At 49.1% G+C, this 69,582-nt stretch overlaps 3 protein-coding genes across 11 annotated transcripts; all 3 read left to right on the top strand.

The window, feature by feature from the left end:
• Positions 1-10,238: 10,238 nt before the first annotated feature.
• Positions 10,239-15,731, top strand: MOB3C (MOB kinase activator 3C). 2 transcript variants are annotated; one of them, XM_077752166.1, is made up of 4 exons: positions 10,239-10,319; positions 10,616-11,084; positions 13,215-13,376; positions 13,733-15,731. In XM_077752166.1, the coding sequence occupies exons 2-4, from the start codon at positions 10,667-10,669 to the stop codon at positions 13,801-13,803; spliced, it is 651 nt and encodes a 216-aa protein (XP_077608292.1). In that variant the 5' UTR covers positions 10,239-10,319; positions 10,616-10,666; the 3' UTR covers positions 13,804-15,731. The 2 variants fall into 2 exon arrangements, with proteins under 2 accessions (XP_077608292.1, XP_077608290.1); XM_077752164.1 differs by having other exon boundaries at positions 10,245-10,319; positions 13,215-13,417.
• A 3,020-nt stretch (positions 15,732-18,751) lies between these two features.
• MKNK1 (MAPK interacting serine/threonine kinase 1) lies at positions 18,752-60,155 on the top strand. 8 transcript variants are annotated; one of them, XM_077752158.1, is made up of 15 exons: positions 18,752-18,796; positions 24,063-24,180; positions 28,076-28,246; positions 34,571-34,677; positions 37,076-37,177; positions 39,487-39,584; positions 42,763-42,842; positions 44,402-44,475; positions 46,637-46,741; positions 49,990-50,045; positions 53,325-53,579; positions 55,054-55,248; positions 55,958-56,122; positions 57,523-57,566; positions 58,845-60,155. In XM_077752158.1, exons 3-15 carry the CDS (start codon positions 28,083-28,085, stop codon positions 59,071-59,073), a joined length of 1,674 nt encoding a protein of 557 aa, XP_077608284.1. In that variant the 5' UTR covers positions 18,752-18,796; positions 24,063-24,180; positions 28,076-28,082; the 3' UTR covers positions 59,074-60,155. The 8 variants fall into 8 exon arrangements, with proteins under 8 accessions (XP_077608284.1, XP_077608285.1, XP_077608282.1 ...); XM_077752159.1 differs by having other exon boundaries at positions 18,771-18,835; positions 53,325-53,420; XM_077752156.1 differs by having other exon boundaries at positions 18,771-18,835.
• A 5,681-nt stretch (positions 60,156-65,836) lies between these two features.
• On the top strand, positions 65,837-68,629 carry KNCN (kinocilin). Its single transcript, XM_077752211.1, has 4 exons — positions 65,837-65,987; positions 67,035-67,103; positions 67,671-67,745; positions 68,550-68,629. The coding sequence occupies exons 1-4, from the start codon at positions 65,837-65,839 to the stop codon at positions 68,627-68,629; spliced, it is 375 nt and encodes a 124-aa protein (XP_077608337.1).
• Positions 68,630-69,582: the final 953 nt, after the last annotated feature.

Here is a 69,582-nt window from a genome sequence, read left to right as displayed (position 1 = left end):
ATGCCCAAAGCCTTCTTCCCCCTGAGTGTAACCTCTTTCTCTCTGGCCCACCCCTCCCTCTCTCCCTCGGAGGACAGTTTCACAGCTCTAGAAAGACAAACCTCCCTCCCAGGGTTGATGAGAGGAAGAAATGAGAAAATGCATCTCAAGCAGAGGTATATAAAATGTTCACTGAATGGCTTTTATTGTCATTATTTATCTTTGGACCCCTCCCCTTCACTCCCTGGGCCTCATGTTTCCCATTTACTCGGAGGAAGTTAGACCAAGTGATGATAGTCAAGGGCCTTCCCCTTTAAGAGTGGATCTCTTTCTGTTGCATGTAATGATCCTCTGTAGCCTCAGGTTTTTCTTCTCTTTTTTTGTTTTAAATAGGGCTTGAACTCACACACCTGAAATCAAGAGTCCCACGCTCTACTGACTGAACCAGCCAGGAGCCCCAGTGTAGCCTCAGTTTTATGAGCTGTGAAATGGGACACCTGTGCCTGGTGGAAAATCCTCAGAAGACTGAGGCTTTTGTCAGCACCCACAAAGCAAAGGCAAATACAGTGTGTCTGCCAAATCAGTGCCCGACATCCAATGAGTCCTCAGTAAATACTTATGGAATGAATGAATAGATGAACAAATGAATGAAATGGGTATACTGTTTTCACTCTACCATGCTGTCTCTGTAAGATGTTAAAACTATACTAATTTTCTACTATCATTACTACAAGACATCATCCCCAGCCCTCTGGGAGGCCCTCCAGCTTGACTCCGCCCCACAAGTGAAACAGGGAACCGGAAGAGGTTGTCTTAGTATGTCCAGGCTGCTGTAACAGAATGCTGGGCTGCTGTAACAGAATGCCATAGACTGGTTGGCTTAAAAAACAACAGAAAGTTATTTTTCACAGTTTTGGAAGCTGGGAAGTCCGAAGTCAAGGCATTCACAGCTTCAGAGTCTTTTTTTTTTTAATATTTTTATTTATTTCTAGGAGAGAGAGAGACAGCGTGAGCAGGGGAGGGTCAGAGAGAGAGGGAGACACAGACTCTGAAATAGGCTCCAGGCTCTGAGCTGGCAGTCAGCACAGAGCCCGACGCGGGGCTCGAACCCATGAACCGCGAGATCATGACCAAGCGAAAGTCAGACACTTAACCGTCTAAGCCACCCAGGCGCCCCTTTCAGAGTCTTATGAGGACCTGATTCCTGGTTCATAGACGGCCATCTTTTTGCATCATTGTGTCCTCACATGGAAGAAGCAAGGGTATTCTCTGGGGTCTCTTTTGCAAAGACATCATTCCTGAGGGCTCCACCCTCATGTCTTCCTCACCTCCCAAGGGCCCCACCCCCAAATACCATCACATTGGGGATTCGGTTTCAACATATGAATTTGAAGGGAGGATAAAAGCATTCAATCTGTAGCATAGGTTCTCAAACCTTAATCTTCTGAATAAACCTCACTGGAGAGCTTGCTAAACAGCAGATTCCTGGACCCACCCCAGAGATACTGAAACAGAATCTCCATGAGAGAGGCCTAGAAATCTGTCCTTCTGTGGTTCCCTTTTAAAACTTATTGTTAATAAGTTCACTCATTATTATTAATAAGTAAATACTTAATATTTAAGTAGTTATTATTTAAATAAGTAATATATATTATGTTTAATTTTTAATAAGTTTACTTATTACTTTTTATAAGTTTTGGGGTGCCTGGGGGGCTCATTCAGTTGAGCGGTTGAACTTCTGACTATGTTTGGTCAGGTCATAATTCCAGGGTTGTGGGATCGAGCCCAGCATCAGGCTCGATGGTGGGCATAGAGCCTGCTTAAGATTCTCTCTCTCACCCTCTATCCCCCTACCCTCCCACTCATGCACTCTCTTTCTCCCTCTAAAATAAAAATAAAATTAAATATATTATTGTTAATAATTTTCAATTTACTGTTGAAATATTAAAATGTATACAAAAGTAAAGCCAATAGTATAATAAACCCCTAGTCCCTATGACTCAGCAGAAATAATTTTTAATACATGACAATTTGGTTTCATATCTACTCTCGCCCACTTTCCCTCCAAATCCTAGACATCATATTGTTTCATCCTTACATTCTTCTGTTTATATTTCTAAAAGACAATTACTGGGGCGCNTTATTTACAAAAAAATCCTTAAATAACAATAATTCTTTAATATTATCAAAAGTATAGTCATTCAAACTTCCTAATTATTTCATAAACTGTTTAGAGTTGATTTGTTCAAATCAGGGTCCAAAGAAAATCCACAACTTGCAACTGATATGTCTTTTAGTCAATGATTAAAAAAAAAACAACCTATTTTTGGGGGCGCCTGGGTGGCTCAGTTGGTTAAGCGTCAGACTCTTGGTTTCAGCTCAGGTCATGATCTCCTGGTTTGTGAGTTCAAGCCCCATATTGGGCACTGTGCTGACAGTGTAGAGTCTGCTTGGGATTCTATCTCTTCCTCTCTCTCTGTCCCTTCCCCCCAGAAGTAAATAAATAAACTTTAAAAAAAATTTTAAAGATTAAAAACTTATTTTTTAATAATCTTGTACTCACATAGAAATTGCAAAAATGATACAGAGCTCCTGTGTACCCTTCACCCAGCTTCCCCCAGTGACAATAACTTACATAACCATAATAATGATCACAACCAGGAAACTGACATTTAAAACTACAGACTTTATTTGGATTTTACCAAATATACTCATTTTTCTTTTCTTTCTTTCTTTCTTTCTTTTCTTCTTCTTCTTCTTCTTCTTCTTCTTCTTCTTCTTCTTCTTCTTCTTCAGAGAGAGGTGGGGCAGAGGGCAACAGAGATAATCTTAAGCAGAAACATAAGAGTGTAGAGCCTACACAGAGCCCAATGCAGGGATCGAACTCATGAACTGTGAGATCATGACCTGAGCCAAAATCAAGAGTCACTTAACAGACTGAGACACTCAGGCACCCCAAATGCACTCATTTTTCATTTTTTCTTTTGTATATAGTTCTGTGAAATTGTATAACCTGTGACCTGTGACCCAGAGAAAGTCCCATATACTATGTCTTTATAGTCACACTCTCCTCCCCAGCTCTAACTCCTGGCAACTACTGATATCTCTATCCTGAGTAGAGTGGGACACAACTTCCTGTTCAGGCTTTGTGGTAGGCTCTAGGAAAGGCTGAGCCTGGGACACTGGTGAACCCCTCCCCCAAAACACACATATATACTATCACCTCTCCTGGGAACTAACTGGAAACTACCCCAAGTTGTTGGAGGGTATGCACCTAGGGGAGGGAACAATGCCTGCCAGGGCCAAGCTGGGGGTCAGGTCAGAGGGCTGTGAAATTGTCCTAAGGCCCATATGCACACACTGCACCTCTCCCTCCAAGGGTGGGTGGGGAGCCTGGAGAGAGGAGTACCTTGGAGCACAACCAGGCTGTGTTTCTGCTGTGTTTCATACTGCCTGGGTCTCTGCCCTTGCTTTACAAGATCACAGTAAAAGAGGGTTTACAGGGAAAAGTGCAAACCCTCTTCTACACAAAGCCTGCTGGATGCTTGAAAGCCACACCCCACCCCCAACAAAGACTGGTCTCCTGCAGTTTACAAGGACTATTGCATTTGACCCTTGCAGCTCTTCTATTATTTTTGTTTTGTTGTTTCTATTTTACAGAAGGGGAAATAGACTCAGAGAGAATAAATGCATTGTCTGAAGTCACACAGAATTTTAATGGAAGTCCTTTTCAACCTTGTTCTCCCCTGTCACATTCCCTTGAAACTTGTCTTCCGCAAGCTAAAAGAGATCTAAGCTCAATCCCTCTTAACTGCCATGGAGGTATCCTTCACTTTTTTCTCCATATACAGGATGGAAGACTCGGAGGAGAAAGCCTGTCTTCTGGGCAGGGAGGGGCAGAAGCTGAAATAGAAACTTCTCCTTTGGAGAATGAGGGGAAGGTGGGCACTGTCAGGCTATAGGAGCCGCCAGATGCCTGGTGGGGAGAGCTAGGGGGTTACTGACGCCCATTCTGGGGGATGTGTGGAAATGAGGGGGGGCTTTCTATAGGAGGGGCTAGGGAGTCCCCAGGAAAAGGTCACTCTGTATCTGAGGAGTCACTGGGTACAGACCTACAGGCCTGGGAGGGCAGGGGCGGGGTAAGGAGCAGGAAGTTGGTCCTGATAAGGGATTTGAAATGGTGTGGGTGGAACATACTCCTCTGGTACAAAATGAGGAAGTTGACTTTTCCAGACACACACAGAGAGGGGCAGAGACTTTCCCAGATACACACAGCAGGTGCCCAGGTCTGGACACAACACAGCTGCAACTTGGAGCTCTCATAGAAGAGTCTTGTGCCCAGGCTGTGCAGTGGAAGAGGGTACATCCTCAACTAAGTTCCTGATGGCTCCTGCCAAGCTTCAGAGACAGAGCCTTATTTCAACCACTTACACTCAGAACACAGTGGGATGGACCGGTGTCTGTCCCATAGGATTACAACATGCCATCAGAGAGGGTAGGAGTAACCCAAGGTCACAGCTAATATGTGGTAACAAGCCATGACCTTGTTCTCCAAGGTCTGGGTCTGGAAGGACAGTCTCTCTAGCCAAGACTGAGAGTCATTGGAAGGAGATACAGGTGTTTGAGGAATCTGGGTTATCTCTGGCTTCTCCCAACCTTCTACCTGCCGCCCATCCCACCTTTCAGACTGTCAAGTTGTATTGAGACAGATGCCAGGTTGCTCTGAGGATGAGCTGGGAACTTCTGAACTTCCTTCAAAATGGATCTTTTCTATTCCCCACAACATAAGATTCTGTGCTTTTCACTCTTCACCAGGCAAACTCCTACCCATCCTATAAAACCCAGCTTGGAGGTACAGCAAATAACCATGTACAAAACCACAGAGGGAGTCACATCACATTCCAAAGAATCTTACAGACCATCATCTCCAACCACAATGCAATATAATTAGAAGTCAACAAGAAAAATATAAACCTCCCATAGGCTGAGAAACTAAAACCATACTTCTAAATCATCCATGAATTAAAGAGGAAATGACAATGAAATTTCGAAATATTTAGAACTGAATGATAAGGAAAACACAAACAGTTTCTATTTCCTTTGTGAAGTCCCAGGCCCTAGGCCCATGTGCCAAGCATTTATCTTCTGCTGCCTCTCCAGCCTCACTCTGCACCCTCCTCCTTCCAGCTTTAGGCCGTGGAAGGCCCACATTGCTCAATGGGCTGCAAAGAGGTTCCCTTGCCCAGGCTTTGGGTAGGATTTTCCCCTAGACCTTTGCACTATGATTGCTCTGTCCGTGGAGCTTATGCCAAATGCAGTCAGTAGCCTCCTCCTCATAGCTTCCACTTTTACCACTCCCTCCCAGCACCCCTGCAGCTAGGGGTGACCACTTCAGCCTAGGGTAGATAGTGAAGGGGTGTTCTTGATAGCCCTTCAGTGATATGCCATCCCTGTGGTTTTCCTACACCCTGAATACACCTCTAAATAGTGCTTTTTTTAAAAAAAAATGTTTATGTATTTTTGAAGAAGAGAGAGACAGAGTGTGAGCCGGGGAGGGGCAGAGAGAGAGAGAGAGAGGGAGACACAGAACCTGAAACAGGCTCCAGGGTCTGAGCTGTTAGCACAGAACCTGATGTGGGGATCAAACTCACGAACTGTGAGATCATGACCTGAGCTTAACTAAGTCAGACGCTTAACTAACTGAGCCACCTAGGTGCCCCTAAATAGTGATTTCTTTAAACTCTCATCAAAGTGCCCAATTTGAGTGTTCCATGTGCTTCCTGCAGATAACCCTGCTCTCCACTCTTACAAAGGGCTCACCATCAGTCCATAACCATGTTCTCACTTCTGGATGACTGAGCTCTGCCTTGTGTTATCTCTGAGGATTGGACCTACTGCTGACTTGTCAGCACCTGAGGTCAGCCACTGAAGCAGCTTCCTCACCTGATCCCTGGCTCTCAGTGCACACTCATGCTCAGTAAAGGTATTGATTAGGATATCAAGCAAACGAAAGAATAGTTTAGAATTCCTTCTGCATACACTACAGCATGCAATTGTTTGCTTACAGGGGATTTGGGGAAGAGCGAAGACTCAGACATCATAGAAAAAAGAAAAAAAACTTCGAGCTAGGTAAAAATAGGTGCTTACAAAAGATGAATCCTCAGTTCTAGAAGCTGGGATCCTTAAGGATCCAGTCTGTTCTCATACCATCAAGCAAGCAGAAGATCCAGACACAAGAGGAGCCCAGTGATCTGTGCAATGGTAAATGCCTACCTCCTGATGCCAGCTCCTCCTCCCCCTCACCTCCTCATCTTCTGCACCCCTCCAGAGTGACCTCTGCCTTGGCCCTCCCACCTCAGAAGGCCTCCAACCTTCCCTCCCATCCCAGGACCGTCAGCCAACTGGTCTCTGGGCCTGGACCACAGCCGGTGTGGTGGTATGGGATATCTGTCTGCCTTCAGGGGAGGAACCTAAGCTGAAAAGTAGAGAGAGCCGATCAGGTCTTAAAGGTTTGGATTTGGTTGAAAGAAAGGAGGTAAAGAAGATATTTCAAACTGGGAAGAACTGGAACAAAGATCTTGTGGGGGGCAACGGGGTGACTTTGTGTGAGGAGTGAGGAGAATTTGCCCTAAGCAAAGCACTCAGGTCGAGGCGCCTGTCATCTGAGCATTCTTCAGGGCCAGTACTTTGAGTGCTGACTGGAAAGACTCAGCTGGTGTTTCCCAAAGCATTCATTCACTCGGCAAATGGGCATTAATTAATTGCCTGCTATGTGCCAGGCACCATGCCAGAAACTGAGGGTTCGGGAGTGGATAGAGCAGACCCGATCCTGATTGAGCTCAGGGACAAGTGGAACACAGACGATTCTAGGCGGGCAAGGAAACCACCATTACCTAGCAGCCCTTGTTTCTGCTCCACACAGAAGCTGGGCCTGTCCCCATTTTACAGTTGAGGAAGCGGAGGATGCCTTAGTGGCAGAAGTCCAAGGGGACTGGGCCAGGGCCAATTGCTCAATCAGTCCTTCGCCCAGCGGGAAGCTGGGAGCGCGATTCGGACTTCCCGGAAAGGCTGGAGCGCGTCTGTGCACTGGGAGGGGGTCCCCTTTCCCCGCCCCTTCCCCGCCCGGCGGCCGCGGCGCGGCTGGGCCAGGAGGGTGGGGGCGGAGCTGGCGTCGCCGCGGGGGCGGAGGGCGGCCGCGGCCCGGCCGGGCTGGCAGGCCGGTGGACAGGCGAGAGAACCGGCCCAGCCGGAGGACCGGAGGAGGACGCGACCCAGCGCGTCGGGGATGTGACCCTGCNCCGGAGGCGACCCCCGCCCCAAGGCAGGCTGGCCGCGGCGCTAGGTCCGGGGTCCGAGGCTCTGAGCTGTAAAAGTCGGGGTTGGGGGTGGCGGTGTTTGAGGGGGGCGTGTCTTCAGGAGCGGAAACGTCAGGCCTGCGCCTCTGGGTCCTAAGACAGGTCTGTCCCGGCAGCTGGGCGAGGAGGTCAGGGGTCCAGGGGGGAGGGCAGAGGTGGGCGAGGGTGACCAGGAGCGGTGGGAAAAACGTGGAGTCCCGCCTCTACCTTGCTCTTGGAGCTCTGCCCTCAGGGCGCCCCCGCACACTCATCCAACAGCCATAGGCTGCATTTTGGGTTCAAACTGGGGCCAGCCTGTCCAAGATCCTGCGCCAGACCAGAGGAGCAGCAGGTGGCCCTGGCAGAGGGCTAAATGTCAGGAACAGGCAAGGCCATTCTGTGGGCTTCTTTTGGGAAGCCTACCCAGATGCCCACCCAGGGAGTGAGTCATCACTGGGTACTTTAGGAGTAAAAGAACACCCAGAGTTAGGAGCAGGACTGAGAGACAGAAATGGCCATGATTCAGGGAGGGGACAGAGGTCCTCTGAGGGTTGGGAACTCAGCAAGGGCATGGGAGTGGGAAGTGGTGAGACAGGGATGTGTATAGATTACCCCCCCCCCACCCCTTCCTGAAGCTTACTTACATTTTCCTGGGGAAAGACCCAGGCCTTGAAATTCTACAGCCAGAAGATGGGAGTCTAGCTCCCTGGTCAGGTCACTCAGGTGCTGTGGGGGCAAGGGGGAGGTTCAGCATGTTGGGGGAACAGGAATTAGTTTCATCTGATTGGTGGGAACATCTCTCCCTCCACTCCACTCCACTCCACTCCTTTCTTTCCTTCCACTCCTCTCCTTTCCCTTTCCCTCCACCAGAACAGTGACCAGCCAGCACAAGAAAATGGTCCTTTACTCATTGTCATGGTTTGAGCCCCACCTTATCCCAGTTCCCAATTCAACCATTAGAGATGGTAACTTGCTTTGTGAATGGAGGCTCCTCAGAAACAGGACCTCTGTTTCCCCATCTGTGCAAGAAGTGGCTTGTTCAGTTGATTTCTCAGGGCTCTTTCAACTTTACAGTTCTTGATTCTAAGCTTTCCTTAAAGCCTGAGCATCAGCTATGTGTCATGACCTAGACTGGGGGAGGGGGGTGGGGGTATGGGGGGGGGAACACAGAAATGGCCAAATGGCAGCTTCCACCCGAGGAGAAAGACATCTGGGTNGAGCATCAGCTATGTGTCATGACCTAGACTGGGGGAGGGGGGTGGGGGTATGGGGGGGGGAACACAACAATGGCCAAATGGCAGCTTCCACCCGAGGAGAAAGACATCTGGGTTTAGTAGAGGGGACTGTGGGTGGAGGTAGCATTCAACCTGGCCATGTGTAGTCAGAGAGACCAGTGTAAGAAAACACACAGAGGCAGGAGGGTGGGGGCAGGTTCAGGGATCAGGAAACAGCCCTGGGTGGCTGGTGGAGGGAAGTGGGCAGGAAAGGTGGGGTGAGATGATGAATGGTCAAGTGGTAGTCTATTGGCAACTGTCAGTAAAGGGGGCTGGGCAAAGGAGGAGAGCCGGGACCCCCACCTAGTTGCAGTAGGAGCAATTTTGGAAGCACCTGCTACAAGCAGAGTTTAGAATGCAGGTGGCACGTGAAGGGGTGGAAATCTCCTCTGGCATCAGGAAGCTTAGGAGCCACACTGGGGACTCCTTTGAGTAGAAGTCAAGGATCAGGGAATGGGTGAGATGACTTTCTACATCTTCGGGTTTTTTTTTGTTTTGTTTTGTTTTGTTTTTCCTCAAGAAGCCAAGATCCTGCTGGGAGACCTGCCCCTCCTGTCCAAACCACCTGTCATTTACTTGACCATCCCCATCCTGGCCTGCCTGTTGTGGGTACAAGGAAGAATCCTCGTTCCAAACTTCTCCACTAGCCTGACCTGTTGCCTAACCTGACACCTCTCCCAAATGCCACCTTGTTTCTGTCCTCATTCCTGCATTCTGCCCAGCATTATTAGAGACGGAATAATAGAGAAAGGAAAGTGCGCTGTATCAGCTCTGAGGTTAAGGCAAGGTTTGTTTGTGGCTGTATTCAGCCTCCGTCTAGGGCTTGAGTCAGGATTCAGATTGACCAGGGTCAGGGCCAGGTCAGAGGTCAGCCCAGAGCCACAGCTCAGTGCTCAGCCTACACTCAGGTTTAGCCCTCGGTCTGTGCCTAAATTCCATTTTCAGTAGGTACCTGGGTCTGACTTTCCCAAGAGCTCTCACATGCACAGCGTAGGTGAGGTGACTACCATACCATTCCCAGAAACCTAGTCTGTATCTGGGTGACCCAGGATGTTGCATGGGTGAGATCCATGCCTGCTATGGGGGTCACCCAGCCATGAGACTAGAACGCAGGACCCTTGCCTCCAAGCCTGCTGTTCCAAAGTCTGTTCTGAGTCTGGGATGCCTCCGTTTAAGAGGCAAAACAAATGTGTCTGAATTCTGGATAGGCCCAGCTGCATAGATCTGATAGCATTCCCTGCTTTCCAGTGCTAGGCACGTAGTAGGTGCTCACCGAACTTGTACTGTCAGGTGCAGGAGGAGGGGCCGGTAACGTGTTCAGGTTTGGGGCTGGAGGAGGCTGGCTTAGTAGGGAAGGATTTCTAGCCACTGTTGGAGGAAGTGGTACCCATCTGGACCTGCCACCTCCCCCTCTCCTCCAGTGCCTGCAGCCACACTCCAGCTGGCCACATGAGGTCCCTTTCCTTTTTTGGGGGGAATAAAAGGAAAGTACATTTTTGGTAGAAAAGTCCCGCTGCTCCCTGGGAATCCCCGGTGGCCGGATGGACTACGGGATATCCCAGAGGAAGCTGAAGGCGGGGCCTTGCCCCTGCCCCAACCCCCAGCACAATGCAGCCAGCCTCTCCCATGCTGCACCAGCTGGTCCACAGGGCGTCCCTGAGGTCATCTCATCCAGGCCTCTGCCTCCTGGCTGGCCTGCAGGAAGCCTCTGCCACCTCTCTAATGGTCAACAGTAAGTCTGATGAGCACCTGTTGGGAGCCCAGGCCCAGACCTCTGTGAGATGCAGTGAAAGGGGAGAGATAACACAATGAGATGGGCGGGCTGTGGGTGATTGGTAGGGGGAGTAAGGGTAGCTTGGAAATGGGGCAGCGGCCCTGGGCCTAGGGAATGAGGAGGATTTAGACTCCAGGCAGAGGCTGAGTTTGGCCAAAAGCTGAGAGTGAGAGGGAAATGATGTGTTTGGGGGTCAAAGCCCTTTTGGTGCGGACCTCACCACCATTCTCCCCCTGTGCCCTTGGCCCTGGCAGGGCATCCACAGGTCCTGTCCCTGGACACCTGGCCTTCAGCCCAGCCTGACTATGGCGCTGTGCCTGAAGCAGGTGTTCGCCAAGGACAAGACATTCCGGCCTCGGAAGCGCTTCGAGCCAGGCACACAGCGCTTCGAGCTGTATAAGAAGGCGCAGGCATCACTTAAGTCGGGCCTGGACCTGCGCACTGTGGTGAGGCTGCCGCCGGGAGAGAACATAGACGACTGGATCGCTGTGCACGTGGTGGACTTCTTCAATCGCATCAACCTTATCTATGGCACCATGGCTGAGCGCTGCAGCGAGACCAGCTGCCCGGTCATGGCCGGAGGGCCCCGCTATGAGTACCGCTGGCAGGACGAGCGCCAGTACAGGCGGCCCGCCAAGCTCTCGGCGCCCCGCTACATGGCCTTGCTCATGGACTGGATTGAGGGCCTCATCAATGACGAAGATGTCTTTCCCACTCGTGTTGGTGAGTGCCACCTGGCATGCAAATCAGGCCTGGCCAGGGAGGGAGAGAGCCACCAAGGCCATTCTACAGATGAGGCATTTAGTTTGACATAGCAAATTCTGTAAGAGGTGGGGGAAGGGGGCATGATTTTCATCCCTATTTTGTAGAAAAGGAAACTGAGCCTCAGAGAGATTAAGTGTCTGTTCAAAATCAGGCATCTTGACCTAGGACTGCCTGATTCTGTTTGGGGCCCTTCTTGCCTGAGGCCTAAGTGCCCTTCCAGGAACCACCTTGGCAAGACCACTATGATTCTCAGAACCTTCTAGAACAGATGTCTGTAGGTGCTCCCAACAGGTCACCCTGTCTGGGATGACTGACTTGCTATCTCCTGGGAGTTGCCTCTGACTCCCGCTCCAGGAAAGGGAAGGGGGTGGGGATTTGGAAGGCCAGACTGTATCTCCACCTCAGGGGGCTCTGAGGGCAGAATGTTCCCTCGTCAGGTCCAAGCCATGGGCCTTTTCTTATCTCAGCTGTGCAGCCTGGGCCCATGAGGGTGGGGAGAGGAGATGAGTGAAGTCACACAGGCCCTGCTTCCCCACCCAAGGGCAGCAAGAGCCAGTGTAGGCCCAGGAGCTGAGCAGGCATGACACTGTATTCATCACAGCAGCCCCACCCCCACCTGGCCTCCCATTTAAGGCTGTAGGAACCAGAGATGGGTTGGGCAGGGTGGTCAAGCCCAGAGGGAAGATGTCTGAATACTGAGAGAGGCTGGGCACTGAGTCACGATAGGTGCTCACAGCCCCTCCGCAGCTTGGGGCCTGCCATTTCCTGCACTATCATGCCCAACAGTGGGCATCTGCACTTCGCATGGGAGGAACTGAGGCCAACAGAGGCAGTGCAGTGAATCAGGAGGGATTCAGAAGTGCAGCTCAGGTCTCCTGAGACCCAGGGCCCCAAGTCTAGATGGGTAGGATGAGTCTGAGGAATATGGGCTGGACTTAGAAGGGCTCATAGAGAGGCAGGGCTTAACCCCACCTGAGAGCAGTGAAGACCAGTATGGAGCAGGGTGGACCAGTGTGGGCCTGCATCTGGGCTCTTATTCTCTTCTAGCCTCTTCTGACTCAGGCCTGTGAGCCCCAGGTGTCTATACCTTAACCCTTGGGATGACTCTGCCTCAGCAGAGAAGGCAGCATAGCCACCAAATCTCTACCCTGAGTGTGGCCACCAAGGTCTCTACCCTGAGTGTGAGGGGCTGTGCAGAAATTGGGCCTTTTTCACAGGTACCAGGGCTTCTCTCAGGCAGGGGCTGTGGCATTTATCTTTGTGGGTTGCGGCAGTACAGTGCCAACAGCATTTGAATCCTGCCTTCAGTCTGTACTAATCAAGAAATATGGCCTTGGGCAAGTGGCTTCATTGTCGTGCGTCACCATCACACACTTCTACTTTATCATATCTATAAGGGCTATGATACCCATATCATATGAAGCAAAAGGTGTGGAAGGCCCAGCACAGAACTTGGCTCAAAGATGGAAGCTTCTTTGTAAGCGTTATTGAATAGTTGAAGGAATGAGAGATACCTGAACTAGTTCTTAAGGATTTTGTAATTCTCAGGACTGGGGATCTGGAGCCTGCTGTGTGAATGTTATGAAAAGGAGGGGGTTGGGGTGAGGCTGGAGAATAAGGTCAGGATCAGATCATGGAAGGCCTTGAGCAGACACCATGCTATGAAATTAGAACTTAATCCCAAAGACCGATGTTTTTAAAAATGGAAACTAGATGTTGATAAACTCGCTTTGGAATTGACCCAAATGTCACAGGACAACACCTGCAGATGCATGTATTTCTGTGAAGAATTTGAGTATAACTTTCATCATAACCAAAGAAGGGTTGGTCAGTGACCCCAGCATGGTTGCAGAGTCCTGCTCAGGGCGACAGAAAAATCCGGGAGATGATTTGTATTTCAGCAAGGGAAGGGCACAGTGAGATTTGTACTTTGTTTAAAAGGGAAGTGGGGAGAAAGAGGACCATGGTCTCTCTCTGTCCCCAACAGGGAAGTGGCTGTCCTAGGCCTGTGATGGGGAGGGCAGGGTTGGGCAGGGTTTCATTACCAGGATAGTGATCCCCCCACTTCTGCCCATCCACAACCCCTAGGAGTTCCTTTCCCCAAGAACTTCCAGCAGGTCTGCACCAAGATCCTGACCCGCCTCTTCCGTGTCTTTGTCCACGTCTACATCCACCACTTTGACAGCATCCTCAGCATGGGGGCCGAGGCACACGTCAACACCTGCTATAAACACTTCTACTATTTCATCCGTGAGTTCAGCCTCGTAGACCAGCGGGAGCTAGAGCCATTGGTAAGGCCCCTGTTGCCCTCCCCAACAAAGGCTAGCCTTGGAATTTTCCAATCCAAAGGCTACCTACTTCAAGAAAATGCAATACCCAAGTGGATGGGTTAGGGGAAGGCAATTCGTTTAGCAGTAGATTCTGTTCTTTAATAGAGAATTCATTCAAGACTCAGTTTACAGACTCAGGTCTATAGCCTGGAGTTGGGATTGGGGGCAGGAAGGGGCCAGGTTCAGGCAGAAGAAGAGCCAGGCCCTATGGTTTGGGAAGGGGTTGCCTGGTAGGTTGAGCTCTGACTGATCCCTTTCCGTCTTATGTCTCTACAGAGGGAGATGACAGAGCGGATCTGTCACTGAGCCCAGGCCTGGAGTTGTTGCCTGTCAGATGGACCATGTGAACACAGAGTGGCTGGGGAGAGGACCCTCAGAAGTCTGGTAGCAGAGAAATCTGAAGTGCCTGGGGCCCCTCCACACACACAGAGCCCCTGAACTTGTGGTTCTCAGGAGTCTGCCCACATGCTCCTTGACTGCTGATGAATGGAGAAGGGGAGAGCTTAAAAATGGATGAATAGAAGGGAAAAAGGAACTACATCTCCACATGAAGTCTAGGGGTGGGATTGGCTACATTTCTTCTCCAATACTTGACCCTTCCATGGTGGTTCCCTTCCCTCTTTGGGGAATGTGGATGTGGTTGAGTGATAGCAAGAAAGGTACTAGAGACTGAGCAAGCTGTGTGAGTAAACAGAGACGACTCTGCGTGTGTGTGAGTATATGTGTGTGTGTATGTGGTTTTCACCGTGGAGTGTGTCTGTAAGAACTAGCTGCTTTAGACCCACCCTGGAACGTAGTAGGCCCTCCATAAATGTTAGGTAAATGGATGAATGGAAGGAAGAAGGAAATAAATAGGGATTGGGACCACCAGACCATGACCACCGTAGGAGTGATGACAGGTCAGTCTCCCCACTCTGACTGTGTGTATAAGTGCACAAAATGTGATTGTAGATGTAGCTCTATATTTGAACCTTCAGGCTACCATCTTCCGTAAGCATGAGTTCTGGAGAGCTATAGGGAGTTGAGTAGGGGATCTTGCCCTGGATACCTATAGCCCTGGCCCACCACAGACACACATTCTGATTTGCTCAGCCAAAGATGCCTAGGAACTGTCATTTCACTCATCCCTCTGCCTCAGGAAAGCCTGATTATAGACAGCCTCTTGAGGGCTGGGGGTGATCCCTCATATCCACAAAGGTCCTCTGGTCCTTAAACTGGAAATCATACACTCCAATATAGCTCCCAGAGTCTATAGACTTGGCTCTCAGGATCTGAAGCCCAGCACAAAAATAATCCTCCAACCCAAGGAGCCAGTGGAACTTGCATTGGGGAACTCCAGAGTCTTTTCTCCCATCCAAGGACACTGAAGATGTGTTGCTAGTGAATGGACTCTTCTAGGCTTGGAAAACCCCCATCCTACAAGGACCTGCCTCCTTCCCAACCATCCCTGAGACATTCCAGCTGGTTGGATAGCTGTCCACAGAGAACCTGTTGATTTGACACTCCATTACTCGACACCACCATGCCCAGCCCTGTGCCCAGATCCACAGGTGGGGAAACTGAGGTAGAGGGAGGGCCCTCCCCTCCAAGAGCCTCTACCCTGGGAGGCCAGGATGGAGAGCCAGGAAGGGCCTGAGGATTATCCTGAGAATCATCTGTGTACCTAGGAGGAAATGGAAGCCCAGAGGAAAGGAGGGAGAAACTGTCCAAGGCCTGGCAGCAAGGCTTTTGTGGAGCTGAAGTAGAAACCAGAGGTCCTGACTGCCACCTCAGGGCCTGTGGACTGCTACATAGGGAGGTGAGACGCATGTGGAAAGGTGGTCTGACAGCCCCTCTCTAGGGCACAACTGTTCCTGCCTTGAGCAAGGACTTCTAGTGAATTCCAGAGTACTCCACTGCCTCTCAGGTCAGCTGGGGCTGTCTGCTGAGCCAAGCCTCCAAAATCATGCCCTTCTCAGTGGCCCAGCAGCTGCCTGATCTCTGGGGAAGCGTGTGAGGCTCCTGGGGCCAGCCAGCTGGACCTGGGACCGCTGCCTCTGGAGAAGTTCCCAAGGGAAACACTGACCCAGCTGCTTTGCTGGATGCTCTGGGCTGGGGTAGGATCCAGGGACCAGAGACTCCCTCAAGGAGGACTGAGAACTGGAAGATGGGTTCTAAGCCGTGGCCAGTGCTGACTGCAGAGGGGGTGGGGAGACGGGAAATCTATTTTTGTGAAACAGAGGGAAGACTTTATTATTGTTATTTTTTGGTAAAATAAAGGAGGCAAACTAAAGCAGCACTGGTGGGAAGCTGTGGTCTGGATGCCACATGGCTCCTGGGCAGGCTGTGGAAGGAACTGGGCCAAAATGGGGAAGGGAAGGCTCTTTGTCCTGAGATCCCAGGCCATGTGGAGGGCTGGCTGGTGTGGTCATGTGTGGCCTAGATCTCTAGGGTGGAGACACTGAGGTTTTCCCAGGGCTCTGGGAATTCTGGACCCAAAACTTCTGGCCTCATCTCGGACTCTGAGAGTCAAGAGGGCCAGCTTTTGACTTTGGAGAATTCAGTCTCTTGGGGTCTTTCCTTGTTTCTGCTCAGGTTCCCTGGCATGGCCATTCTCAACCCACCCCTTAATCTGTGTGGTTTATTGGAGCTAATGGGTTAAGGGACGGGGCAGAAATACAGTTCTAACCCCAATCATAGCAGAGGAAGCCCTTCTCAAGAAAAGGCTGTTTGCTGGGTGCTAGACAGAGCTCCAAGTTGGGGTGGCAAGACATGGGTAGACTCCTGAGCTTATTCCCTAGGAGACAATTTGCTCAGGTCTTGCTGCCATTCCACTGTCCCTCACCCACCAGCTGCCCACACAAGAGCAGAAAACAGCTTGTTCTTAAGAGTTAGCAAAGGGCTACCTAGTGCTCTTTCCTCTCCCTAAGAAGGAGACAGCCTGGCTTTGTGCAGTGGTTCTCCTGGGAGGCAGAGGCCTACAGTCCAGACCCAGCCCAGCCCCTGAGGTACAGTGGCGGGCCTCTTTTCCCCTCTAGACCTTGATTTCCCAGTCTGTTTCATGACTAGGTGTGGGCATAAGGGACTGACTTATCTCTGAGATCCTTCATTACTCACAGTCTGTGGATCCTTCACAATCATAACAGCTAATACTATGTGTTGGGTACAATTCTAAGTGCTTAACACGTAGTAGCTTACCAAATCAAGTCTGTCTTTGGTTAGCTGCCTGGCTCCCTTCCTGATGCCCAGTGTCCCTGCTTTCACTGCTCTAGGATCTGGAGGCCCAGCCCAGCATTCTAAAAGGTAGCTTTGCTTGTACACTTCCTGTGACCCACTACCTCCTCAGTGACTAAATAGCTCAGACTCTTCTAAAAGTTCAGGCTCTGGGCCCATAGTTATTTTGAAATACACCATGGCAGAGAAGGTAAATTTATCTCAGAACTGTGTGGCTAAGGCCTACACTTTACACGGGAATGACTGAATACATCAGGAAGACATCATAAAACTACTTTGAGAAATTCAGACAGGGATGCTCAGAGAAGACAGGACAGAGGTAGAGAGAAAGGAAGGTACAGAAGAGAGAGCTGGTGTCTTAGCAAGATGGGAAACAGCCTCCCACCCCCACCCCACAGGGCAAAACTTGGCAGGAACAGGTCCTGAGAGATGCATGTGCCGGGGGTAGAGGGGCAGTTTGTTGGCAGCCACTGCAGAAGACTTTGTTGTTCTGTTGTTCTGTTTGTTCAAGATCTATAAAAATACTTAGAGCAGGAAATGAGAAAGCGAGCCACTCTCTGCATCTTGGGGCAGAGCATCCACCTTTGAGTAAAGGATGCCCCACCACCCTGGCCCTGAAGAACACTGGAGCTTCTTCTTTGAAGTTTCTGCTGCCATTCCCCCCACCCAGGAACCTGTATGTAGTGTGTGGTGAAGGGAGCCACAGTATGGCTGGAGCTCCACCTGTTTGGGGGGAGCCCTCCTGGAGCCCTTCCTTCTCTGAGCCCCCCAGAGCCCTCATCTGATATATATTTTTTTTAATGTTTATTTTTGAGACAGAGAGAGACAGCATGAGCGGGGAAGGGGTAGAGAGAGAGGGAGACACAGAATCTGAAGCAGGTTCCAGGCTCTGAGCTGTCAACACAGAGCCTGATGCGGGGCTTGAACTCACGAACCACGAGATCATGACCTGAGCCGAAGTCGGACGCTTAACCGACTGAGCCACCCAGGCGCCCCGCCCTCATCTGATATTAACTGAACTTGGTCACCATGTACAGAGACATAGCAGTTTTGAGAACCTGGATTGGAACATAGGCCTGAGCAACTTAGGACCAGTTGGCTGTTTAGATATTCAGGGAACAGAGATAGGAACAGGCCAGCATGGCCTCTGAGGACATGAAGCTTGAGTGAGCCTGGAAGGCGATGGGTGGGAGAGGTCAGGACATACAGGGCCTTCAGGTTCGACTGAGGGATTCTGTAAGTGACCCAGCACAGAAGCCTGGGAGAAGATTCCCCTCTCCAGCCTTCACACAGACTGGGAATTCTAGCAAAGCCCTGGATGTGCTCTCACGTTCTAGACCTTCTTCCATCATATAGGTGAGAACACTGAGCTCCAAAGCGGAAAGGAACAAACATTTGTCAGGATGGCGGGAGATGGAAGTCTAAGAGGCTCTTAACTAGCAGTGCTCATCAGACTCACACAACCATCATGAGACAGGGAAGGGATGTTTATACTTTCGTTTCACCAAGGGGGAAACACATTTAGAGTCAGGACCTGATTTAAACCCAAGTCAGCACTCTCGTTCCCTCATTACATTTGCAGCCTGGAGAAGGGCTGGGGGTTGAAATATCAATTTAAATGCACTTGGTTTTCTCCAAGAAACTAACTTAAAAAATTTTTAATGTTTATTTATTTTGGGGGCGGGGGGGGGGCAGAGAGTGATGGAGACACAGAATCCTAAGCAGGCTCCAGGCTCTGAGCTGTCAGGGGACAGGGTATCAAACTCACAAGCGGTGAGATCATGACTTGAGCCCAAGTCAGACGCTTAACTAAATGAGCCACCAAGGCTCCCCTCCAAGACATTAACTTTTAAGTGTTCCATTTTGAATTCCTGGGATAATGCTTTACTCAAGGAAACTCTCACAAACGTCTTAAATTTTACAGAATTAGCCCTCGTTTTAGAAAAGACTGGGAGCATTTCCCCANCCCCACGCCCCTCTCCCTCTCGTCTTCCCAGTTTACTTAGCTCGCTCCCACCCTTTCCCGGGAGTAGCCATCAGGGCGCACGCGCAGCTCCGCCCCTCTCTGGTCCGGCCCGCCCCTCGACTCTAGCACCGCCTCTTCCGCGTTCTCGGAGCGACCTGCAGGTGTGTGCGCGCGACCGGTCCCGCAGAGAGTCAGCGGAGGTAAAGGCGACCCAGTGAGGTATCCCTCGGAGCAAAACGGGGCGGGGGGCGTCTGTGAAGGAGTCGGTGTGCCCGGGACAGGGCAGACAGAGCCTTCAGAGCGGCCCGCGGTCACGATCCGATCGTGCTGTGAAGGGAATGTTGAAGGGGACGCTTGTTTAGGGCTCTCCTCAGGGACCCCGTCTGGGACCTGGCGGTGTTCCGTCAGGGGCGAGCTCAGGACGCAGCGTGTGTCCCTGTTCGGGTCTCAGCCAGTGCCTGAGGTCGAGATTAGGTTGTGACAGGTGTCTGAGGTCGGAGCTCAGGCAGCGGCCAGTTTGAAACTCAGCCCCAACCATGCTGTATGACTGGGCTCAAAGCGCAGGCAGTCCCCCATCACGAAATAGATTTTCACGTGAGGAGTTTAATTATCTGTGTGTCCTATCTTATTTTAAAGTGAACTGTTTTCATCTAAAAGCTCTTGACATGTGTGGGTCGCTGTACAGTGAGGAGAAATGATGTCAGGAGTAATCTCTTTCTAAGGAGTTTCCAGGCTACCCGTCAGGTGGTCAGTAGCAGATCAGAGCCCAGCGCAGGTGACACGAGTGAGCTGTTGGAAGTGCTTGACTTTGGGTTAGGGAGTCCTGGGTTCACATTTCATACCTGCCACTTCCTAGCTGTGTGTTCTTGGGTCATTTCCCCTCCCAGAGCTGTGGTTTCTCTTGTATGAAAAGGGCATCGTAGGGCCATTGTGAAGGTTTACTAAGATTACATGTGTCACCCAGGATGGCACCTGTCACAGAATGGGTGCTGAGTACATGGTAGCTGTGATTTCTAGGAACGAGGTCATTTTGGAGGGGAGAATGTTAGAGAGGCCCCATGGGAAGAGTTGAGGAGACCTAGGTCTTGAAGCCTCAGTGGACTTTATAGACGAAACTGACCTTGTAGGATGGGAAGGGAACTGATGCTTATTGACCATGGCTCACATGCCAAGCAGCGCCCTGGGCAGTGGATGTATATTGTGTACTGTCTCACTGGGTCCTCAGTCACCTGCCTGCTGCTTTCAGCCCCACTACTCTTTGCTTCAGCCGCTCTGAAAAGGGCTAGGCTGGAAGTGATGTAAAGAGGAGGCTCGGGGTTGGATGTTCATATGGAGCCAGACCAGTTCAAGACTTTGGTGTCCCCTTCCCCAGTTTCTCCCACCTCAGCTCTTGCCTTTGTGTGATCCCAGAGTTAATTGCGTTCTTGACTTTGGGGAGCTGGTTACTCTAGTGCTGTAGCAGATTTTGATGGTTAGAGGTCCTGGCAAGAGAGCACATCTTAAACTTAGATTGCATGAAGCTGAACCATGGCAGATAGAAGTTCTGTGAACAGGACCTGTTGGATTCCAGCACATGCTTAGGAAGTGCGTGTGGCCTCCTGTTATATGGTCCCATAGTAATCTAGTAATGTGGTTCCTTTTACCTCCTCTTCGTGGGTGCCCATGTGATCTTCCTAAGATGGTGTTCTCATCATATTATGTCTCTGCTCAGAAACCTTGGCAGGCTTCATTGCCTACTGTATAGAGTCTGGACTCCTCAGCTGCATAGACAACCCTCCCCACCTAATCTGTTCCCAAGTCTGTCTCCTGCCCTGTTTTCCTGTGTTCTCCCAAAACTATACCCATGTCTCAATCAAAACAAGCTAGTTTTTGTTCCTTAAACACTCCCTGCATTTTTCTTTGCTTGTACTCTCTTCCTGGCATTCCCTCCTCCTTTCTTGTCTTTCAAGGTCTGTCTCATGTGACCTTCTCACTGAAACCTCTCTGTTCCCCTTGCTGGATTAGATGCCCCCCCCTTCCCAACTTCTATAGTAGGGGCTGAACCTCAAATATAGCTCTAGTTACTGTCTACATTGGGGTATATCACCCCATGTGTACTATGAGTACACTGGTAGTAAGGGACCATGTCTGGTTCATCCCTCCTCTTCCTGACACATAGTAGGCCTTTGCAGTGTTTGTGGTTGAGTGAGTCATTGAGATTTTTTATGTATTTGCTTTGGTCTTTGTTTTATGAGCTTTAGGTTCAGAGTGGGCCTTTGTGTTTTTCCTTTTCTTTGTGCTAAGGAGAGCCCTTGTTTTGATTGATGATACCCTAATTTACAGGCATCAAAGGCAAGAAAGTGCAGGAATTCTGTACAAGGCAGGATACTTCATTGATTATTGTTCTCTTGCCTTTGCTGTGAGTTTTGTTGGAAGGGAGGTGGTGCTCTGTTCAAGGACCTGAACTGAGTGTGATATAGATCATGCAGGGGAAAGCTCACAGGTGGTTTATTAATCTGTTGGCCTTGGCATTGGCCTGGCCGTCTCCATCTGGAAACCAGCAGCTACAAATTCACATTTTCCCTTGCCAACAGCTTCAGCACATGGAACAGAAAACTCCTTGATGATCATAGAAAAATACACATCATTGAAGGTAGAGGAGTTTGAGAACCATCTGTTTCTACCTCTGATTTTATGGATGGGGAGAGGCCCCAAGAGGGGAAGGGCTTGATCAACACTGCACAAGGAATCAGTCAGTGACAGAGATAGTACTAAAAGTGAAATTCCGGACTCTGTTTTTTTTCATTCCACTGACCTTGTTAATATAATATCTAACATTTATTGAGCACTTACTATTTGGTAGATACTATTTTAATGCTTTGTATATAACACCTTAAAACTCTGTTTATACGCTTAGATACTGAGGCAGATGGAAATCATTCAGATTTAGTTTCTGATTCCACAACTCTGGTTTTTAATATGGTGGGGATGGCAGTCCTCTCCTAACCAGTGGAGTGGAATGGTTCTCTACAGAGCTTTCTGGCAGATCACCCTACCTCTGTGAGTGACAGATATTCTCCCAGCAATGTGTCCCTATAACCTGGGGAGATGTTTTTAGAGGAATCCAGAGTGTGTTGAAAGAATAGATGAAAAAAGTGAAGGAAGCCAATGAATATTAGTTTATCACGTTTATCAAGTAAGGTAGTAAATGCAAAGTTTTAGAATAAACTCAGTCCAAGATCTTTCTGTAAAGATTCCCAGTCAAGGATGGCAAGATTCAATTCAATGAACACATATTGAGCTCTTTCTATGTACAAAACCCTGGTACTGAGAAATATACACAGAGGAAAACAACACATTTCCTGCCCTTCTGCAAGTAATTGTCTTCTCAGAGCCTTCTCCCACAAGTGTAGTTGGGAAGATAGATAAGTACATAAATAACTGAAATCAGGCTGACTGTGGTAAATGTAGTAAGGAAGGTAAACAAAGTGGGAGTTTGGGAAAAGGAGAAATCAATCCCAACACGACCAAAGGGGATCTAGAGGATTTCTGAAGGTGGAAATTTATGCTGGGCTTTGGAACAAGTTCATTTCTATGAGAAGCTGCAGTTTGAGCATTGGTCAGGAGATGGAAATGAACAGGTGTGTGTGTGTGTGTGTGTGTGTGTTAGAGAGGACTGGAATGGGTAAGGAGAGGAAATAAGCTGAAATGGTGGATTGTGGCCAAAATGTAGAGAGGAGTTGGGAGAAGAACATTAACATTTATTGAAGGTCTGCTCTGCATTGTGGCTTGCAATATGTTAGGTGCTTTACACACTATAATTTATTTAATCCTCACAATCTCATAATGTGGGGATATTTGTCCCCAATTTAAAGATGAAGAAGCCAGACCTCAGAATGATTAAAGTGACTTGCCCAAGGTCAGGTAGCTAGTAAGTGGCAGAGCTTGTCCAAACCTATGAGTGTTGAATTTCAAACACCTATGTTCTTTCCATTATGCTGCAAGGCTCCTAATGCCATGACTAGGGTTCTGTTTACTCTGGCTGCATAATGGAGGGTAGTCTAGAGCAGAGAAGGTCCCGGAAGGAAGACATCAGTGAGGAGGCTGTTGGAATAGTCCAGTTCAGGTTTAAACTGTGAACCACCTGCCTAATATGGAAGCTGCCTGTTCCAGGTCTGCTTGATTGTTCAATGCGTGGGCATTTTTAGCAGCTGCTGTAGGAACATAAACCAAGCATACTGCCGTCCTTTGTGAGTAGAATTTCAGAATCAGTTTAGAGAGGCTGCTGGCACCCTTACGCTTTAGGCATAGGTTCTAATGTAAGATTAGCAGGTGATTACAGAAGTGTCTGGGGAAGAAACCCATTTGGTGGATACTGTTCCTTCATTTTCTCACCCTTACATTCAACAAAGAATCTGTAGTGGAGGAAAGAGAACTACACTTAGTCACTAGGCTGGTCCTAGTTATGCTCATTATCATCTGTGAGGCCTTGATCTCGGCTTCTTCCTCTGTAATATTGGATCTGTTTGGGTTCACTTCTGAGATCTCTTCTCTTGCTAGTGTCACGTGTTGCTTTGCTCTTCCTGGTTTGAGGTAGTATAAACAAGCGGCTGAATTGGGACACCTGGGTGGCTCAGTCGGTTAGACGTCTGACTCTTGATTTCAGCTCAGGTCATGATCTCACAGTTTGTGAGATTGAGCCCCACACTGGGCTCTGAGCTGACAGCAGGAAGCCTGCTTCGATTCTCTCTCTCTCTCTCTCTCTCTCTCGCTCGCTCTCTCTCTCTCTCTCTCTCTCTCTGTCTCTGCACCTCCCCTCTCCCGTCTCATAATAAATAAACTTTAAAAGAAGTGGCTGAGAATATGCACATGGATTCCAAGAGATTAGGTTTTAAATCCCTGCCTCTAATGCTTCTTCTAGATTGACAGTAGCCAGGTGTATAGACTCCAGAGTTGGACTGGCTAGGTTTGAGTCTGAGCTCTACTGTTTGCTAGCTGTGTGACTGGAGTAAGTTATTGAACCTTCCTGGGTCTCAGGTTCTTCATCTGTAAACTGGGGATACAAATATTCCCCATCTCTTAGGGTTGCTATGAGGATTGAGGTAACTCATCTCAAACACTTAGCACAGTGCCCAGCACATAGTAGGTGCTCCATGAATGTCAGCTTTAATACCAATCATATTAACAATTATTATTGATGTCTAGTTAGCTATTCTTTTTATAGAAAGTATTTTTATTAGGGCCATTTTCCCTGCTGTCTGACTCTGACATTGTTGCCTTCTCTTTCTTTCCATTGCCTCATCAGGAAACTTTGAAATAATAGACTGTTCTACCACAGAGTTGCAAAGTGTAATGACAGAAAGTGCCTATAGGAAAGAGTCAGGTAAAAGTCAGTGGCTCATTAGAAAATCTTACCTGACTTGTGTTTTCACCCACTTCTCTCCACAGTAAACAGGAACAGAGCAGCATACTTATTCCCTTTTGCACAGCCTTCAACAAAAGTACTGAGGAAGACCCCTCCACCTTGCTTGCTGAGAAGTACAATAACCGTGTCTCTGGAAAAGTGGTACGTAATTTGGTTCTTCTTTCTCTCCAGTTTAAACCCCTTTGACCTTAACTTAAGCCATTTCATCTTGTTCCATTTTCCATAAATATGGAAAATTTCCTTCTGATTTTAAAGGCAAGATGAGATCAAGATTTTCTCATGAGAACCTTTTGTGTACTTAAAGCCAGAATCGAGTTAGGCCTCCTCTTCTCTTCTTGAGGCTAAGCAGCCTTGGTTTAAAACCTATTTTCCGTTGCTTGGATCACATTGGTCATGCTTTTTTCTTTTTTTCAGTTTTTCTATTTCTTGGCAGTGACCCAGACTGCTTAGTTTGCTAATAAAAGTCCAAATATAACAGTTTATGGGAAGGATAACTTCAGGTGTTTTCATTCACTCGTGAACATTTATTGAGTGTTTGCCCCATGCCAGGTCCTGTGCTGGGTGTAGGGTACCCAGAGAGGAATCAGACATAGTCTTCACCCTGTCCCTAGCTCACAGTCTAAGGGGAGGTGTGGGGAGGTGTATGATTCAATGTTACAGATGCTGTGATTCGATTATGCACAAGTGTGGAGGGCTGGAATTTGTTGAGGGCCATTAGGTAGAAACAGATCATCCATTTTGCCTGGACTGTAGGGTCAAGATTTCTATACGGGAGTGATAGGGCATAATGCAGAAAGCGTAGTCTGAAGCAAGGCTGTGGAGGCCCTGAGTGACAGCACAGGAGCTTGGTTATTCCAGCGGCAGTGGACACCCATTAGATGTTTTGGAGCAAGGAAGTAACAGACTCAAATTTGGGGTTTTGGACCAAGGACAGAGATACCACAAGTTTTAGTCTTATCGGTCCTCCATGGATGTTTTCATATTACTTGAAAGTAATATGATGGATTCCTTGTTTGTAGAATGTTTTTTTTTTTTTTGCTCTAAAACTTCTATAGAAAAACTTGTTCTTAACTTTGGAAAATTTTCATTCCCCATGCAGGCAGGAAGTTTGTGAGGAATTGAGAGAGAATTGGTGCCCAGCCTATATAAGACCCAGTGGCAGGTTGATGTGTGTAGGTATGGTCTGACCACATTCATTTTTTCCCAGCCCTATCCCAGGCAGAGGTCCAGGAAGGAGGAGAGGGCTCCAGAGCTCATCAGGGTATTTGATAAGCCATGCTGAGAAGATTCAGGCAGTGTGAGAGTCAAAAGTTCTTTCTGAGGAGGAAAAGAGGTCCAGAGGAATTTGAAATGGTGTCAGAAGGAATCAGGGCTAACCAGACCCTTAGAATCCTGGGTCATGAGTCTGAAAACCTCCAAATTCTATCTCTCTGCCTTTGCACTTTGCTATCAGTTTATTCCTTCTGGCTGCCCAGTTGTGGTTTACAGAGTGCTGTCCAGGGACACAGCTAATCTGGAGAAGCCATATCTCAAGCTAGAGTCATAACTGTAGCATTTATGGAGTGCCTACTCTATGCCAGCCATTGTGCCATGAACTTGAAACATGAACACATTTAATTCTCACAACAAGCCTGTGACATAGGTATTCCTGCCCCTGCTTTATAGATGATGACAGTGAAGCAGAAAGGTTAAATATTATTTTTCCAAGGCAGCCTCATTAGTAAATGAGGAAGCCAGAATCTGAATCTAGGCCCTAATGCTTGAAAGCCCATGTACTTTCTGCCTCCCCAGCCCTTGAGTAGTTCCAGACAGCAGAATAACACAAAATCCATAAAGGAATTCTGAAGATTGTTTTTACTATAAGCCTGCTAGAGGTGGAAATGAACAGAGGTGTGTTTGTGTACATGTGTGTATTGGAGGGAGGGGAAATAAACTGGGTTGGCAAACTCTGGCCTACACATCATATCTGGTTCACCACCTGTTTTGTATGGACTAAAGAATACTTCTTGCATTTTTAAATGCTTGGGGAAAAAATTCAAGAGAAGATTAATATTTGTGATGGGAAAATTATATAAAATCCAAATTTCAGCATCCATAAGAAGGCTTTGCAGAAATAGAGCCACAGTTGTTTATTTACATATTGTCTGTGGCTGCTTTCACTCTACAAAGGCAAAATTCAGTAGTCACAACAAAGACCATGTGACCCAGAAAGCCTAAAATATTTACTATCTGGTTCTTTGTAGAAAAAAATTGGTGGGTCGCCTGGGTGGCTTAGTTGGTTAAGCATCCAACTTCAGCTCAGGTCATCATCTTATAGTTCATGAGTTCGAGCCCCGCTTCTGGCTTTATGCTGACAGCTCCGGGCCTGGAGCCTGCTTTAGATTCTGTGTCTTCCTCTTGCTTTCTGCCCCTCTTCTACTTGTGTGTGAGTGAGCATGCGCGCACTCTCTCTCTCTCTCTCTCTCTTCCCACTCTCAAAAATAAATAAACATTTTTTTTAAAATTGGCCAACTCCTACTATAGGCAGCAAGAAGCAACCAATGGCAAGACTCAAGGCAAAGATTTGAAGTTCAAAGGTGGTCAAGGTTGTCCCCGGAGGTGTGGCCATAAGGAGAGAGTATAACCCAAGCTTCTTTGGGCCCTGGAAATAATTTCATTAGGCCACAGAGATTTGTTGGGGAATAAAAAGTATAATAGGAAGGATAATTGTATGTGCCAGCATTGTCTATTGGACAGTAAAGAAATATTTTTATGTATGAAGTAACTTAGATATTTACTAGAGCCCTTTTTGTGTGCCAGATACTCTGTTAGATACTAGAAATACAAAGATGAAAAAGGGATGTCCCTGCCTTTGAGGAGCTTATAGCCTAGTGGGCAAACCACACATGCATGTCAATAGCCAACTCTGTATTCTCAGAGCATGCTGTGGATTTGATGAAATGCTTGATGAAGTAGAAAATAGCCAGGGACTGCTGTACTTTGTAAAAACACTTTCAGTAATTCGTGAGGGGCCCTGAAGGATGAATAGGTCTTCTTTTCAAGAAGCAACGTACTAGGCTGAAGGAAAGTCTGACCATGTGAGTATTTGGAACAAGGAGGTTAGAGGAGGAAGAGACATTGGAAATGATTTAGAAACATTCTGTGGCTGGGCAGCTGGCAGGGTGAGATAATCTGATAGAGAAGAAGGGAGAAGAGGAAGGATGGGGGTTGGGACAAGTCCAGTTTGGGACACGTGATTTGAGGTAATGGTGAAACATCCGGCTTCCAGTTCAAAAACCGTTTTAGAAATGTTAGCATGGGGGCCCAGAAATCAGATTTAAACTGCATGGTCAGNGTGGGGAAGAGCACTGGGTGTTATGTGGAAACTAATTTGACAATAAACTATTTGTAAAAATATAAATAAATAAACTGCATGGTCAGAGCTTTTCCACTGGGAAAAAGGGAAGTAGAGACTCATTTTGTAGAGCTTTGACACAGGATAGAGCCGCCAGTTTGAAAATAGCAGTGGGCATGTAGAAAATGACATCAGATGGAAAACTAGCAGTAATTATGCACTGAGCACAAAACCTTCCTCGTGTTTGTACCACCTGCTGCTCTCTGCATCCACTCATCTTTCTGGCTTCACTGCCTTCTGCCTGTGAGACCTAGACCTGGCCATTAAGAGATAGAGCCAGAACTCATTCATCCCTAACAATATGGGCGACAGAGAAGTGTCAGCTTTTACCTTCTGCGAGACGCTGCTCGGCAAACAGAGCTGTCCAGAGCTGTCATCCAGGCCCAGGTCTGGACCCCCACAGTGGAAACAGAATATGAAAACTTTTACTTAGACCCTTGCTAAATCTCCAAATGCTCCATGTCCACACTTTCAAATGCTCAAATGTCTAGTTTTAAAGATGAGAAATTTGTGACGGCCTTGTCTATATCCACTTACTGGTATAACACATAGGTTTGGGGAACATGTAGGGTGATCTTTATCTTCTTTAGTCATTGTAAAGAAGTCAGACATTTATATCTTTTCTGTTTCTGCTTTTTTAAGGATTTTCATGCCAGATGAAGCAAAAGCTAGTGGAGAACTGAAGAATGTGTGCTACCTCCAGAGGCTTTTGATACGCTGCAGTAGCTGGAAGACGGCAGCCCTCTGTCAGGGGCCTTATTTCATTATTTCATCTCAGTTTACAGAGGATTTACTTCTCAGAAGCTGGGCAAGGTAAGATGGATGCACATTTCACTTAACCTTTCAGATTACTTCGGGTTGAAGTCACCTGATACTTCCAGAGGGAAGGGTGGGTCAGAGATTTTGGTATTTAGTGAGCAGCTAGCATTAACTGGACTGCCTGGCATGTCTCAGACAGTTACTTAGGCGGGACGAACACATTTCTGCCGGAATACAATGGCAGAGAAAGTCACAAGAAAAACCACGCAGTGAGTAAAACATATTTATTTGCTTTTAATTATACAAGTAAAACAACCATACCATAAATAACAAAATCAAATAAAACAGAGGTATGAAAAGTAAAGTTCTGTACCCACCTAATTTCATTTCTCAAAGTAACCATTGTTAATAATGGCTTGAGATGTAACTTTTTGTTTTTATGGTATACTATTTGTGACATATATTATGGTATTTTGAAGTGCTCTTTTTCTGTTATTGTTAATGTTTTATTTACTTTTGAGAGAGAGATAGAGTGTGCCAGCAGGGGAGGGGCAGAGAGAGAGGGAGACAGGATCTGAAGCAGGCTCTGCGCTGAGAGCAGTGAATCCAATGTGGAGCTCGAACTCACAAACTGTGAGATCACGTCCTGAGCCAAAGTCAGACGCTCAACCAACTGAGCCACCCAGGTGCCCCTGAAGTGTTCTTAAATACCTGAGGCTTCATCATGCCTGGCAGGTTATAAATAATGCCTTCGTTGTAGATTGGGTCAGATGAGGGTTGGCTGAGCATAGTTTTAGTCTGATCTGTGAGCTTTTCTGCTCCTTTGCTGCTCTGTGTCACCCTTCCTTACTGAAGCTTCCCAGTGGCCTCCCCCCATTCCCAACCAGCTTCCCTTCCTGAATTCTCCCCTTCTTTGGTGGTACCACCGCTCTTAGGGTTACCTGACTTTAGTTAATAAACGTAGCTTCATAAACATACACTGAGGTCCTTCAGAGGGTGGTCATCTTTGACTCCTCCACCATCTCTAGTCGCTTGGCAGGACTAGGACCAGTTCTGCCTGTGCGGCTTCACCCCCTTGCCTCTTTCTCCATCTGTCCCCGCCTCGGTCACAGGCCTTCCTTGCCCACCTGCCTGCTGCAGCAGCCTCTCACTGCTCTCCCAGTCCCTGTCCAGCCTCCAGTCTGTTCTGCCCATCACAGCCACTTTCTTTTTTTTTTTAATTTTTTTTTTTTTAAGGTTTTTATTTATTTCTAGGAGAGAGAGAGAGAGCGTGAGCAGGGGAGGGTCAGAGAGAGAGGGAGTCACAGACTGAAACAGGCTCCAGGCTCTGAGCTGGCAGTCAGCACAGAGCCCGACGCGGGGCTCGAACCCACGAACCGCGAGATCATGACCTAAGCGAAAGTCGGATGCCCAACCGACTAAGCCACTCAGACGCCCCTATCACAGCCACTTTCATGGCCCAGTCCCTCCCCACTGTTCACAAGTGTGCTCTGCTGACCTTGGGGGTTCTTTGAAACCTTTTCAGGGTATCTACAAGGTCAAAACTATCTTCAGAATAGCACTAAGATGTTATTTGTGGTTACAAAGCAACAGTGGGTAGAACTGCTAGTGCCTGAGCATGAGTCCAGGCAGCAGTACGAAGTGTGCTAGCAGCCTCTGTATTCCTCATTGCTACACTCCCAGCTTTTTACAAAATGCCATTTAGTGAATCTCAGCTCTTGAGTACACATCTTTTTAATATTCCGGGTGACAGAATGGAAACGCCCACCAAGCACTTCCATGCCTGCTGACATACAGGGGTTGTCTCAAGGCAAAGCGCCTTTGGGATTGTTTACATTACAAGCTGAACTCTTCATTTTTACTTGAAAGAAGTACTGTGGCTTGGTGGGGCTGCAAGGTAGATAGGGACCTTGGAGGGTCTTGCTGGCCACGTTAATAAGCCTGTGTGATCTGACTTCAGCCTGCTCTTTTCAGCTTTTTATACTACCCTGCTCACACAAATCCAGTCCTTCACTCCTGCTTGCTTTTTCTAAAGCACATACTCCCTTTACCTGCTCTGCCCTTCCTTTGATCGTTTCTTCCACCAGGAGATGCAGTGAGAGATCTGAACATTGTTTGTGATCCCAGAGTCGGAACAGGGGAGGAAGATGGGTCTGACTCCAGACCCTTTGCCTCTGGAAATCTTGCTGTCACAGTCCTGTTGGGTGCCTGTTGTGAATGACCACCCTGCTGGCACCCTAGGAGGCCTCACACTGCCCACTTCCACAGCAGTTGAATGAGAACCGCGGTCTGCCTACTGCTGGCCAGCCTTGCAGCACACAGCACTCTTGGGGAAAACCTGTGAAATACCCTAGCCCCTTGGAATCACACTCCCAAACTGTCATCCAAGTGAGCTGATTTCACAGGTGGCTCTTTTCATCTGTCATGCGTTAAATTTGACTAGCTTCTGTTGGAGTGTACTTTTTCCTTGACCTTGTCTCCTATGTAGTAATGATCCATCAGAAACGAAATCAACCAACTAATAGGTCAGGTGGAAGAACGTAGCCTTGTACCTGATACCCGAACTGCCATGAAATAATGTGGTTGGACTGGTTTGTAGCTCATTCTCCATAATATGCCAAAGTACAAAATACAAGGTTATCTCCAAGTAAGACAGAGAAACTTCTGATAAATCAGATTTCAGATTAATGTAAGCATGTGGTGATAATGCCTTTGTATTTATGTAAGCTACAGCAGGGCTGCCCAGCCTTTTTGACATCAGAGCACACACAGAAAATGATATTGTTCAGCCTGGTGAGGGGATCAATACCTTATTCACAGCACATCAGTAGGGAAGCTCTGTGCTAAGGTTTCTAAATAAAAGCATTTTTGTTGATGCCTGGCTAACTCTGACTGGCTACCCCTCCTGCCTTTCAGCATTAATGTTTAAATATAATAATAATATTTAATATAGGAAGTAATATTAAATATACTTATAATAATGTAATAGTTAAAAGCTTGAATTTTAAGCCAGTCTATCTAGATTTAGATCCTCGCTCTGCCACTTACTTAGCTTTGTGACAATGGGCAAATTAATTACTTAATCTCTTTGTAGCCCAATTTCTTCATCTGTAAAATGTAGATAATAATTATGCTTATTTCCTAGAAGTTGTGAAGATGAAATAAGTTAGGATATGTTAAATGTGGTGTTTGTAAAATGCTTGGGACGTTGCCTGGTATATGAAGAGCACCATGTGAGTGTGCGTGCAGCCACTAGTCATTGTGTGTGCAGTGGCTGCGAGTACTACTCCTTCAGGGACGCCGGTGTTCTGGGTTCCGGCTCCCCAGACCCATCTTTGCTGCCTCCTCCTTGGCCTCACATTTGTCAGTCTTGGCTCTTCCTTAAAAGTGTTCACCCCCTTCCTTTCATTTCCTCAAGTCTCCATTGTTTGGGGGCCTCCACCAGCTGGTGACTGCGAAGGCATCACTACGAATAACTGTACTTATCACCTTGTTCTCACCATTGTTCCTTCTCTGGAAAGCCCCTGTGACTGAAGGAAATAACTCTTACAGGGTGGGAAGAGGAGTGAACCAGAGACTCTGAAGAGAACCTTGAGTACTTGGGAGAGGAGCGTGAGCTAAATTTGCCGGGCTGAGTTAACCAGCAAAGTTGTGTTCTCAGGGGAGAAATGATCTTCTTTGGTATCACATAGTAGATGCAGGAGTTGGTCAGTTCTCTGAAGGTTCTGTCAAATCATGGAGAACCGATATGGTGATTTGGGGGACAGTGTGGCTCCTAAGACTTTTTGGAGAAATGACAGTTCTTTCAGAGGCAGGCCTTGGAGTCACCTATGGGGAGAATGGAGATGATGAGTCCTTGCCTGTCAGGAACATCTGCTGCTATTGCAGTCTCACCTGGGTGAAACGCCTCAGCCCTTCCTCAGCTGCTCCGGGAGTTCTGATTCATGCTGACCGGCCATGATGCTTCTCTTCAGGCTTAGCATATTCTCTTTCTCGGTCTCTCTCCCCAGACCCCACCCTGGCCAGTTCCCACTCATCCCTCAGATGTCAGTTTAGCTATTCCTTCCTCTGGTTGCCAAGCTGAGTTTTATATCTATCTTCTGCTCCACGGCACCTGCTACTTCCTGTCACAAAGCACCTGTCCCACTCTATTGAAATTGTTTTGTACGTCAGTGGACTTAAAGTCCTAAGGGCAGAGACCGTGTCTTCTCTTGTATTCTCACTGGCTAGCACTGGACAGTCTGTAGGTACCCAGTAAATACGGTATTTGCTGAATGAGTAAGTCAGCGGTGCTCTCACATCGTGTCTTCTTTGACCTTCACACAGCCTGGTGGTATGGGCAGCCTGGGCCTTACTCTGACCTCTTCTGGTACGTGAGGAAACGGACACTTAGTGAAGCCAAGCAAACTGCCAAGCGCACACAGAGCTGGACAGCCAGGATTGAGACTGATATCTCACAGGCTCAAATGCTCATTGCATCATATTATCATATTGACTTTTACAGAATTTTTCCTTTTAAAAAAATTAGCATTTAAAGAAGATAAAAATTAAAATAGTATTCTATGTTGTTTTCCAGTATTAGAAAGAATAACATCTTCAGGGCACCAATATTCCTGAAATGTTTTTTCCTCACTGAATGTTGAATTTCAATACAGAGAAATCTGCATATGGTTTTAAATATTCTATAATCAGATTCCAAATTGAAATGTGTGTCAGAGAAAACTTATTGTGTATTTTATTGAAAATAAAGCTTGGCTAAAACAATAAGAGCATTAAAAAGTAATACGCATCATTATATATAATTTAGAAAATGCTGAAAAATGTAAAGCAGAAAATAAAAATCACCCCATCACACAGAGAAAACTACTATATAGATTAGAAACGTCCTGGACTCGAAAGGTGGCACTGAGTTTGAACCCGTTAAACCACTCACAGATGTTTGATGTTTGGTAGATTGTTTAACCTCTGAGCCTCAGTTTCCTCACCTGAAATAATGGCGAAATATTTACCTTGCGGGATTATTGTAAGAATTAGAATTATTGTAATGTATGTAAAATACCTAGCATCATGCCTGGCACATACTATGTACCTTTTCAAATTGTGGAAGTGTTAACATTTTTGTGTATTTGTGTCTGATATTTCTACACACGTGTGCACACAGTATGTCATTGGGTCATCACTGGCTTGCTGGAAAGGGCAGGTATTATTTTAAAACCTATCCCATTGATGAGGAGACTGAGGCTCTAAAAGGCAGAGTAGCTTGGCATAGCCTTGGTATGTCTGGTAATCTCTGAGCCAGGACCCTCACCTTGGTCTCCTGATGCCAAGCTCACGTCCTTCCCTGTCAACAGTGCGCGTCTCCTCCAGCTCCACCTCTACCAGTACGCAAATGGCAGACCACCAAGCTCTGACCAATGGCAAGGTAGGGGCTAGAGGCAGTGGAAGTACTTGGAGCCTGCCCACAAGCTGGAGTCTGAAAACTTAAAGGAAATACTCACTTTCTCCTCTAAAATAACACACACGCTGCCCAATCCTATAGCAGATACCAGACTTCTGGCTACAAAGGCAAGAACCTCCTGGGTCATGGAGGTTTTTCTCACAGGGAGTTTGTCAGAGAACTCATAGAATGGAACAGCCTGACGCTGCATTGTCTGTAGGGCAGAGGTGTGCTCACATTTCTTTCAGCGTGTGTCCTGGTTACTTAAAGGGCCTGGGTGACATGCATGCACCTGACACTAAGAGTGTGCATCATTTTGTATCATTTCACTTCAGAGCACATTTTCTGATAGCTGATAGGTATCTGACGCTGTGCCGCCGCTTATAGGGAACACAGAGATGAACAGGCAATAGTCGTGGCCTTTAGGAGCACTGGGGAGAGCTCAAGGCTGTCAGTGCTCAGCACCAAATGCTGTCAGTGCTCTCGTAGAACTTCTAGCAGGGTGTTTGGGAGCAGAGGAGGAGCACTATTAGTTCTGTGCAGTAATACGATCTGTTTGCCTGGTGCCTGATATCCAAAGTGTTTGTACAAACTGAGCTCATTCAAAGGAGCACAGGCTTCTGAGCCGGGTTTTGGTGGCTGAGAGGATGTTGGGGGCCAAGGGAAGGAGGTGAGCCAGGGACCAGCGTGATTGTGGAGCCTTACACCATGAGGAAGCTTTCATTTAATGATTGCACCATTAATAAATTAAGGACCACAGCCCCTGCTAGTGGGCTGTGACAAAATAGAGTTTATGGACAGGCTCCAGATGGGGACCTATCAACCCCTTGGTAAGATTAGGACACCTCCTCCCTCCCTGTATAAACAGGGAAGTTAAACATGTTTTGTTTTGTTTTGTTTTTTTACTTCACTGTCTTCCTACATTTTTTTTTTCTTCCTAGTTTCAAAAACAACTCTCCTTCAACAAGTTCTGTTTCCAAGGAAAGTGTTAACCATTTGTCCCTTCTGGCGTACCCTCTTCCATTGAAATCCATGCAGAATAGTCCAGGTACTCTATCTTTGTGTGTGTGAAGCCATAAAATCTAATATTGAGTATGCAGCAGTGCTCAGAGGTATGATTCTTCCACAAGAGGCTCCCTCAGCCCTGCTGTGGTAAAAACCGAGTGTAAATTGCCGCGAACAGGGTTTTCTAGCTAGAGTCGTAAGTATGTGTGAGCATCCCCTGTGAATTATAATGCTGCCAGCTCTCTTGCTGCTCCTCTGCATTGCCTGCCTTTCGGCTGTTTTGCTTGTCTGCAGGCCCTCCATCAGAGTGCAGGCAGGGGAAGGAGAAAGAAGTGAATCCAAAGTCGGGCCGCTCTGCGCTTGCCTCGCAGCACTGATGAGAACATGGATGGGGACAAGAACTGACACTGGACTGCACACGAGGGCAGGGCGAGAGGGACAGCAGTCCCTCCTCCTCAGCCTGCTGTTGCCAAGGCCAGTGCCCCTCCCTGGGCTCCTGAAGAGCCCCCTATGTTTCATTTCTGTAGCATTTCTCACTGTGTGGGGCAGCTTTTTCCCTTTCATTTACCTTGGGGAGGGTGGATATTGGGTACTGTGCTGATTCAAGTTGGATTCTTTGAATTCATAGCTAGTTGCAGTCCCCAGATTTATCTTGTGCTTGAAGCTATTGGCCAGAGTACTATTTTGAGATCTTCTATGGACTCCTTTTATCCATGTGTTTATCTCTTCTCTAAAGTATCATTGGGGGCACCTGGTGGCTGAGTCATTTGAGTGTCTGGCTTCAGCTCAGGTCATGATCTCACAGTTCCTGAGTTCGAGCCCCTATTGGGCTTGGTGCTGTCAGTGCAGAGCCTGCTTTGGATCCTCTGTCCCCTTCTCTCTACCCTGCCCTGCTTGCCCTCTCTCTCTCTCTCTCTCAAAAATAAATAAACATTAAAAAAAATTTTTTAAATAAAGTATAATTGAAAATCTGCTGTCATCAGATCCAAAAACGGGAGGAAGAATTCACTCAAACTGGGCTATCAGACGCTCGGCTGCCTAACCGTGCTTTCTGGGCTGTCGTGTCGACAAGTGCCATCGCTCTGCTTCCTCTTAATGGCTGTTGTGTCCCTGCTTCTGAGAACAGTGTATAGATGTACATTGGCTCTAATCAATCTTCTGAGCAGACTTGCCATTTCTCTGACCGTGTTCAGCCAGGGTCCTCCAAGAAGAAAGTGGGCATTTCCCCTCAATGGGCAAAGGGCCAGCTTCCATTTCAAAATCTCTTAGAAAAAAAAAATCCAACAAGCCAAGAGCCTGTGTTTATTGAAGGTTGGTCTAAAAGTCTCTCACACTGAATGCCCCACCAGCACCCGAGCGCCTCTATTTTAGAAGGATGTAAAGGTTTAATCACCCTGGTGGGGATTTAGACCCAGAGACTTCAGAGAAATCTTATTATTTCTAACTGCAGGCAAAGAGTATTAAGGCTTCACTCTGCATCAGGGGCATGACATGTTCTATAAGTAATTTATCTTTAACAGGGGAAGGCCCTTACTAGAGTGTCTTAGAAACAGTGCCGTGATTGGGCCCTGGTTCCCTGTGCCCCCTTTCTCTTTCTCCTTGCGTCTCCTGCTTATTCTTTCTGTCCCCACCCTTTCCTGCCCAGTGTGTCCAGTGTCGAAATGCCTGCCTCACGCATCCTCCCTTGAACATGGGGAGCCTCCCTTTAACCTGCTGGTCAGAGAGAGATAATAATGTTTTTGCAATAAATGACCTCATCCAGCAGCCTGATACAGGCCTATCGACTGCAGACTTCTGAATGGACCCTAAATGCAAAATGCATCCTCTCAAATAAGGAGCTGAGGGGAAGGGGAGGGTGTCCTCAGGGCTCCACAGATACTTTGCTCTTAGACATGAAGTGATTTAGGGCCATCCTCAACCCCACCCCCTGCCCTGTTGTACCTCCAGCGGCCGCTCCACCAAAGGCCTGTGGATCTAGGTGCACATCCACTCAGATGTTACTGCGTATATGGTTTCATTTGCATGGGACCCTCCCAAGCCCATGCCCTTGCTTAGCTCCCTGGGTCCTGCCTTTCTGGTGCTGAGGCAGGAGGACATCACAGGTGGGACTCTACTTATGGATTCATTATTTTTGTTGGGAACTATAGTTTGACTGATGGCGATCTAAATCCATGTGCTAATGAGCTTGGTTAAAACAGGCTCTGCGATCCTCTTTTAATCTAGCCTGTCTATCTGATTTTCTTTCCACAGTTAATGATCTCCTATAATGGCTTTGCCTTTAGTTTTGGCTCGTGGGTCAAACAAATCAATAGCCCACACAGATATTTAAAAACCATCAGTGTAAAGCTCCTGGGTCCCCTCCCCCCACTTTTTTTCCCTTCTGGGTGAACTTATGGCTTGATCAGTACAATGATGTTTTCCCTACATCTCTTTTCTCCCAGAGATGGGCAGCAGTGAGCCCCTTCCTGTTGCAGAAGGTGACAAGAGGAAAAAGAAGAAGCGGAAGGCCCGGGCCACTGACTGCTTGCCAGGGAAGTTTGAAGGTTGGTCACACAACTCAGATTCGGGCCTGTGACTCTACCATATGGCATTCTGGTAGCCCATGGATCTAGGTTAGAGCATGCATCATGTGAGAGCTGGCTCCTGCTTATCTGTGCAATAGGGATGAAAAATGGGATGGCAGAGCTCTCTCGGATGGTGTCCTCTGAATGCTTTCAGCACTTCATCAGGGGACGGGACGATCAACCTGTCAGACTTGTATATGGAGTGAGATGACTTGGTGTGTTTCAGCCCTTTTCTGATGTGATCTTTGCCCCAGCTTGTTCCTCAGGGGTTTGCTGAGAGGTAGAACAACCATGTAAGAGGACGAGAGAACACCTAGGGCCACAGCTCCAGATGAAAGTTAAATCTTCGATTGGGACGCCTGGGTGGCTTAGTCGTTTAAGCGTCCTACTTTTGCTTAGGTCATGGTCTCGTGGTTCGTGGGTTCGAGCCCCGCGTCGAGCTCTGTGCTGACTGCCAGCTCAGAACCTGGAGCCTATTTCGGAGTCTATGTCTCCCTCTCTCACTGACTCTCCCCTGCTCACGCTCTCTCTCTCTCTCCCTCTCCTAGAAATAAATAAAAATATTAAAAAAAAAGAAGAAAGTTAAATCTTCGATAAGCAGAGGGTGTGACTTCTAGCGATTGCAGCTACTTGGGCTGGATGAGTTTGACTCCATCTTAAGAGTTCATGCCATGTTCAGGGGACCTGACGTTGGGTCATCAAAGATTTTGCTTGTGAGGCACAGACTCAATGCTGGCCCTGTTATCGCTGGACCTGTGATGGGATGAAGTGAATCACTGAACACTTCTGCAAGGGACTGAATGGAGTGACACCCCCTCCCTTCATTTATTGTGTTTCTTTCATCGTGAGACCTGAAATAGCTTCACCTCATGGGCCCTCTTTCCAATGCTGCAGATGCTCTGGTGAATTGATTGTTTTGTACAGTGACTCTAATAATAGGCCCTTTTATGGGTCAGGAATATTTGGACTTCCAACCACCACCTATCCTGACATGCATGAAAGGCTAATGCCAAAGTATCCATTGGGAGAGAAGCATGTTATTTAAAATACTTACAAACAGCAGTGTGCATGCTTATAAGTAGTCACAAGACCAAACTGTGATGGACCCAGGAAGGTACTTACTGTACGGTTTGTCTTTAACTTAAAGAGCAGACATATGTGTATAGGAGGGACACGGGGATGGATAAAAGCCTCAAGGTTTTTAGAAAAATTTCCAAATCAACAGATCTTACCCTTTCGGTAAACATGAGAGTATTTCCTGTTATTTGAGGACGGCTTGTGCAATTATAGGCTTCTCATGCTAAGAGTGATAAAATCTAATTTCATGGTTTAGAAGTGTTCTGCTCACCCTGTGGGTTTAAATGCTAGGCTGCCTTGAGAGGAGAAAAAACCTGAAGAATGGAGGTCAAGGGAGGAGGAGGTCAGCTCAGCAGAGGCCACGATGGAGCTGTGGCTTCCTTAGGAAGGGGCTCAGAAAGTTTGTGCTATTTGTGAGCTTGGGCAGGTTACCTGTATGTTCTTTCAACCCAGGCCTATTCCTCTGCTAGAACCGCCCTGACTCAGCACCCTAAAAACCTCGAGGCATCCGTTTGCATCCTACTTCTGTATCCTGTTTCCTGTGGGTGACTTCCGGAAACTTCTCAGAAACCTCCAGTGACTTCTGTGTGTGGTGTGAAATAAAACAGTGCTTTATTTCCCTTTGTATCACCAGTGCCTAGCACAGAGCTAGGCACAGAGCAGGTGCTCAACAAATGAGTAAAGGAATGAATGATGTCCATTCGAATCACACTCCTTCTATTAGGATCCCCCGGTTTCCCTAAACAGATTTAACCTTTCCCTCCCCTTGTTCTTTTTCACTGTGTCTTGTCCCTTTATAATAGTACTTACCACTGCCTGGTTTATTCTGGGGTCATTTGTTTATATGACTGTCTTCGCCACTGGACTGTGACCCTCAAAGGGCAGGGACTATTTGTCACTCTGTCCCTACTATGAGTTTAATATGTCATCTGGCACACAGTAGATGCTCAGAAGGTGTGAGCTGCTTTCACTGAGCTCATCTCTAAAATGAGGAACAGGATGCCTTCGATGTGGTCTGGTTGTTGAGAAACTGAGTCCTAAGAGAACGGGACAGCTAAGGGTCTTCCTTGTCACTGAGTGCTGCGGAGCCATCATGTGTGCCTAGGCTGACACACAGCCTAGGAAAGCGGAGTGGCAGAAGCCCTTCTTTCCATCTTTGCTTGGAAAGACATGACTCATCTCGTAATTCCTCTCCCCCATTTCACTTCTAGATATGTACAAGCTGACCTCTGAATTGCTTGGAGAGGGAGCCTATGCCAAAGTCCAAGGTGCCGTGAGCCTGCAGAATGGCAAAGAGTATGCTGTCAAAGTGAGTGTCTCATCAGGATGCCAGGCTTTACTTTACAAATAGGCGTCACTTGTCCTAGCCAAATAAATTTTATATTCTGCCATATGGCAACTCAATAAAAACGGGGGCTCCAAAGCTATACTCACTGGATTCAACTCTTGGTTTCTCGACTTACTTGCTGGGTAACATTGGGCAAGTTACTTAACACCCCTGCCCTTCAGTTGCCTTATCTGTAAAATGGGCATAATAATAGAAACTATATAGTATTGATGTAGGGGTTGAATAAATATGTGTAAAGTGCTTAGAACAATGCCTGCCTAGTAGTAAGCTGCTTCTGATTATTCTGAAAAATAAAGTAAGGTTCAGGGAGTAGACAGCCAGATTTGGAATTAGAAGGCCTACCTGAATCTCTTTTTTTTTTTAATTTTTTTTTTAAATGTTTTATTTATTTCTAGGAGAGAGAGAGAGAGAGAGACAGCGTGAGCAGGGGAGGGTCAGAGAGAGAGGGAGTCACAGACTGAAACAGGCTCCAGGCTCTGAACTGGCAGTCAGCACAGAGCCCGACGCGGGGCTCGAACCCACGAACCGCGAGATCATGACCTAAGCGAAAGTCGGATGCTTAACCGACTAAGCCACCCAGGCGCCCCCTGAATCTCTTTTTTAACAAACTACTACTTGACTTCGGGCAAGTCACTGAACCTACTTAAACCTCAGTTTCCACATCTCTAAAATGAAGATAATACTGCCTTCCCTTCCTATCTCATGGAGTGGTTATTAGATGAAAAATAAAAATGAACTGGTAGACTTAGAGACCCTACAAATTATAAAATGCTGTAAAGTGATGTATAGTATAATAATGAGGACTGAGCACTCAGCTTTGGGGCGGGAAAGGTGGCTTCTTGCTGCATGACCTTGGGGAGGCTCACTCTGCCCCTCTGTGCCTCCATTTGCCGGCTCCACGTGGAAGAAGGGATGGATCTGGAGCATTGATTCTCAAAGTGTGGTTCCTGCACCAATAGCGCATTCCATTGCCTGGAAACTTGTTGGAATTATAAATTATCTGGCTCCATCCCAGACCTACCAAGTCAGAAACTAGTGGACCCAGAAGTTTGATTTTAGCCAGCTCTCCAAGTGGTTCTGACTGTTGCTGAAGTTGGGGAAGCCCTTATGTAGGACCGTTTTACATTTAGTGTGGATCAGAATCATCTAGAGACTAATAGCACAGAGACCCAACTTTCTTGATAAAGGATAGGGTCTAGGGTTTTGTTTGTTTGTTTGTTTGTTTTTTACCAAGTTCCATAGGTGATTCTTATACCCACCAAAGTTTGGGAACTGCTGATCTAGAAACAAGGTCTCATTAAATCCAAGGGGGATTGGATTGAAGTGTATTTCACATCATCCACCTGAGCGCCCAGGTCAAAGCGCTGCCTCATCCACAGGCAAATCCAGCCAAAGTGGCTCCTGAAAGAAGTGTTTCTTCTTTTAACCAACTGACTATAGTCCCAGCTGTGGATTAATGAAGGCGAACACTTCTGCTAAGCCACAGTCCTTTTTTGCTGGAGTGTTGCTTCATATGGTAACAAAAGTATTAACTGGAATTCCTTTTTGGAAACATCAGTATAAATTACAAGCAATTTTTTAAAAATATGCTTAAGTGTGGCAATAAATCACAAACACAAATTGATTTTCAGAAGTTTGGGGATATTAATGCATCCATCCAGACCTATTTCTAAAGGGTTGGATCATAAGAGGGAAACCTGGCCCTCTGTGCCCGCCCCCCTCATCTTTGGTGCGAACACAGGACCCTAGCTTGGTAATTCTCTGTATTGAGCAGTTTAACCCACATCTCCTATCGCTCCTGTCCTTTGGAAGCTCCCTAGAGATGTGCTACTTCTACCAGCATGGCCCCACAACATTAATTTTATTAGGGCTTCCCTACAGGCATCTGACTGACGCATCCTAGAGTCTCAGGATTGGAATGGAGTTTCAGGATAATCTGGTCCTGAATTTCTTCCATAACTCCTCAAATAGTTGCCCATGTTCTGTTCCCCCACCTCTGATAGCAGGAGCCCATCACCTCTGCAGAAAAAGTCATGCCATTGCTGAATAACTTGCCTACTACAAGGTTCTTTCTGACTTTGATGTGAAATGCTAGGTGAGTGAACGAGTTGAATAGCTTCTGTGCCCCGGCACTGCACCTCTCTGACTACTTAGAATTGGGCCCACAGTGGTTTACTAACAGACATTGACTTGTATAGAAAATTACACCTGGTCGTGGGTGTTTGTGCTACAGCATATAGGAGTGGTTTGGATATAGCAGACTGGGAATGAAGGAACAAGTTGTTGTTGTCTGCACCGTGCCCACTCCACACGTGGGGCTGTAAAGCAGAGCTGGCTCTGCAGAGGACTTGCCCCCAGGCTCGGCTCGTGGTGGGCTGGGGCTCGGGATGGATCCACGGACATGTTTGGAGCTAAGCAGTTCCTCCCTGCTTAAACCACCTGCTCCTCTGTTGCTACCCACGCCTTCAGTTCGTACTTGCCGGTTACAGGCAGGGATAGGATAGCAAGGGCTTTGGAGGCAGCCCTGGGCTGGAATGCCAACCCTGTCACCACTTACCAGAGCTGTGGGCAGAATGTTTGACCTCTTCCTGTCTTTTGGGATTGTGTTGTAAGAATTAACCATGGACCTGAGGGTCTTAATGCAGCGCCTGCCAAAGGACAGGTTCTCCACAGAAGTGCAGAGGTGGGGTCTGAGCTGGGCCTTGGAACTTTAGTCCTTCTCCACTGTGTCCTCTGTCCCCCTTGCTCTTCCTTCAACCCTGGGAGATCCTTCAGTGGAAGTTGTAAATCTTACACTTAAGGCAGGAAGAGATGCCCTTGGGGTAAGGGCTGGACAGAGGTAGCTCTTTATCCTATGGCCAGCTGCTTCAGTCTCCCCTGGGCAGCTGGGGCAACCACCCCATAGCTTCCACGGTGTTTGCCTGGCCAGAATCAAACAGGCCCAGCCAGGCTAGAAATCCCTCAGGCCAGTCTGTCGTGTTGCCCGCAGAGTCACAGCGCCTGTGTCACCAAGGGCCTACTCCAGGCTTGCGCTTGAAACTGGCTGTAGGCGGAATTGGGCCTTGTGTTCTCCCAGAGGGGTCCTGCTGAGAGGTGTTTCGAGGTCAGGTGAATATGACAGATTTTATTCTTCCCACAGATCATCGAAAAACAAGCAGGGCACAGTCGGAGTAGGGTATTTCGAGAGGTGGAGACACTCTATCAGTGTCAAGGAAACAAGTGAGTACAGTCTTGGGTTACTTGCTGCTTCTCTTGGGGGGATGCTTAGCTGCAGAAAAGGTTCTTTCTCACCACCTCCCGACCCTAGCATTTAGCTCTCATGCCTTGGCCACAACTGCACAGGATTCCTTCTTTCTTTCCGTGTTTAAAGAGAGAGAGCGGGAACAGAAGCAGTAGTGGCCTTAGCTTCTGTTCAGGCTGAAATACTATAAATAACAATACAGGCAAGTTGGAAGAGTGAGCAGTCTGAGGGGCTGGGAGAACATTGGGGTTCTGTTTCTTTCAAGTGCCTGTGGGAACCAAGCAGACAGAGCTTGCAAGTTTAGGGGCCAGCTGTAATGACTAGGTGAGGATGGTGAGAGTGAGGACGAATGCTCGCTCTGTTCCGTTCCCAGCATACCTGTGCCTGTGCGGCAACTACTCAGGTCCCAGAGGCTGCTGGGCACTGTGCTGGGAAGCTGGGCCAAGGTGGGCTCCTGCCCCGCCTCAGCCTGCTCACCACCAGCTCCGAATGAGCGAATGAGCGGCTCTCCCACGGTGGCTTTAAATCAGGGTCACCTCTAAGACTCTGCTTCCCACTCAGTCTCCCTGCACAGCAGGGTCAGCAGGGAGCCAGCGGCCAGGTATTGATGGCTTTGTCATTAAGCTTGGAGGGTAGGGGCTGCTGTTGATTTAACTCCAGGCGCTGCCTCCACAATCTTCTTTCAAATCAGGCCATTTCAGTCATCTTATTTGGACGCCTTCACACTAGTAAAAGCCTGGTGTCTCCCAAAGTGGTCAGCATTTTTTTATGAGGGACAGATTTTTATTTTCAGCCCTGCAGCTTCTGAGTTCAGCATTAGAGACTCTACTTGGTTTATTTCGTTCTTTAAAAGAAAAAAAAATCCCCAACACCTCTGATATCCAGGCTGGTGGCTTCCCTCCTGAGTTACAAGACGACCTTGTTGGCAGAGCCCGGTAATGCGCAGGCAGACAGAGAGTGCTCACCGGGGAAGGCCACAAGTGCCGCCGTGGCAGGAAGGCGGCCGTTTCATTAAGCAGCGCTTAGCAGTTAGGGTCTAGCGGTGCCCACGTTAGGCCCCAAGTCTATTTGACAGATGTTTCCATTTTCTCCAGGCAATGTAAATACTGCCCCGTGATTTATGGGCAAGAGGGAGGGCAAGTAATTATTTGCTGCCTGCCTCCAGGACACACACCTACTATTCAGTGTTATTAGCCGCAATTGCTTCCAGTCGGCTGCAGATTTTATTCAGTTTAATGTGACCGGGACTTTTTTATAACTCTACCTAGTGGGTTTTAGGGTTGGGGTTTGACAGCACCGACTTGGTGAAAACACCAGAGACTGAACATTATGGAAAGATAAGGTGACCTGAGTCTTGCTAACACCACTGGCTACTTCTCAAACATGGGTCTTTAATAAGCATTCTGATATCAAGCAGATCTCTGCCCTGCTACAGGGCGTTGTGAATTTTTTTTCACTGTATATTTGTAAGTGGGCTTTAATATATAATACCATTTCCCTTCCCCCCCTTTCCTCCTATATTTTTTTCCTATTTAAGGAACATTTTGGAGCTGATTGAGTTCTTTGAAGATGACACGAGATTTTACTTGGTCTTTGAGAAATTGCAAGGAGGTACTTACTGTTGAGTATGTGTTTGGACTTCTGATTAAGACCCAGAGTGGTGATCATCCATCACGAATCCCAGAGACTTCTAAAATGAGTCAAGCTAATAAAAAGGATGAAGGACTTAAAACTGCCCTTGATTTGGGAGAAGGGAGGCCGGAGGGAAGGATGATAATTAGCATTTTGCAGAGCCTAGAATGTCACCTGTGTGGGCATTCTATAAATGCCTTCTGGTTTTAATAGCACTCATATATAGATATATTTAGTTATCAATTTATCAATCCAGTGTTTTGACATGTTCTCTATTTAAATTAGTTATGAGGTTGAAGCTCTTACATACATTGTGAAGTCCAGAAAGGCTCATCAAAGGAATGGGGAAGGTCCCATGGCCTAGGACATAGACCCAGGATAGAGAGGAGGACTGAGAATCTGGATCCTTCAGATGGAAAGAAGCCACTCTTGACCATCACCACTACTGCCATCACCCACATACATAATCACTGGAATGTGTATCGAAGTTGCTTTCCTGATGTAGAGAAGAGGATAGAGAAGCCCTTGCCCTCACCATCTCTTACCCAGCCCGAGGACAGATTTGCAGGGTGCAGGTTAGGGAGGCTATCTAGAGCTGAGTGGAGGACCACGTGGAGGGGGTTGGTGGTTAAGGAAGCATGCTTTAGAAACCAGTAAAGCCGAGTTTAAATATAGGCCCATCACTTACTAGCTGTGTGGCCTTGGACAAGTCACATAATCTTCCTAAACCTTTCTAAACAGTGTTCTCGTCTGTCAAATAGGGATAATGACAGCACCTACCTTTTTTGATAGCTCTGAAGATTAAATGAGATCATTCATGTGAAATGCTTTGCACAGTGCCCAATAGGCTCTAAGGAGTCCATAAATGTCAGCTATTAATATTATTAAAATAATTGGGTATACTGAAGGCTGTCTTAGAAGTAAGTAGCATGTCACCCTCTATCTTCCACTTTAACAAATTTGGAAACAAGAGACTCACTAGAGTAGAGCAAGCCTGAGACCTAGTCAGGAGCCAGTTTTCTGGGAATGTTCCCTAGAATGCTGGGATCCTTTCATTGTTTAATCCGTCAAGTGAAAGATCTTTCATCCCCTCTCCATGCCTAAAACCAGGGATAAGTAAACACGTGCCATTTGTAGGATACAGAGATGACACCTCCAGCTTCCAGTAGTGAGCGTAGACCACCGGGAGCCAGGCCATGTGCTCCTGCCTGTGCCGTTTGTTCACACCCCTGCCCTGCTCCACAGCACTGAGATGTTACATTGGCAATGCTAGGGGTCATCTGTAACCATATTGCTTAGAGTGCAACCCTACTGAGGCTAGACCCAGCGGGAAAAGAGATTGTGGTTGGGTCAGGGCCGACCATGCCTCCAGCAGTCAGACTACACATCTCGTTGAGGGGCTGTCTGCCCAGCTTCTCCAGCCAGACTTACTAGGCTTACGTCCTGAGGCCTCCACTTAGTGGTGTCATCTTAGCAAGTGGCTTAGCCATTCTTGGCTTCAGGTTCCCTACCTGTAAAACGGGGATACCTATATTTTGTACATTTTATACAGTTGTGGTGAGGCTAAGATAATCTGTTTAAAGAGTATTAAATAGTGCCTGGCATGTAGTAACTACTCGATAAATGTTAGCCATTGCCAACAAAATAGTAACAATAATACTAATAATAAATAAGAAAATTCAGAGGGAAAGTACTTTTCCCCCTTTTTCTAGGCTTTCTAGGCCTCTATGTATCTGGTGAGGGTATGGAATTTCTGTTTAAAGACTTGTGCTCTCATTTGGATCTGAGATCAAATACAGAGGAGGAAAAGTTCCTGTGGAGAGGCCTCCAACCCTATGTAGATTCACTTTTAGTTCTTTCTCATTTCAGAAGCCAAATCTGCCCTGATGGCATTTTGGTCATTTAAATAGTTGTTTGCTGTTCCTTCTGCGCTCATCATGGGCAGGTGCAGAAGACAGCAATGCAGTTCTGTCCAGTTCTGTGCTCGTGTCCCCTCGCTGCCAGGCACCACACTGGGTACTGGACATTTAGTGATAAATAAGCCTCAGTCCCCACCCCAAACTTGTGAAAACTGGCCTCTGAGAAGTGATACTTCCTAAGACCCAGAAAGGCATAACTATGTGTCTTCTCTGCCCCCCAGGCTCCATCCTGGCTCACATCCAGAAGCAGAAGCACTTCAATGAACGAGAAGCCAGCCGAGTGGTACGGGATGTGGCCACTGCCCTTGATTTCCTGCACACCAAAGGTGAACCAAGCCTCTGCCTCAGTGATTGGGTTGGGCCGGCCAGCCTCTGGGGACAGAGGGAGAGGAGCAGGCCAGGCGGAGAGCTGGGCCAGGAGCTGGTACAGCTGGCAGGCCCGCCCGTGAGGGGGAGGGAGCAAACCAGGATGGCGCTAGGCTTCCGATGTGGATGGTGGGCAGATGTGGCACTACTGAGACGGGTAGGGGCCCAGGGGAAGGAGCAGGGAAGAAAAAGGAAATTTCATGTTGAACAAGATGTGTGAGTGTGTGGGCATGGATGCTCTCCTTTTCCTGTCCTAGTGAAGAAGGCAAGCCCCATCGTGACACTACTATTCCAGTATAAATATGTGGATGTTACTCTTTCTAGTCTTTAACATTTGTCACCTGCATCTCTCCAGAATCGGCACGAGAGTATGTATCTAGTTTTATATGTTGTTCGTAATAAATGGAAAATTCATTTTTCTACTAACATGGTTAAGTTTGAGGTGTCTGTTGAACCTCACAATGGTAAATCGCGGGTTGCTGTTGTCCAAATTACACTTCAGTTTACAGTCCCTCATCTAGGACTGATTATTTCAGAACTTTTATAGTGAATTAAATCTTTTTGCAAATTAAATGTTTTTGTATTTCCATAAATATGTTTGACTCTTACATTTTTTTAAATGTTTATTTACTTATTTTGAGAGAGAGAGAGAGAGAGCGAGGGAGGGAGGAAGGCAGAGAGAAAGGGAGAGAGAATCCCAAGCAGGCTCTGTTCTGTCAGTGCAGAGCCCAATGCAGGGCTTGAACTCATGAGCCGTGAGATCACGACCTGAGCCGAAACCAAGTTTTGAACACTTAACCGACTGAGCCACCCAGGCACTCTTGATTATTATATTTTTTAAATTTGCCTAACACCTATGCCATGGAGAAATGAACTCTGGCTTTACTTTTTACCAGCTATGTGCTCACTCAGTAATAATGCCGACCCACAGGGTGGGTGAGAAGAGAGAGAATTACATTATCAATAGTAGTTAACATTCACATAGTTAGTATTAGGCGCTAACTCATGGAATTGTGTGCAACCTGTGTGTGTATTGTGTATGTATAACACAGTTGGAGTGTAGTGCCTGCCACCTAGTTCAGTAATGTTATCTCCTCCACCCTTAACCCTGCCAGACAGAAGCATTTTTATTCCTAATATTAATTCCCTTAAAATAAAGTGCTGTGTCTGGTGGGGGGTGTGGGCGGAACGAATAATCTGGGACTTAGTTCTGCTCCCTTCCTCTGTTGTGGATGTTGGCCAGCTACACTGGTTACGAGACACCACTTGCAGGCCTGCTGGGCTCACAGAGCAGCACAGACCCAGTGGCATGTGTGCAGAAGTTCGGCCTCACTGGTCCCTCATTCACCTCACTTCCTCCCGTGGCTGAAGGGAGATCTCCGTGCCGACAGCGCCCATGTTGGGCACCTGACTTGCACATGGGACAAAAGTTCCTAGAAGGGGTGTCTGCACTTTCCCCAGCATGATGAATAGCACTAGTTCTGCTTCTGAAAGCTGGGATGCATGTAGGTAACACCTGCTTGACAAAGATTTACAACTGTTCCCCAAGCTGCCTCTGTAGATTGCAAAACTGGGTCACGCTTTTTGCAAGATCCATACCTTAGAGGGGGGTAAAGGTGGTTTTATTATTTATTTATTTATTTATGTATTTTAAGAATGCACTAAAGGGAGCAGAGCTGGTGTGTCTTAGGGGTGCTGAAGTGCTTGTTAACATCTAGCTGGCCAGCTGCCCATGTGGCTTGAAGTTGGAGGGGATGAAAAACGATTTCCAGCTGAACTTGGCTGTTTTCTAAATAACTTCATGCTGGGAAGATGAATTGGGCAAGAATGGGTCAGCCCTGAAACAAGTTCCACACTTTTAAATACTGGACACACTGCAGCTTAACCTCTGGGAAATGAAGCAGAGCAGGTCGATGGCCGGTGTGCTCACAAAGGCGGGCCCATTATTACAGCATGGCGCTCAGTTCTCAGGCTGCGGGACGACTGGGCCATCAGCACCTATTTGGAGAGCAGGACTCCATGTGTGGCTTGCGATCCTTCTGTGGGAGCACTTGCTGTAATGGAAAATATCTTTCACTTTTAGTGCGGCAAGCTGTAGCCTGACTCAATTTGTACAGCCTGGACGGAGCTGCTCTGGGTTCTCATTCAATTAGGTGACTGATGAAGTTACTCAGCCTGCTGGAGCTCAGGTTTTCCCTCCCTCGTGAAGTGCCTTGGGTAGGCTGGGCCTCTGCCTTCTGCCAAGGAATCGGAGGGCTACCCTAGAACTTGGTCATCGAGGGAGTTTTAGGAAAGCAGATTCTGCTTTTCCTTCTTACTCCATGAATTCTCTGCTACTTTCCAGTACTTCTGGGCACTAGCTGTTTGGCTCTTGCTCAGCCTTCCAGCCCTTCTGTCTCTGCTGTGCATTCTGCAGGAGGAAAGGGGGATGGAGATTTCTGTGTCCGCCATGGCCCTATGAGTTGTTCTTTGTCCCTGTCTTCGGTCAGAAGGTGGTTTTCCCCCAGGTGCCCTCTTGGCCAGGTCAGCAGCCTTGAGCCCCTTATGGAGTAAGCTGCTATCTGCAGTCTCCCTCGGGAGGTCTGGTCAAAATGCAGGGCAGGTGTCTCTTAAGAACAGCACCCTTGGCCAAAGTGGTCCTTGCTGTGCTTCTAGCATGACTGTCTTGGACTTGCAGAGCAGGTGAGAAGGGGATCAGACAAGCTTTGGAAGATTTGTTAACTAACACTTGGTGCTCTGACCATTCAGGGAGTCCCACTTAGGGAATCATTTTTGATATAAATCAGTCACCCAAGAAGACATGAGGTAGAGCAGCCTCAGCCTCCCCAGATGCTCTTAAACAAGGCACTAATTATTTCTGCATTGCTGTCCCAGCATGGCCATTTGCAGGGCTCTTTGCTCTGCTTCATATTAGCTTCTTATTCTTGGTCGTCCGTGCAGTGCTGCGGGGTAGGCTGGCTGGGGCTTGTTCAGCCCGTCTTACCCCTGCCAGACTTCTAAAGCTTCGGCTTCGAAAGAGCTTGCAGAATCAACTGTGCTTTTGGTTTGTCTCTGGTTACTCCTGCCTCCTGCAGCTCGTTGATTTTTTAATGTACCATAATTGGGAATTAATCTGCGAACAACAGCATTTGGAAAAAATTAATTGTGTGTGGAATGTTTGATAATTATGTGCATATATTAACCATTTCTTTGCTCTTTGTCATTCCAGGCATCGCTCACCGAGATCTGAAGCCAGAAAATATATTGTGTGAGTCTCCAGAAAAGGTACAAAGGGCTGACTTGGGAGATTACAGCTTACACTCGTGTGGGGAAGCCACTTCCACTTTCTGTTGGGTCGTTAGCAGTTCTGTCGGCATCAGGTACCAACCTGAGCTAGCTGATTTTTATAAACACGTGAGAATGTTATACCTAATGTGTGGCATTTCCGCCTTCCCAGTTGGCTTCATCCCTGGCTCTTCCTTGCTCTTTATCAATAGTGTGATTGGCTTAAGCCTGAAAGTTTATAAAATACATGAGACGTGCACAAAATGAATGTTTTCTAGCCAGTGCACCTGTCTTTAGAACAGTGTGAGTCATAAACAACAACTCAATCTTCTGTGAAGCAAATCTCTGCCTAAAAATGGTGTTTATGTTATGGTACACATGCCAGCTAGTGTCCACTACTTGAAGTGGTAATTAGGAAGCAAGTTCTTAAAAAGAGTTTCTGTTTCCATTTTTATTTCCAGAGGTGCCTATTAATAAGAAAACACTTATATCTGATGTTGAACAGATGCAACGTACTTTATTTATTTATTTATTTATTTTACAAATAGTTTATTGTCAAATTAGTTTCCACATTAACACCCAGTGCTCATCCCCACAAGTGCCCTCCTCCATGCCCATCCCCCCTCCCCCCCACTCCATCAGTCCTCAGTTTTTGTCAGCATTCAAGAGTCTCTCATGGTTTGCCTCTCTCCCTTTTTTTGTCAGGATTCAAGAGTCTCTCATGGTTTGCCTCTCTCCCTTCCCCCACCATTTCCCCCCTTCTTCTCCCCCTTGTTCCTCAGTTAAGTTCCTCTTAATCCTCCTACACAAGATACAACGTACTTTAAACTTTACCTTAACCTACTAGCAAATGGAAGTGTTTGCCCTTTGTAAGCATGTATGAATTTGACAAATTCTGTGTTTGTTTGGAGGGATTGAGGCCCTGGTTTTGATGGCACACATTCCTAGCTCTGTGTGTGTGTAAGAGTGCATATGTATGAACACAGATATTGGTCTGAGTGAAGAGATAGCTCATAAATAGGAATGGCTTCGAGTGAATGTGGGAGGCAGCCTGCCACTTAACAGTTTGTGGGGAATAGTAATACATTAGCTCAGATAAGATCTTGTGACTTCCTGTCAGCGGCTCTGGCAGAAGACTTTATAATTTGTCACTATTATCATTATGATTATTGATAATAACCATAGCTAACATTTCTTGAGTGCTTACATTGTGCCTGGCACTTATACTCATCTGATAAATAGTATAGATTAAAACTAAGGGGTCTCACCCTAGAACTCAGGCATTCTGAACCACTCTGTTGCTTCTGGTTTACAATATGCTTTCATTCTTTCGTTCTTTCATTTGATCTTAATAGCTCAGGATTGTTGCCCCTTTTCTGTGTTTGAAAACTAAAACTGAGAGCAACTGAGCATCAAAAGACATTATCAAGGGAATGAAATGATAAGCCACAGAATGGGAGAGAATATTTGCAAATAATGTATCTGATAAGAGTTTAATAGCCAAAATGTATAAAGAACTTCTAAATCTCAACATCAAAAAGACAGCTCAAGCTTAAAAATAGTCAAAGGACTTGAATAGACATTTCTCCCCCAAAAAAGTATACAGATGGCCATTATACATATGAAAAGGTGCTCAGCATCCTTAGTCATTAGGGAAATGCTAATTGAAACCACAATTAGATACCACCTCACAGCTACTAGGATGGTTAGAATTTTTAAAAGAAGGGGGAAAAAAACACAGAAAATAACATGGTGATAAGGCTGTGGAGAAATTGGAACCCTCATACACTACTGGTAGGAATGTAAAATAGTGCTGCTACATCGAAAACAGCCTGGCAGTTCCTCAAAAAGCTAAACACAGAATTACAACACCACCCAGCAATTCCACACCTATGTATAATACCCAAAAGAACTGAAAACAGAGGCTTGAACTTGAATATCAATGTTCATTGGAACTTTATTCACAATAGCCAACAGCTGGAAACAACCCAAGTGTCCATCAACAACAGGTAAATGGATTAACAAAATGTGGCTTGTCCATACAATGGACTATTGTTCGGCCCTGCAACAGAATGAAGTTCCAATCCATGCCACATCATGGATGAACGTTGAAAACAGTATGCTAAGTGAAATAAGCCAGACACAAAAAGACAGATACTGTGTGATTCTACTTACATGAAATATCTGAAATAGCCAAATTCATAGAGACAGAAAGTAGATTAGACATTACTGAGGAGAGGGGGACCTGGGGATTACTATCGAATGGTTTCTGTTTGGGATGATGGAAAAGTTTTGGAAACAGACACTGGTGATGGTTGCACAGCAGCATGAATGTAATTAGTGCCTGGGTTATTTTATGTTCTGTATATATTTACCACCACCACAGCAAAAACAGAGAGGCTAAGTGAAAAAGAAAAGAAAATATAAGACAGAGAAGGAGGAGGAAGGGAAGGGAACAGGAAGAAAGCAAGGGGGGAAGGGAGGTTGAGAGACTGTCCTGGCTTCCGCAGCAGGTTAAATGGCTGAGCTGGGACTCTCACAACCAGCATTTTGGAGCGGCTCCCTGGGATGCCTCCACCACGCAGGCCATTCTCCTTGCACACAAAGTGCCCTCCTGGTGGACTCCAGAGATGACTGATGCTGTCTGTGTTTTCAGGGGCAACATCCAGTATGGATGACCCGCCATCCCAGCCTGCGGGCTTTCCCAGGAAACATGCTTTCGGTACTCAAACCAGCAGAGTCCCAAGCAAGCAAAGACAAGTTGGTCACCCTAAGCCACTGGAGGTCATGCCCTCCACTGAATGGGGCACAAGGAGTCTTACAGGAATATATACTTCTCAGATTCTGCAACCTATACCATCTTTTGTCATTTGTCATTTGTGGGCAAGACTTCCATAGGTTTCCTACTTGTTTTACTAAGTGCACAGCAGTCTGACACCACGTAGTGTGCACGTTTTCTCTTAGGAAGGGAGGAAAGGGTGTGGGGGCAGAGGGCACCTTAGGATAAATCCTCAGGTGACTTCCAGGTAACCCAAGGGCAGCAAACATGACATGACAGATAAAGCTGGGCTTCAGCATGGCAGCCATATATACAGATAGAGAGAGAGAGAGAGGGCACCCCTGAGAGCAAGAGTGAGAGTGAGCCAGTGAGAGACCCCCACCTCCCACGTGAGGGGAGAGAGCGAGGGAGGGTGAGTGCCTTTGTCACAGTCACATTGGTCTCCTCCTGCCCTTGGGTTTCATATATTTGTAACCTCTGTTTCCTGCTTTCCTTTTCAGGTGTCTCCAGTGAAAATCTGTGACTTTGACTTGGGGAGTGGGGTGAAATTGAACAACTCCTGCACCCCCATAACCACACCAGAGCTGACCACTCCAGTATGTATGGCTGGGCACCCTGTACCACCTCCTTCGGGGCTCCTGTCATTTGGAGTACCCACAAGCCAAAGCTGGAGTGCAGAACAGGGGCTAAGGAAGGAAAACCAAGTGTATCTACATCACTGCCAGCTGCCTGAATTGTCATCTGGCCACTGCATAGTGAGCNCACAAAGTAAGAATAGTATGAAAGCTCTCTTTACAAAGAGAGGGAATTCAAAAGTGAACACCCCCGACTATAGGCAAGGGCCTTTTCCTTTTTTTTTTTTTTTTTTTTTTTTTTTTTTAGTTTTTGGTGAGCCCTTCCCCCCCCCCCCCCCCCCCCCGACCAGTGCTTAACTGCTGATGAAAGAGCTTGCAGCGTGGGGTGGGTCCTCTGCCAATGACGGGACAAACTGTATCTATGAGAACAGGCTGAGCCCTGACTCCTGATCCAGGTAGAGACAGATGCTGTCCTAGACCAGCTTTTTGCACGTGAGCACATGATAGCTCTGAGTTCTGCTGTGTCCTGCAGCATCTGGGCACGTCCCCCCGTGATGGAGGACAGGAGTGTGGTCTCACTGTGGCAGGAACTGAGAGGCCCTGGCTCCCTGCATGTAGGATCACTTGGCTGAGGTATCCTGCTGCTTCCTTCACTTCACATTTCATGCCGGATGTGCAGCTGGGAGCTGTTCTTCCTAAGATCCTCTCGCACACACCCAATGTACTACAATTATTGTGAGGCTTTTGAGATTTGCATGCTTCATCAGTGAATTTTCCTAATACCCTTTTTTAAGACATGCATTTCAGTATGCTCATGTCTTATTCTAATCAACATTATTAGACATGTTTCCATATTAGCTTCTACAACACTGAGCTACCTTGTTCTCAAAGTCATTAGCTCTAATTGCCAATAACAGAAAGTCCTTTCTCCATTTCCCATCTTCCCATCTAATTAGTCATGTGTGTTGGAGGCCAGGGAGGTATCTCTTGGCACCCTGAAATAATGAAGAAGGGAGCAAAAAGAATTGTTTTGTTTTTATAAGTCTTTTCCGTGCAAGGATGGGAGGAAGGAATCCTGAATTTTTGCACTTGGTTACCACTGATGTGCTTGAACCAAATCCCTGCCCCATCCTAGTCCTTGGTGTTCCCGTCTATAAATGGGAGAAGCAGGGAGGTTGGATTTGTTCCAAGAGCTGTCCCAGCTTTGATGAACTCTTAATTCTAAAGTCTTACCCCTCCTTGGTCTAAGACGACAGAGAAGGTTAGCAGGGCTTCGCTTGAAGAACTCATTGCCTTATGGGATTACATGTCCACAGACCCCCTCCCAGAGCCATGCCCTTGGTACATCGAAGTGCCAGTATATTAGGTGACTGTCTGCAGAGAGCTGAGGCAGAGGGACTCCTTCAGCCTCTGCCTCCTGGAGAAGGACCTGAAAAGATAAGAAGGGGACCTGGAACTAGCCGTGTGATCGTGGGGAATGCTAGGACTCCATTTACAAATGTTCAGGTGGCTCAGCTTTTCTAAGTGCCTCGGTGCTCTGCAACCCCATCCTCTTACTCAAGTCCCATTACATTCTGCTCTTCGCCATCCCCTCCCCCGTGACTAAGCATCTCCCTTCTCTGCCCTTTCCCCTCCCCAACCTTGGCCCCCACAGTGTGGCTCTGCAGAATACATGGCCCCGGAGGTGGTGGAGGTCTTCAGGGACGAGGCCACTTTTTACGACAAGCGCTGTGACCTGTGGAGCCTGGGCGTGGTCCTCTACATCATGCTGAGTGGCTACCCCCCCTTCGTAGGTCACTGTGGGGCCGACTGTGGCTGGGACCGGGGAGAGGTCTGCAGGGTGTGCCAGGTGAGCCCAGCTCCGGGACCCTCTGCACCGGGGCTGCTGGGCGGGGGTCAGCGTGCTTGTGGGATGCCCAGCAGTACTGGGCTGGGGGTTGTTCCTGCTCTGGAAGGGGGTCTATAGTGCCCTTTCCCTCTTCTGTCCAAGGGCCAGCAACAGGGTGAGAGAGAGACAGAGGGGCACTCAGTCCAGCTGGGAGCTCAGGAGAGGATTGTTAGAGAAGAACGTACCTGAGCTGAGTCTTATGACATGAGTCCAGCCCAGGAGAAGAGGGGCCAAAAACAGAAGCAGAAGCAGAAGCACCAGCAAAGACATGGAGGTGTGGGACAGCGGCACGTGTACAGGAAAGGAGGGTAGAAGTGTAAGGTTAGGGCCGAGGCGAGGTGAGACCTGACAGGTTGCGAGGAACCCATTTGTGGGGGCCCCATATGAAGGGCCAAGGAACTGGGGCTGTGTTCCCTAGTTGGTCTTCCCCAGGTGTCACCCACTCAGCCCACCAGGTAGCCTAGCCATCCGTGCCCACCAGGGGCATTCTGTGTGGCCTGATGATTTAGTGGGGATGGGGGAACCAGGAAGGGCCCTGGCCTGTGACATCGCCAAGCCCTGGGCAGCAGCTTCAGCTGAGGTCCATGGGACCCAGGTGACCTAATCAATGGCAGGCACATCCTGCTTATTCCCTGGTAGTGTGGCCTTAGGAGGAATCTTCTTTACCTAGAACAAGCTGTTTGAGAGCATCCAGGAAGGCAAGTATGAGTTTCCTGACAAGGACTGGGCACACATCTCCAGCGAGGCTAAAGACCTCATCTCCAAGCTCCTGGTTCGAGATGCAAAGCAGAGACTGAGTGCTGCCCAAGTTCTGCAGCACCCCTGGGTGCAGGGGGTGAGTAACCCAGGGCGGGGCGGTCACCCACCTCGGTGGCCTGTAGTGTGGCCATGAGGAAGCTTTATAGTAGCAGGTACTGGACAGCAGCCTGGGTGGCTGACTTCAGCTGGAGGGAGACCATATGGCAGCTTCAGTCCCTGCACATGTGGAGTGAACTGGCCACTGAAGGAACCGCTAAGGGGTCATAAACTTGGCTCTAATCTTGGCCTCAGATGAGGCTCCTAACTGACCTATGCCTCTCAGGAATGGACAGAGGCCTCTGAGGGATTTGGCTCATGCATCCCACCATTGGCAGAGGCACACAGTCTGGGAAGCAGTCCGATATTGGGCTTTGGGGTCTGTGGTACCCTCCCCATATGACACACATCATTAGCTGGGAATGCCCAGAAGCAGGGCCTCAGTGCCCTGCTCACCGTGAGGATGCAGTGAGGGCACCTAGGTTCTCCGTGTGGTCCTGGAGTGCAGCTTGCCTAAAAGGCAAATGGTGGTGTTTTTCCCAAACTAAAGATCCAAATCTTTCCTAGAAAATTTATTTCTTTTAATGTGTATTTTTGAGAGAGCAGGGGAGGGACAGAGAAAGAGGGAGACAAAGGATCCGAAGGGAGCCCTGTGCTATCAGCAGACAGCCTGATGCAGAGCTGGAACTCACAAAACTATGAGATCATGACCTGAGCCGAAGTCAGACACTTAACCGACCGAGCCACCCAGCACCCCAACCAGGAAGCATTTTTAACCATCCTCCTCAGTCATGGTACTTGATGTCTGCCCCTCCAAGGGGTCGACCACACCTCCTGTGATTCACTGTCATTGGTCTGCCAGGCCCTACCCAGCCTCAGTGGCCCTGCCAGTGGAAGGGAGCAAACATTGCCAGCGCCATGTTACAGGGAGACCCAATCCAAGAATCTCTGAGTGGCTAATTCCCAGGTACCCAAGAGGTGCTGTCCTTACTGGACACCTACCCATGCTGGACTCTGGCAGTCCTGGGATGAGTAAAACCCAATCCCTGTCTTCTTCTTCTAGTGGAGAGAGGGAGACAAGGACTAAATGAGGTGTAGTGTAATGAATGTGTATCAAAAGGACAAGGGACGGGGAGGGAGGTGGCAGGGGTGGGAGTATAAATGCTTCCTTCACAAGGGAAGTGACCCTCAGGCTGGGTCTTGGAGGACGGTTAGGACTCTGCCAGGCACGGAGTGGCTCTCCATGCAAAGGCAGCTGGGTTCAAGCTGGGTCTTTCTTGCTCTCTCCTTGGAAGGTCTGACCCCGCAGGCGAGTTCGGCCAAGTCTCTGTGCTGGGCCAGGAGCCTCTAATAACATACCCACCCTGTACTGGCATGGGCGGGGGCAGCTCTTGAAGGAGGGAGCAGTGCTTACCCCCGCGTCTGTCCTTCCCATTCTAGCAAGCTCCAGAAAGGGGACTCCCCACGCCGCGAATCCTCCAGAGGTAAATGCTCCAACCCCATGCCCTTTCTTTGGCTTTGACTGTCCCTCAAACTTTCAGCCACATGGGATGGAGGTAGGGACAGGGAGCCCATCTCTAGGCTCAGGTATCCTCCTCCTGGAAGGGCTCCCCAGCCTGCCTTCTCTTCTGCCACCTGATGGCCTCCCCTGCCCTCCAGCTCCTTCAAGGCCCCTCTGCAGGAGAAAAACCTGTTTCCATATCCACTCTTGCATCCTAACTAGAAATCACCATTTACAGCCCAAAGACCTTCTCTGTGGGTTACTCACCCCAGGGTTTCCTGCTGCCACTATGGCTGTAGTAGCAGGATGGGGGCGCTGTAAGGCACTGGGATCGGTTGTCCTGTCACCACTAGACACGACGATAGGAATGGCCACTGGACAATAAATACATACCACATGCCAGATACGCTGCCAAGGGCTGTACAGGGATGCTATTCATAATCTGTATGATAAATTTAAAAGAGAGGTATACCTATTACTCCCATATTGTGGGTGAGAGAACCGAGAGTAGAGAGATTGCAGTAACTTACTCAGGGCCACACAGTGGCCTTGGGAGTTGGACTTTGAACCTGGATCTGTTGGACTCTAGTGCCTTTTAACACTAGGTCATGTTCCTAGTGAGCATTGCCCTATTGCCAAAGGACCAGGGCTCCCACATTGTGGGAACACCTCTAGGAACCAACCTCATGACAAGTTTCTGGGAGTCACACAGGGAGGTCTTACAATGCTGTAGTCTCCATTCATGTGAGCCAGAATGCTACCGCCCTGCTTGGGTCCCACCTGATTCTCTAGGGCTGTGTCCAGGGGCCTTGAGGCTCTAAACCTCTGGTCCACCTTAGAGGATGTATTTGGTAGGCCCACGGCGCCTGCTGAATGCTAGCCTGGAGCTGGGCCCTGGGGACACAGACAGAGGCACAGCCCCTGCTCTTGCTGCTCCCTGCTCTGACAGGGGAGAGGGGATATGTGGGTGTGCACTTTGTGTGCTGGGCCTTTCCTCTGGAAGAGCTGGGTGTGGAACTTGGGAGCTCGAGGAGGGTGCTCTGAATAGAAGGGGACATTTGTCCCAAGTCTGCGGTCTTAGGACTGTAGTTGAGGCTCAAAGCCATTCCAGCCTCAGTGAAATAAGATTCTGAACCTGGGCAAGAATGACTTCCGGGGGGGTGAGGGGTGCAGCCCAGAAAAAGCTGCTGGGGGTCTGGGAGCCAGCCGGCCAGGGCACTGAGCCCCGCTCCCCTCTGCTCTGTGCTGCCCGCCCCTCTAGAAATAGCAGCACGATGGACCTGACACTCTTCGCAGCTGAGGCCATCGCCCTTAACCGCCAGCTTTCTCAGCACGAGGAAGACGAGCTGGCAGAGGAGTCCCTGGCTGAGGGCCTATGTTCTGTGAGGCTTTCTCCTCCGTGCAAGTCACGCCTGGCCCGGCGGAGGGCCCTGGCCCAGGCAGGTCGCAGCAATGACCCGGAACCGTGTCCAACTCCCACTGCACTCTGACCCGCTCCAGCCACAGCCTCCAGGACCTCAGCCTGCCCGGGCTAGGCCAAAGTCTGCAGAGCCGGTAGAGGGAGCCGCTCTGTGGCTCCATCCAGGCCACCCAACCCCCCATTTCCCCAGAGTCCTCAAGGAAAAAGCTCTTTCCAAAGGGGTTGTCTTTGAAAAGGAAAGCAATCACTTGTCACTTTGCATAATCGCCTGCGGCAGGGACATCTCTCTGCTGGGCTCCTGCCCACCTGCTCACCCGCCTGCAGATCTAGGATGCAGCCTGCTCTCCTGGGCGGCAGGCGGCAGTGGTGGCTGGGGCTGCAGCCTTCAGGGAGCCAGCCTTGGGAAGCGTTGGTTGACAGAGGCTCTTTCTTCTCTCTGCACTGTCACCTCCTCCCCCCACCCCCCTGCTGGTCCTTCCACCTTCCTCTGTCCTCCGGATGTCCTCCCCTGGCTGAACAAAGCCATCCCGTCACTTCAGGAGAGGTCAGGGAGCCTTCTGTGTTCAGGAGGCCAGATCAGTCTTCCAGTCTGTAGCGCAGGAGAAACACATAATCTTTCTTTGCCGGGACCAAAACGTGTCCCTCATTTATCATCCTCTTCCTTGTTTGGGATTGCTGCTGAAGTCCGTATTATTTCATTTAAAAACATGTTTTTTTTTAACCATGCACTTCCAGCAAAGATGGGACTTTCAACTCCCACTGCAAGCCCGTGGATTTTCCAGAGCATGTAATGGCTCGTTCTTCCTCAAATGTCCATGCATGTGAAAGGTTTTAATTGCTGTTTCCTATTATTCTCACTGGTTTTAAGCTGTTGAGACGATGCGTGCCTTAGATACTGTGTCTGCTGGAGGGCAGCATCAGTCCAGGGCAGTTAGAAGGAGCTGTGCGCCCGATGTGGCCCCGGATCGGATGCGGCGCAGGTCCCAGCCATGTGCCTGCTGCCCCGGAGAGCATGAAGACACATTGGCGTCAGATAAGCTGGGCTGTGCAGCCACCTAGAGAAAATCGATTTGTACATGTCAGACAGACATTTACACAACACGACAATGCTATTATACAATGTGCTTGTTTTAATAAAACTTGTAAATTTTAGCTGCGGCCTTCTTGATGGTCCTTTCCTCCCCTGTAAACCTGAGGAGACAGGCCTCCCTGAGAGGGGCTGAGTCCAGCCCAGTGCGGGGAAGGCGCACCTAGTGGGACCTCTCAATCTAGCCCCTCATTGGACCCCCAACACAAGGTGAAGGAGATTTCACTGCTTTTCTTTTTTAGACGAGGAAATGAAGTTCATCAGCATTTGTCAATCTCCTTTTCTGTGCTCGGATCCAGAGATGAGTGGGAAGCAGCCTCTGCCCCCTAGGGTCTCGCCATTGGCAGAAGATGGTCAGCAACCATCACACAAGCCGTCTTCAAAAAGTATTTTATTAGATGTGCCCTGTGCCCAGGCCAGCACCCACACAGGCAGGAACAAAGCCCTGTCTGTCTGGAGCAGCACTAAGCCTTTCTTCAGGATCTGTTTTGGGGTGTTGTGTGCCCAGGACTGTGCCAGACTTGGAACAAAGAAAAATGGCGCCTCAGCCACGGCTTTCATGTGCATCACGCACAGGGCTTTCCTGTGCTTTGTCCGGTGTCATCTTCAGAGCTACACTGGAGAGGGCAGGGGTGGGAAGGGGTTGGCAAGACGGAAGTCCGAGGATTGGGGCAGGGCACAAGGTGCTACTGGCAGCTTTTCTGCACAGGGGAGCAGAGACGGGTGATGGGATTGGGAGCTCCCCACTCTAGGGGCTCTCCTGCAGTGTGGGTGCCTCCATGTAGACACACTTTCTGTTGGCTGTCTTCCCTTCCCAGTAACTGTTAATGTGCTCACATCCTTTCTTCTACCTGGAGTGGGATGGGCTAGAGAGACAGGCCTGCAGAATCTGAGCCTTTGGGCCCAAAGTCTCCCAGTCCCTGGGGGCTTGGAGCCAGGGTATGAGTTTTGTCCCGACTCTAGCTCCAGCCCAGTCAGTCCTTTGGGTTGGCCAGCAGGGATGGGACTTCCAGGGGCTTCCTGGACCAAGTGCCCCCTACTCCCAGCTGTGAGCAGCACCAGCCGGCTCTGTCGTGCCTCCGTGCCTTTGCTCCGGCTATGCCCTTGGCAAGCCTGCTTCCCCATCCCCGGTCCAACCGGCAAGGCCCCTCTTATCCTTCACGGCTCTGCTTAAATGCTACAGTGCTTACTTTGGTTTTGCTGGCATTATTGTGTGCTTACTAAGGAACAGCTGCTTGCGGAGAAAGTACTTGGCCTTATTTAATTTTCATAGCAGTCATATCATTATATTGCCCTACTTAGAACTGAGCAGAAAAAGGAAAAACTTACTTCGCTCTACAGGTAGGAAGACAGAAATGAAATTCTTCTGAGAGAGACTTGGGACCCAGAGCTGCACTGCCAGGGTTCAGATCCCAGCCCTGCCGCTTAACTAGCTTTGCGCCCTTGGCAAGTTACTGCCCTGGGTAGCAGTTTCTTTAGCCAAAATTGGGCTGCTTACCTCTTGGTGCCATTGTGAACTTGTGGATTAATAAATACAGCGTTAGAGCAGTTCAGGCACATACAGCAAGTATGCAGTAAAGGCTGGCTATGGTAGTTGTAGCTGTTTTCATTGCCATCCCCTGAGGCAGAATTACTCCACTCTGTGCCAGTGATGAAGACGAGCTTTCCCCCTTTCCTTGGCTTGTGTGGGTGGAGATGGATCTGGGCTTTCCAGATGGGTCTGGCTTCTAGCCCTTTGTGGGGTCTTCCTGCCGACAGGCTGCTCTGCCCCTCTGGGCTGGGCTCCCTGTCCCCAAGGGGCTGCTGTAGTGGCCAGGGCAGAGTCTGAGTTTGGGGATCTTGGGGGTCTTGTGTACTAGTCCTTTTGCCACTGTTCACTGGGTGACCTTGGGAAGTCCCTTGTCCTTTATGAGGCCCAGGCCACATGTCTGGCTCTGCTGGGCAAAGACATATGGCAGACACACTGAGGGAGGCTCTGGGGGCTTCAGCTAGGGCGGCCAGTCCCCTAGCTCTAGGGCTCAGGCTTGGACTGAGCCTTAGGAGAAAGATGGTCCCAGCCAGCCGGCATGTCCTAGACCTCAGGCCTCCTGCCTCAAACCTAGTTAGCAAGACTCCTATCTGACCTCTAGCTGGGGGCCTGGGCATAGGGGCCAAGTCTTTCTCCCTCTGGGGACCCACCTGCCTGAGCTCTGGGGTGCCCTCCTCCCTCCCAGCCCAATGCACCTGTTCCACAAACAGCGGTGCCCTGGTCCCGTGCCAACTCCAGCTGCTTAGGTCTGGAGGGGAGCCAGGAGCAAGGTACCCCCACGGCTGGCACTCTTGTTGCCATGGTAGCAGTTGCCTTGGAAGCCACTTCCCTGAGTTTAGCTTCTGAACAGTCTGGGAAAGCTGCCCGTCCCCCAGGGGATTGGTGCATTAATCACGCTCTTTTCCAGGGTCCTCACCCCTCAAGGAAAATAAACAGAACTAAACCACACTGAGGCCTTTCGCCCACTCTTCCTTCCCACCCCAGGCCAGCCTTGGACTTGGCGCCTCTGGGAAGGAAAAAGCATAGGCAGGCACTCCAGCCCCAGCCTCGCCTAGAGACAAAGAGATGACCCGTGGCCTACCCACCCCCGGGGTCCAAAGGCCTGGAGGCCCCAGACTTCAGGAAGGAGGGCTCTGGTGCTGGGGGGGGGGAGGGTGAGGGGTAGGGGACAGGTGGGGTGATTGGCCTCTAGTGACTTGGGTTTCCAACTCTACCTATCGTAGGAAGCACATCACCCAAGGACAAGCTTGTATTTCTTTTTCACAGATGAACCAGCCTATATTGAGGAAAGAATTGGCAAGCCTCCCTCTCTACATTTCTAATCAATGGAAGAGTGGGCATCACAAAGGCTTTAAGTACCTTTAATGACACTCCCCTGTCGTGATGGCAAAGATGGAGGCCTTGACTGAACACTGTGCCTCCCTCTGATGGTGGGATTGCCAATTCCTCCCACCTCAAATAAGACAATTTAGAAACTGAGGGACAACGAAATGCTAGAGTACTTCTGAGCTGAACCGGGAATCTGGACACAGGGTCTGTCGAGGACTCTGGGGCAACCGTTCCTCTCCCCATGTCTCAGCCTCCCTACTTGTTCTATGAAGGAGCTTGCGGAGGTTTATAGTTCTGTGATCTTGTAACTGATAATGGCTTCATGGGTCTCTCCTCCATATTTCCTCTTCCGACTTTGTGCCCTGAGGGATTTACAATGTCAAAAAACAAACAAACAAACAAAAACACCCTCTAATTTAGCATTTGGTCTCCAATTTTTAGAGGTTGGAGTATTCTTCTGGAATATGAAATTCACAATGTGCAGGCCTCCCTGACTCCAGCCTCTGCCATCCCCCCATCCCCCTTCACCAGATGGGCAAAGTGAGGTTCAGGCGGTGGAGTGGCTGGCCCAAGTCCCACAGCATGAAGTGCCCTGTCTCGCTGACGGTGTGGGGGCCACCATCAGCTTCATACCCTGCCCAGCCCGAGTTATGCAAACACTTAATGGGGGTGAGGGCGTTGAGATTCCCAAAGCTCAACATGTCAGAACACATTTTCATAGACAATTATTTTGACAGCTCCTTCTAAAACTAGTCAGTGGGGGGATCAATTATGTGTGACAGAGACATGGGCTGTCATTTGATGCCTAATTAGAGGAATAATCAGAACTCATCCTGGAGAGAGGCACAGAGAACATTGGCAGCAGCCGCTGTGGCTGGGGAATGCCCACCTCCAGGGGCTTCCTCTTCTGGGGCCCAGGGACACAGCCTGGGGCCCACTGGTGCTCTGCAGTCATTCCTCCTCTCTGCGAACCTTTGAGTTCACACCTGTTCTTGCCTCGGGCTTCTCTTCAGCCTCCTGACAGTGTCTCCCTTGGCAAAGCTCAGTCAGGGGACCCTGGCCTTCTCAGGCCCCCACCCCCATCCAAGGAAAGCGCTTTGTTAGAGGCAGAGGTGCCAGGGTGCCCGTAGCCTTCCTCTTTGCTGACCTGAGGTGTTTGTGCAGGTCCAAGCCCTCCCTGAACTCCGCCTTGTGTTCAGAAGCCTCGCCCAGGTCCCTGATAGCCATGGCATTCTGTGGAGCTCACTCCCCGAGTCTGCCCTTGAGGAGCTTCTGGTCCACAGAGGAGACAGAGAATGAGGTCAGATGGTGGGCACTTCAGCATGGGGGACACAGGAGCAGTGGTAGGCAGCCCTCTCCCCCCACTCAGGCACCGTCAGGACGGGCCTCACGAGCTGGGGCTGGCCAAGCAGGGTCCTGCAGGACGGAGGCGCTCTCCCGACAGCTAGGCAGACATTCAACAGAAGGGCGGCAGCAGAGAAGGGGAGGAGCGAGGGGCAGGGGGTAGCTGTGGAGCTGTTGGCCTGGCTCTGCTGGGTGGCAGACATAGTCAGGGAGACAGGCACACAACGAGAGGCCAGTGGGGCCAGGGGTGGGACCCTGGGACCTGCCCAGGTGCCTAGGGGCAGGCCCAGATCCTGGGATGGGGGAGGTCCTGATCCATAAAAGGCCAGAGAATGCAGTTAGTGGTGAGGGCTGTGTCTGGGTGGGCTAGGGCTGGGCTGGGCTACCAATGCCCAGCCTCTAACTGGTGGGTGCTGCAAGTAGGTCAGACAGGCAGGGCAGAGGAGGTCGGGAGGCGCCAGCCATGTCCCAGTCTCCTGACCCTGGCTGCTGACACCCCACCGCTGCCAATCCTCTCCCTATGTTTATCTTCCTCCTACCTCACGCCCCCCACTTCTGCTTTTCCCTCTCAGCCCCCTGCTAGGGATCCTTCCCAGCCCACTGGCAACTAAAAGGGGGGCGAGTACCAAGCCTACCTGAGGAGAAGGAGGTCCCCTGAGATCAGCCTCAAACCAAGACCCCTCAGCCCTGCTCCCCCTAGGAGACCAGAGCTTGACAGGCTGGGGGGAGGGGCGCGGGGCGAGCATGAACCTCGTTCTCTCCTCCTGTCCCAGTCACTGTTCCGGCCTCTGAGCTTCCTCCAGGCCCCCTATGTGTCAACTTGTGCCTGTCTCCATGTCCCTGAGCAGAGGCCTCATGTGCCAAATGGCGGAAGACAGCAAGGGTGGGCCCTGAGCAGACAGCCGGGAGTCTCTTGATGTCCCTGGTCACTAAACCCCGCAGTCCACCCTGCCCCCTCAGGCGCCAGCAGTGGAACCCGGGCTGCCTGCCCGCGTGGGCCTCTGGGACAGGTGGCAGCTCACGTTGCAGCCTCATGAATAACTCAGGACCTCCCTGCGGCCCACTTCTCTGAGGAGCCCGTGTCCCCTGGACCAACCTCCCCCACTGCTTTAAACTTTAATAGGCCAAGGCCCAGTGGCAGCCACACAGGTTCCAGGGAGCTAGGGCGCGATGTCCTGGGCACGGGCGCTCAGGCTCAGCCCTCCCGAGAGGAAGCGCACAGGAGAGAACCCCGTACGGCAGGCCCCGCTCTCCAGAACTCTGGTGGCCAAGGCAGGATGTGGTCAGGCAGGAGCGACCTCCACATTCAGGGGCCTTTGGGGGAGGAAGAGTAGGCTGGGGTGACCTGGCAGGGATCCTAGGTCAAGGTGCGGCCGGGGGCCCCTTGGAGAGCTGTGGGATAGGGTTACCAGCCTCGAATCTTCCTCCCCAGAAACCCCTGCTCTGAAGGTGGAGCGTCAGCAAAGATACATCCAGGAGGACAGAGACCTCCAGGGCTCTCCCGGGGACAGGCCCCTCTGGCAGCAGACCCCTGGCTAGGCCTGCATGGACATCCCCATCAGCAGCAGAGACTTCCGCTGCCTGCAGCTGGCCTGTGTGGCCCTCGGCCTGGTGGCCGGCAGCATCATCATCGGTGTGTCCGTGTCCAAAGCTGCAGCTGCCGTGGGTGGCATCTTTATTGGCGCCGCCGGTCTGGGTGAGCAGGTGCTGGGCTTGGAAGGGGGAGCGGGGGCATGGTCAGGTGAATGAGAAATGGAGGGAATGGCTGGTTTCATAGGAATCGGTTGGGGAGTATAGAAGCTACAGAGACGTGAGCAAAGCAGCTGTCGGAGGTACAGGGAGGCAGGGAGGGCTGGAGTGAGGTTCCTTCTGCTGGGGGGAAGGAGACTGGGAGAAGGGAGCTGGACGTCAAACTCCTCTCTGGCCCTCTAGTCCCTAGCCCTGGGCTCCTGGGTTTGGGGTGGAATTCATAAGCCTGTTGAGGGTGGGTTGACAGGGGTCACGTAAAGGAGGACAGATGTCCCAGTGGGACACTCAGCCAAGAGAGGATCCAACTCAAAGGGTTTCCTTTTCTTTCCTGGTATTTCTTGGCAGGGCATCTGTCTGTCCAAGCATCCATCCACTCTCTATCTGAGCCAGTCCCACTGATATCCCCACAGTGCTGAGTACCATCCCTCCCCACTCCACCTCCTGGGCCAAAAGCAGAGCCAGAAGCACCAGACGGGTGGGTTCTTGGCCTCTGTACCTGCAAATTCTTGCCAAAGGTCACAGACATTTGGTCTGGGGATGAAATGGAGGTGGGCAGGGCAGGGTCCACTCTTCTGCTAAGCGCTCCCCAGGGCTGGGTAGGAAGAAGCACGCTAAGGAGCTCCCAGGCTCAGGGGAGGCAGGGGTAGCAGAGTGTTGGTGGCGGTGATGTCAGCTGGGCCCACTTCCAGCCAGTTAGCACCTGGGCAGGCTAGAGCCAGGAACCTGGGCTTTCACAGCCTGTAGCCCTTTCTCCAAAGAGGCACTACTCCCTGCCCCCTCTTAGGCCTGGGTGATGGGGAGCCGCCCCCCTAAACTCTCACAGGCTCACATTTACGCACCCACAGTCCAACGTGCACACTCATGCTCCTTCTGTGCACATCCATGTCACCCTCATAAACCACCCCTGGGCTCACAGTCTACCCACAGCCTCATGCAGCCTGCACTAACCCAGCCCCTTCCCCATCACAGGACCCCTCTGTGTCTCTCTTCTCAGGGCTCCTCATCTTGGCCTACCCCTTTCTAAAGGCTCGGTTCAACCTGGACCACATCCTGCCTACCATAGGTGAGTCCTCTCCCCAGCCCCCAGCAGAGCCCTATTCCAAGGACTGTTGTGTGAGACCCGTTGTGTGTGAATCTGTGGCCCACTGTGGGGCAAAACCCTGCCCATGTGTATGACTGATCTGGCTCTGTGTGTGTGTGTGTGTGTGTGTGTGTGGTGTGTGTGGTGTGTGTGTGGTGTGTGTGTAGGTATAGGTGCGTGTGTGTGTGCTGGCATTGCCATGACCTCCAACAATGACCTCAGGACCCCTGTATAGCTCCTCAATTCATCTCAGCTGCCCACATACAGGCTACCATCTCCATCAATCCTGGGGGGCTTTGCATATTCCTAGTTCTCCCCGCGACCTTCACCTCCTCAAAAAGTCCTCCATCTTCCCTTTCAAGGGCCCATTTCTCCCATCTCCACCCCCAAACCAGCCCAGATCATGTGGGAGGCCTAAAGGAATGTGGTGGAGTGAAGACAGCAGCGGGGATGGAGATGAGGCAACAGGCAGGTCTTCCCTTCCCAAAGCAGGACTTGATCTGAGAATGGCTTAGTAACCAGGGGGCCTGGGGTGGTCTTATTGTGCAGGGAGCCTGAGAATCCACCCCCATCCAGGGCCAGACCATGGGGAGGGAAGATCCAGCACCAATGGCAATAAAGAGGGTAAGTTTTAAAAACTCCTGAGTCCATCTTCCACCTCTGCTCTCTGGCTGAGCAGCTCTGTGGGAGCCAGGGAGAAGCCTGGAGGGACATGCAGAAGGGGCGTCCCCAGTCACCAGGAGCCAGCAGAGTGTTCAGCCAAAACTCTTCTTGCTCGGGGCTGAGCTGGGCTCCTCTTGTTTGACCTCAGGGCTTCTCTGTTGTGCCCCACATGGGCACCCGGACAGACCCATGGTCCCATGTCTCAGTTTACATTTTCTCACTCTCTTCTCCCATGATGGAATCCAACTCTCAGAGCCAGTAACTGAAATGGAACAGCTTCCTCCTTCCCCATCTCCACACACTGGAAGATTCTAGGGCAGGAGTTTCTCAAAGATGGGCCTAGCCCACAGCGTCTACTGTCAGTGCTGGGATGCCTAATCCCAGCAAAGGGCTCCCTTCCAGACCCTGCTCCAAACACTTTACATATATTAATGTGTTCCATTCTCAAAACAGCCACATGAGGGAGGTACTGTAATTAGGCCCACTTTATATATGGGGCAACTGAGGCACAGAGAGATTAAGTAAGGCAGCTAGGAAGTAGTGGAACCAGAACTGAAACCAGGCAGCCAGCCTCAAGTCCAGCCTCTAACCGCCCACCAACCCCGCCATGCTGCTGTCCTCTTGAAGAGCCAGTCTGACCATCCGTGCCTCTTTAAACTCAGCTGAAGCTGTCCCTGGGACTCCCCGCCCTCCCCACTGGCCCTCTGAGTTGCTCTGATCCGGAATCTGTCTACTCAGGCAGCCCTGTGCTTGTCTCTCACCCAGGAGCCCGAAGCAGCCTGTCCACTGTGAGCAGAACACTGGAGAAGCTGAAGCCAGGGGGCCGGGGGACTGGGGAGGGCTGAGGCAGGGCTGAGGGGCTACCCCCTGCCCTCCCTCCCTCCCTCCCTCTCTGCCTGCTACCCTGATCTCAGAGCCCAAACCAGAGATGAACTGGGCCCTAGAGACACGAGACCTGCATTCGCCTGAGCAAAGCTCTTTGGAAATGGCTTCCATGTGGCAGAGAGCAGAGCCTGAAGCAAAGGTGTCATTGGAGGTTCCACAGGGGACCCTGGCCTCTGGCTTTTGACATGGATTTTCTCTCTGGACTGCAGCTCAGCATGCTTCCCGTTTTGATCTACTGACTGGTTTCTCTGGAATTTGGGGCCAGAGATAACCTCAGACCCTTACTCCAGCCTGGCCACAGAAATAAACCACAGGGCCACAGGAACCACACACAGGATCCCTCAGCCTCTAAGGCCTGGTCCTGGGCCTCTGGAGCTCACCGGCCAGGCAGAAGAGCTGGAACAGATTCTTTGAAAAGGGATATCAAAAGCTTTGGGCCACTCCTCAAGGACAGGGTTTAGCAGCAGCGAAACAGACAGGAGCATGTCCTAGAAAAAACAAAATAGTCATGCCATGACAGGGACCCAGGAAAGGCAGTGACCTAGAGGCTTCCAGGAGGAGGTGGCTCCTGAACTGAGCCCTGTCCTAAGACTCTTGTATGTGACTCCACCATCCAAGGCTTTTTGTGATCTGACCCCAGACAAGACCTCCAGCCTTCCCTCTGTCCCCCACCCTCTCACTGCGGCTGAGCAGTCTCAAATATTCCAGCCCCCAAGCTTTGGCCTGTGTTCCCAGGAGGCCCCCTGCTTTCTCTGCCTATCCAAAGCCCTCACCTTGAAAGGCACAGCTCCAAGGATCCCCTTAACACAGCACCCTCCCCCCATCTTCCTGCAGCCGCGCCTCCCTCGCTCTGCAGGGTCCAGGCAGACTGATGTCTTCTTTCTCACAAAACAATTATTAATCCTACTGAAAC

This window comes from Crocuta crocuta, unplaced genomic scaffold (assembly GCF_008692635.1).
Source record: "Crocuta crocuta isolate KB4526 unplaced genomic scaffold, BGI_CrCroc_1.0 scaffold367, whole genome shotgun sequence".
In the NCBI taxonomy this organism is placed as follows: Eukaryota; Metazoa; Chordata; class Mammalia; order Carnivora; family Hyaenidae; genus Crocuta; species Crocuta crocuta.
Note: the sequence above shows the minus strand (reverse complement) of the source record. Positions and strands in the feature narration are given on the sequence as shown.

Coding starts and splice junctions, on each gene's coding strand:
- MKNK1 (XM_077752158.1), top strand. CDS start 28,083: ATGCCAGATGAAGCAAAAGCTAGTGGAGAACTGAAGAATGTGTGCTAC. Junction 56,123..57,522: donor AGCACCCCTGGGTGCAGGGG/GTGAGTAACCCA, acceptor TTCCCATTCTAG/CAAGCTCCAGAAAGGGGACT. Junction 57,567..58,844: donor ACGCCGCGAATCCTCCAGAG/GTAAATGCTCCA, acceptor CCGCCCCTCTAG/AAATAGCAGCACGATGGACC.
- MOB3C (XM_077752166.1), top strand. CDS start 10,667: ATGGCGCTGTGCCTGAAGCAGGTGTTCGCCAAGGACAAGACATTCCGG. Junction 11,085..13,214: donor TGTCTTTCCCACTCGTGTTG/GTGAGTGCCACC, acceptor CACAACCCCTAG/GAGTTCCTTTCCCCAAGAAC. Junction 13,377..13,732: donor ACACTTCTACTATTTCATCC/GTGAGTTCAGCC, acceptor ATGTCTCTACAG/AGGGAGATGACAGAGCGGAT.
- KNCN (XM_077752211.1), top strand. CDS start 65,837: ATGGACATCCCCATCAGCAGCAGAGACTTCCGCTGCCTGCAGCTGGCC. Junction 65,988..67,034: donor TATTGGCGCCGCCGGTCTGG/GTGAGCAGGTGC, acceptor CTCTCTTCTCAG/GGCTCCTCATCTTGGCCTAC. Junction 67,104..67,670: donor CCACATCCTGCCTACCATAG/GTGAGTCCTCTC, acceptor CTTATTGTGCAG/GGAGCCTGAGAATCCACCCC.